Below are 72,089 nucleotides of genomic sequence, written 5' to 3'. Positions count from 1 at the left end.
AGAACCCAAATGGCGAATAAAATAACACCACTCTATACAGCAAAAAACCTAATAGCAAACATAAAAAAAGTCTGCGATAACTGCGAGATTTGTATCAAAAACAAATCAAGAAGAAACTCTAAATACGGTTTAATGTCACACTTGGGTCCAGCAAAATATCCTTTTGAAATTGTATCGATCGACACAATTGGAGGTTTTGGCGGATCTCGGTCAACAAAAAAATATTTGCATCTTTTGGTGGACCATTTTACGAGATACGCCTACATTTTAACATCGAAAAACCAAAATTCCAAGGACTTCATAAAACTAACCGAGATGGTAACACAAAGCTATAATATCAACACGATACTAACGGATCAATACCCGGGCATAAATTCGAAAGAGTTTAAGGATTTCTTAAAGGAAAAAAACACCAAAATGGTCTTCACAGCGGTCGATACACCGTTCTCAAACGGTCTCAACGAAAGATTAAACCAAACTCTAATCAATAAAATACGATGCCAGATGAATGAAACTGAGAGGAAAATTGCATGGACAACCATCGCACAAAAGTGTGTAGAAAAATATAACAGAACGGAACACACAATCACAAAATTCGCGCCAAGATACCTACTGGAAGGTGAAAATGTAAATATCCTACCAGAGGAATTAAAATCAAAATGTACAGATGAGGATCTGAAGAGAGACAGGAAACTAGCCCTGAGAAACACAATTCAGTCTCTCAACTACAATAAGAAAAACTTTGATCTCCATCGGAAAGAACTACAGTTAAAAACGGGAGACCGGGTCTACGTGGACAATGGAAATCGTCTAAACAGAAAGAAACTGAATGAGCTAAGAATTGGACATATAAGATAATAAAGAAGATTTCCAATTCAATCTACGAAGTTGACACCGGACACAAGAAGACAGAGTCGAACCTCTTTCACATCACAAAGCTAACGCCAGCGGTAGACGAACGCGGAACAATTACTTCGAATACATGCGTAATTGTTCCTCCCCAAGGGGGGGAGATGTAAAGAAAATCACGACACGGATATACCCGTGTCGCCGCTTATCTTAGGAGTAAGATCTACATTACCGACGCTAGACAGATAGTGATAGAGGACACATAGGGTAAGCGGGATAATTAGACACAGAGAGGAGAATTGAAAAATAGGTCGTAACTGAAAGAAAATAAAAAACTTGTTTGAGTAATCGTACCGAGATAGAATACACGGAATAGGAGCTTTAAATGTTGTTTCTTTTGTTCGACAGGTAAGAATTGAAGGAACTAACAAACATGTACATAGTGTAAATAAAACTTTTGTTCGACAGGGAAACGCAATTGGGCTTCATTCTAACCTAGAAACGCCATAAGGAACTCACTTATTACATCTATATAATTTTTTGCACCTTTGACCGTCAGTAGCAGTAATCTCAGATGAAATAATTCAACCTGCGTCGGACTAACAGAATACATACGACCAATACAATTGAATTTAGCCTTTCGTTGTTCCCACCTGTGGACAGTAGTTCCGTTAATTTTGTATTTTTTGTACGTATAATGACACGGAATCTCAGAATAGTAATACTGCCTAGCCTGAGGGTCACGTGCGTTTAACGCGAAGTAATCCAATAACATTCCGGTTTTTTCCAAACTTGATCGTATCGTTTCCTCTTCATTGTCATCCGTGAATACTACGTTTTGCTCATTTTGTAAGTGAACGGGTAAACGTGTGATAGCATGACTTTTGTCCTGCAAACTCTTTCCCAAAATTCGCCAATTCGCTTCAACAGGTCTCACGTAACGTGTTTCTATGAAATTTCTTATCTCATCGTGGTCGATCACTGTATTTTCTTCAGGATTTTCGCCAACTGTTATAGCAGCTGCATCGTGACCCTTGTAAATATATTTCTACAAGTATTTTACCGATTTTATACTTGATACTATTTCCACGTTAATGTGACTATTAAATGTAATTGATAGTTGAGGACAATATGGCTTAACGTACTGATTGTTCACCATAAATCTGCCAGGTCGTTCGAAGAATAGCCCCGTGTCTCGTCGGCGATAGTAAGGATAACCGTTTTCATCGATTATCGTTTCTTCCCCAAGCTCTTTCGGAAAGTGTTTCGAACATTTACCGTTTTCCATACACCAGTCTCCACATGGACCATGTATCATGTGTTTCATCACAATATCGTGTGAATTTTTATTCTCGTTTTCATCTGGTGCTTCGCAGGAATGTATTTATCTTGTTACGTCCGATCGGATTAGTTTTGTTTGGGATGGATCTCACGTGAACAGGAGTGTGTGTGTCTCGATTTTTTTTGGGTCCAAGTGGGACTTTTCACCTGGGACTCGAGAACAGTGCAAAGTTGGAAATAGCGGTGGTTAATAATAACACGGGAAATTTGAGGATGATGTTTTACTCGAAGAGGGATTTGGTTTTATATGCTTGTCTCCTGGGATCTGATTTATTGATTTGCTTATAATCGGGAAAATTAGGTTTAAACTCTACTGGAATTTTTCGGGGATAAGAATTATTGGCTGATGAAGAGGTAGAAGGGTTGGGGATTTCGGGGGTATCAGAGGTTGAAGGTAAGTTTTCCGTATTCAAATAACTATCCAAAATAAACTGAGGTATTTCGTTTTGGGGAACTGCAATAGATTGTCTAAGTTGGTTCTGAAGCCGACGTAACTGGACCCTGCGTCCAGCTTTCCTCCTAATCTGAATCTGGAATTTTATATGAAAATCGAATTTACTCGTAAGAATCACTTGGTTCTTGAGATAACTACGGCCGGGTTAAGCGAGTTTTTCAATAGCCGCCTGATTCATAGGGAAAATCTAGAGGAAAACGAGCATCAGCCGGTTAAAGCGAGTTCGTTTTGACACAGACTTTTCCTTTTGAATAAATTTGAAATTGGTAAAATTGAAGAATTAATTATTGGAAACAAGGGTAAATTTTGAATGAATACGTGGTTATATTTCCAGAATAAAATACGAAATACAAAATTTATAATATAAAAATACTAACTAACAGTTGATCAGAAAACTCAAGTTAGAATCGGGATGATATGAATTGGGGAAGTAAGAATTTGGAATGAGACGAGTATGTATGAGAATAATACCTTGCTCAAATTAATTTGAATTCGGAGAAGATGGTGCGAACTGCACTGGTGGACTTCCGATTCAACTTTTTAGAAAACTGCACTGAAGTTAAGTTTTTTGGTGGATGAGTCTAAAAAAAGTCAAGCACTGAATGAATGAGTGGACTGAGAATAAGTGAGTAAGTGAGTGAGTCAGTGAGTAAGTACGTTTTGTGTCTGTAAGTAAGTCTTGTGTTGTGTGATTTCTAAGTTGAGTTCCAGTTTTTATACCAAGATTTTGAGGGCGGTGTTTTGTGAATCTCTACAATTGGTTAGAATTTTTTTTTGGGGGTTCTTCCAATCGTATGTGTTTATCTATTTCGTTCAGAATATTTAGAATATCTCATTGGTTGAGTTTTTCTCCCACTTGGGCCTGGTTATGCTGGGGTAGTTTTCTGGGGTACAAAAACTTGAGTTTTATGACTATCTTCGGGAAATTGTTCGTTTTTTGAAAGTTCACTAATATTTAATAAACAAACTGGATTTTTACCAACTCCGAAATGGAAAATTCTCAGTAAATCATTGATTTGTGTTTTCAAACGAAGGTTCTATCATGTTTTTCACGGATTTTATATTATAAGATTGAAATTTGACTGAATTTTTTCAATTTAACAAGTGTAACGAGTGTCTCATAATGTTTTATTAACGCGGAGACGGTTTAAAATTGTTCATTAGTAAATGTGAAAAATTGGTTTTTAATAATTGAAGCAATATATGAAGCTAATGGAATATTTCGAACTCGGAGTGGTTTACAATATGAAGAAAAGGGTCTTGGCTTGAAAATGTGTGTGTGGACCAGGGATCTGTTTAGACTATTTTAGGGTTTCACGACTGACTCTTCAGATTCCACATCTGCAAGATCTCAGGTTCCAATGGTCATCTCTGGAACCTTTGTTTAGTGAAAATCTAGTGGATATTAAAAATGTTGAATTTAGGAGTCCTGTGGGACGTAACAATCTACAGCCTCCTTTGTTCTTTTTCTATCACCTTCTGTCAACGTTAACAGCATATGAATGTGCGGCAAGCCACGTTTTTGGAATTCAATCAATGTGCTGCTACTTTTCCAAAAAATTTCTGGCGGACAATCATATCCATCAAATGACTTTTTTTAGCATCAAAAACGCGAGCACAGATGTCTGGTCTATCTGCTGCCTGCTGATGTTCAAAAATATTTTTATCCATCTCACGCCATTTGGGATTACATCTCATGGTTATGAACAAATCCGGTTTTCCGTACTTACGTACAATAGCCATCGCATCTTGATTCATTTGCATCATACTGCGAGGCGAACCAATGAAAGATGAAGGTAAAACTACCATTTTACCAACACGACTATTCATGTTTTCCGCTCTTTTGTCCAAATAATCCAGCAAACCTTGATAAGATTCGGCACGCAACTCTTTCTGATGATTTTTGCAGTGATCTATCCGATTTTTTTCAATTTTCACGTAAGAATCAACGATTCACTGCTGAAATAATCGACTGCCGAGTGAAAAAACATTAAATTCAGTGTCTCTGACCGCAATTCTGTATTTGACATATGCTGCACGGCTAATACGTTTGAATGTGGGACCAGTTCTCCCTACACGCGTCAAATCTCTACTCCAACCTCTAGTACCATACGGATAAAATAGCGGGTATATCCATGGTTCAACATTTGGATCCATTGAGCTTACATTTTGTAATATTTCTGTACTTTTATTCCGAATACTCACGTAAGCTTCTGGAATCTCGCCGTCAGCCGTTGTCGAGAAAACTGCAGCAACTTCATTGCATCTTTGAGAGTTGAGAGATCTACGACGATCCATACCCGGCTTTAGCGTGAATAATAATTGTAATTCCGGTAAGCTCTCGTTTCTTTCGATTGCTGATCTTCGTTGGATTTCTATTTCATTACCCATCATCTGATAAGATTTGGCAAACACGTTCTGTTTACGTATCAACCGATCAATAGTATGCAATATTTCACGGTCCAGCTTGTTGTTTCTGTGTAGTCTATGATCTGTTGCTTCATTCGCATCTACAATAAAAAGCTGACCATAACTTGGAACGTCATTCACTGCTGGATACAGCGCAGTATTTACTTGATAATATATTTGTCCATGAATTTTGAAACAATACGGTCCATTACGTGTTTCCCTGAAGTTAACCAAGTTCGCGTTGAACGAAGCAAAGCAAACTGAACTATTATAACTTCTTATTCTTTCAAAAAAATGTCTTGATTTAAGATGACGATTTTCAAAGAACTCTCGTAATTCATTCGGCGGATTTGGTATTTGCTCGAGGACCACGTCTCCATGTGAACAACAATCATTGAAAGTGTTTTTATTTGATATACGTTCAACCGCAAAATGTTTAGCGGAACACTTACCACACAACACGTTCATTGGACCAATGTAATGCTGTTCGAATTCATTGATTCTACTGGTATTGACATTTCGCGAATCGGCGTGTAATCTTTGACGTGCGCGAGATTGTTGTCTATATTCTCAGTAGTCATTACCAATCCTTTCCGCTTGGTTTCCGAGACTGGCGCAATAATTGTTAATTACGTTGCTTTCGGTAGGTATATTACCTGTTACTAATCGTTCTACAAATTTGTTATTAACGTGTGAATTTGCAATATTACTTGGATCTTTAATTTGGCTTTCCGTGAGAGAAGTTTCCATATTTAAACCTAGCTCTACAATTCTATGTTGATTAGTAAAAGATAGTTGATCATCGCATGTTGTTTTAGTTACGTTTTTAATTTGGTTTACGTTAGAATAGTCAATTGAATTTATTTCGAAATAGTCAATTGAATTGATTCGAGTATGTGTGTTCATTACTGTTTGTTTTTGAAAATTATTAAGTCGATTATTATGCGAATTCTCATATTTCGCTTGAACCATTATCATTGACTGATTTCTTGTTTCGGCATCATCAGTGATATTCACGTGAGCATACGTTAAATCATACTGGTGTCCAGCTCTGTCTGTTATTTTTGGAATGTTTCCAATAAGCATTTTCCACAGTGATTCGATGAATCTGAACATTATGAAACAAGCCCTTCCTGGACTCGCTGCTCTACCATCCAGTCCTCTGGAATGAGAATCAAATGACCAAAATTGATCATTAAACTTGCCAACTGCAACGGAAATTCCATTACATGTTAGAATTCCAGAATTTAATTCACTAAACAAGCGATGTAAACCGTTTTTCAAATTAGGCATACCAATGTTGGTATTGTCGTCGTGTATATGCCCAAAAATCACAACGTCAAATGTCAAATGACAATTTTTTGATAAAACTCTAATATCCGTCTTGAGGTCTGATACTGCCAAGTAATTTACATAATCCTCATCCCGATGCACACTTTTACGGCTTGCCATACTCTTAATGTATAATTTGTCCCCACATGTCAATACACTATCAATTATATCATTGGTCCAAAGATTAGCTGGTTTTACAGCAGACATAGCGATTGAAACTGCTGCATTAGCAGTGCACTGCTTACCTCTACTGTATGATGAAAATCGCTCATCACCTTGGTGAAATGACCCATGTGTGATGATGATTATATTATGGTTGTAACTTACAGATTGATGTACGATGCTTTTAGACACCTTATTGGCATCCCTTCCGGTAGTTTTGATTGACAATTCTTTTTTTCGGATATGGTATTCATGCTGCCACTGTGAACGAATTTTTTTAATATCTGCTTCTTCATTCAAGTTTCTCAAAATTTTTCGACGGCCCATTTTTTGTAGAAAATGAATATTTTTACAGGCAGCTTTTCCACCGGACCGAACCGCTGGAAATCTATTGCAGATCAGCAAATATAATCTGGCAGCAATAACAGCTGTTAATAGATTAAAAATCTATTACAAATCTCAATTTTTAATTGATTAAATGGATTGGGTGAACGCCTTTGTATGGGCTTTTATTAGTCATAGAAACAAGTCATTGTTTTTGTCTTTGTCTTTGAAATCATCATCATTGTCTTTGTTAAATCATCATTATTATCTCAGTACTTTTTCAAATTCAAAATTAATCGACAAAAATGGTGTGGTCACACACCAAATTTGGGGCAGGTTTGCTAAGCTCAGATGTGGTGACACACCGAACTTATTTTGTTCTTGTGGCTTCAATGTTCGTACTTTTGAATAAAAAAAATGGAACAAGTTCAATTCGCACACTCAAATAAGGAGTTTTAACTATAGTGTTTGAATTAACAATTTTACTTACCACAAGATATAATAAACTGGACTCTTCGGTGGCAATGGAATGTGTAACTTTTTAGTTCGTATGAACGTATGAATTACAATTGAATTGAAGCTTTCAAACTGTTAGAGTCAGGGAAGGTATTGTGGTAATTCGGGTAACGGCGGACGCTGAGGTATTCGAATAGAGAAACAAGAAGAAATGCAGCCAAATTTATTAAAAACTTTTTCATTTCTGGGTGGCAAATTAAACTCACTATGAATTGTCAAGCTTCTGAGGGATAAGAATTGCAGATCTGTCGTGTAAAGTATGGCGTATTCTGCACACTATAATCTTTTATTATGTAAAATATGTGGAATAATATTCTTCATATTCTTTTTATGATTTCTGTAAGCTGTCAAAGACACAAACAATTAAGCGATAATGAAAACAGAGGTTTATCGCAGTATTCAAGTTTCTCACAGCCAACCAGTTCAATCAAATGTGAATCGATAGTCTTGGTTATCGTAAACATCATATTCATATTTATTCGCTTCGTTATAACCAACTTTCAAGTTTTAACGCAGCCAATCAGCAAACGAATAAAAACTCAGCTGCGTTCATCGGCACAATTCACTCATTTCGCAAAGTCAAATCGGTCCACACGCAAAATGCAACGGCACCAATCAAATTCGCAAAATCGAATCGGCCCGCACGCAAAATGCAACGGCACCGATCGGTACTCGCTCGTTTCGCGGCGCGTATTCAGAAACACGAGGCTCATCTCGTTCCATCTCGAACTGCGAGTTTCGATTGGTCATCAACTTTTTGAAATAGGATACACACCTGAAACTTGTAAAGAAAAAATTTTCCAAATGATTGATTTGTTATATATTTGTTCAAAGCTAGGAATTTATAGGCTTAAAAAAGAAAATATTCTGAAGAATATTCCTTTTGATTTTATCGGGTTTGAAAATGTTCGCGCGGTTATTGATTGCACTAAAATTTCAATTCAAAGACCAAAACCTTTGTGTTGCCAAGTGGTAACTTATTCGCGATATAAAAGTTGTTACACGGTCAAATTTATGACTCCTGTCACACCTTCTAGTTTGATTTCTTCTATTAGCAAACCTTTTGGTGGACGAGTTTCTGACAATGCAATCTTTGAACAGAGTGAGATCATTGAGAAGTTCGATCAAAAAGATGATGTTATGACTGGTCGAGGCTTTACTATCGATGATTATTGTCAAAAAAATTATGTAAAATTAATTTCACCAGCTTTCTGAAAGAACCGAAAACAGTTTCCGGAAGTTAAAGCAATGAATGGACGCCGAATTGCCAAAGCTCGTGTGCACGTTGAGCGATGTGATCAGCGTATATAAAGTTTTGGAATTTCATCATCAAAAATGCCGATTGGACTCCTTCATAAAGTTGTAAAAATTTTCACTATTATTTGTGCAGTTGCCAACTTAAGCCAGCCTATTTTGAAAGATGAAAAATTTATGGAAAATCAGAAAAATGTTACTGAGGATTTACATGATGTTATTAGTGATTTGAATAATTTTTAAAAATGTTTTATTACATTGTTAACTCATTTTTACAAAAGAAGTACAGAGTAGAATTATAAATGAAACTTATAATTAATAATTATACTGATTTTTATTGTACTTTTAGTTTGTCATTCTCCTCTTGTTGTTTTAAACATATATTATGTAACATTTTGTAGAAATATACTTTTTTTAAAGTTCTTAATAAAGGTTCCGTGAATTTTGCATTCAAACTAATAGGTATTATCTTCATTTCTTTATCAAAAGAAGAATATATTATGAAATCTGTAGATGATAAGTTTATATTGCCATACTTGGTTGAACTTAAGCGTAATACATATGCTTAACTTTTAGAGTAACTTCACCATGTTGTTTAGTTAACTATTTAATTGATCTGCAGTCTCCTCAATACCCTTATGTTTACCCCTTATCGGGCATTTCATTCCAATAACTTTAAACGGTTTATTATCTTTAAAAACAATACCATCCGGAGAACAGCCTAACCACGGATTTGATTCTGAAATAATTAAACCACATTCAACTATTTCCATAGACACCAAATTAATGTAAGCTTCCCGTGCAAAAGTTTCTTGCTCTCAACCGTATTTTGTATTTTCATTGCTAAATGAAGGACCATAAAAGTAGTCAATAGATTTTTTTTTCCAGTCTGGATTTTTATTTGAATAATAAGTAAGTAATAAGTAAGCTCTACTAGCTGTTATGCGGTTTTGTCGTTCAGCCAACCATATAGAATAAAGCTCAGTACTTTTTGAACGAATTTTCAAAGCATCCGTCGAAAGCCGATTAACAGTTTCATTACAACAATTTCCAACAACGCGACCAATCTTAAAATTTTTTAAATCAGTAAGTTTTTCTGATGATTTTTGTTCATCGATGATAGCTTGTAGTTTATCAGGGCACAAAACGAAATTATTATTATCATCATTACTGAAGTCTGTGATAGCTTTATGTATTCGGTCATGTGTACCACCTTACTGGTGCACAGAGTTAGGTCAATCACCTCCCTCCTAAGGGAGTTGATGAATGTGGGCTTCGATCCCCTGTTGAGAATTTCCAGCCGCTCCAGGGTAAGGTACTCCAATAGAGCTACTCCCCTCCTGTTTGTATTAGAGCTGCCCCATACCGTGTGGTGCGAGTTTGCGTCGCACCCTACCAGCAGTTCGAGCCCTTCGCTTGTGCAGTACCTTACCAGCGCCTTAAGTTCCTCCGTAGGTGGTGGATACTTCGAGTCATAGGGCAGGTATGCTGATGCCACCACCATGTCGGTGGTCCCTCCCCGGGCAAGCTTCAGTCTTACTAATGCTGCCACCAGGTCTCTGTTGCAGAACTGGTTCAATTTAAGTGCCTGGTGTCTACTTTTGATGTAAATAGCCGCCTTGGGGCCCGGATCGTCTTGCGCCCCTATTCTGCACAAAATTAATCCATTCCTTGATTCCGACCCCCTTACAAGACTCTTGTATACCCATGGTTCTTGTATGAGTGATATGTCTGTGTGCTCCACTGCAAGGTCCCTGCTATGTATAGCTGAGGCCGCTTTGCAGTGTTGCAAGTTAATCTGCGCGAAGTTAATCCAGTAGTTTTGAATTGACAGCGAGTATACATGTGTCATTTCTCATGTATACTCCCCACCCCGGCGCAAAATGGAAGAAGAGCGTTCGTCGTACTTATCGTTTTTTTTCATGTATGCGTCTCATGAACGCTACAGATGCCCAGATGCGTTTGAAGATTCTTCGTATGCAGGCGCAGCATGGTCAAAACTTGTGTCTCATAGCGGTCATAGCGGTAGAGCCATCTCGAGGTAAGCGCGGGAGTGTTGACTCGGCCAAGTGCAAATTTTACAGATTCTTATCCGAGAGGCGACTTTTTGAAGTCCGCCGCTGCCCAAGCTGGGGCCCGCTCCTCCGCATGAGCCAGTCTTCGCAAAAATTGCGTCGTTGCGATTTCTGCGCTGCATCGCAATAGGGGCTCTTTGTTCAAAAATGACCTCGGTCAGCCAGTGCCCCGTTCTTCTATTCGCGATGCACATTGTATCAATGTGACAAATGATGCGCGTATGCGTTCCTGCGACTATGGCTGGATGTTCACCTGAGAATGTGCTCGCGGCCGCAGAGTTAATTCATTATAAAGCCATTGCGCGAAAGAGTAAGATCATCTTCTCTGGACATTAGAAATTTTGTTAGTGTCGCTAGTGGGCCAGAAAAGGCTGGTATCTGATACAGTCGTGCAAAGTACAGTGGTTCCGTGAAATCAATTGCGATAATCATTTCTCATTGGCGTGTTCGCAAAAACATGGCAGAATACGTCCATCCTGACGAGGTGCTGGCTCTGGTGGACCCTCGCGACCATTGGCTCTATGCCGAGGCCCGTCAGGGGGGATAGTTGAAGCATGTAGTCGTCGTCCCCGAAATCCCGATCCCCGGCGTAGAGGTCGAAAAAGATCCCTCAGGAGTGGCCCTAGATGACTTCTACGCTAGGTAGCGGGATTTCGGGTACTACGACTACATGTCGCACTGGAGTAGCGAAGAGGCGGTTTTCGAGGTGTCGGATCACCTGGTGTACGGGGCCCCAGGACGGGTGTCCGAGGGGGAGATTTAAGGGTGGATTGCGGATAGCGTTGAGAGGTGGCTTGCCGAGGTAGTACCATTTTCGGACGAGTTGAAGTGGTTTGTAGACGGTCAGAGGATCGAGGGTTACAACCACGGTGAAGGTGACGACAATCAGGAGGTGAATAGGTGGCCTCAGGGTGGGTGTGACGACGGGTTGGTTGACGGGTTGGTTGACGGGTTGAATGGTCCGTTGGATGACGAGGTGCCACTGGAGGACGAGGGGTACGCGACGGAGGACCCTAAAGATGATTAAAACTAAAACTGCCAAATTACGTCGAGAACGACTGTGACGAAGACGATGACTGACTTTTTTATAAATAATTCACTTTTGACCAGCGACTGGGTGACCGGTGGGGGTACCATTCACCAGCTACCCCCAAATTTTGTACAGGCGAAGTGGGGGGAGAATGTGTTGCACTGTGCGGTGCACTAGGGTGAGTAAGAAATGTGAGATTTTGATGTCCTGTTATTGTGCGTAAATACGTATGTGCTTTTTGGGATCGCGCAGGCGTCTCGGCAACTTGATGTGAGGCCCACCGGCAACCAGATAATTTTGCTGATTTGTGCAAACTAACGGAACGGCGTGGACGACCGACCGACCATCGCAATCCAGTCAGTATTTCTAAATCTGATCACACGCAACCATGGCGTCAGGAAGATCTGGATCGTCGCGAGAAGGGTGCAGCAAGTTGTTCCGAACCTTTGAAAAAGCTTCGAAAAAGTCGGACCGTCATCTTCACCTATCGTCGACGTATAGGTTGAACGCTTCGTGGTCGAAAATACTCACCGTGGGACTTCGCTTTCGCATCAACGGCACTTTTGAACCCGTCGTGCAATTGATCAACAAGCCTTGCGATGTGTCGTAAGGATTGGAGGGTTGGGACGGCCTGATTGCAAATTTGCCGTAGCTGGAGGAATACTTTCAGAAGAGAGATGCTTCTGGTGGCAACCTCTTCGCGATGGTGAACAATACGATCGCGCTAGATAGCGGGTATTCTTCGCGTTCTACAACGGCTCACGGTGCGAAGGTGATCACGGTTTACTTGACCGAAACATCGGGCAACGGTGACGATGCCATTATCAGAAACTCACCTTTGGAGGATGATGCAGAGGATACCGCGACGTAGGGGGCCAAGAGGCGAAAGGTTTACACCTTGGTGATCGTGATGTAAAAAGTAATCTCGACGGCCTGAAACACATAGCACGCTGCGCAAACGAGCAGCTGCTTTAGCTGGATGCGCTGCTGGGGGACGTCAATAAGTCCAACAAATCGGTCGTCCGCTACTTCGCTTCTGTAATCACGGCCAGGAAAATCAAAGCGCCGACTCTGCAGCAGATATACGGGGCCGTGTGCGACGACATAGAGACTGCGCAAGAAGTGGTATGTTTGCAGTTGGATATAGGATTCCGCAAAATGACGCACTTATTTCCGTCGTATGTTGTGGGCAATATGAGACAGAGTGTTTTGATCCAAGGGTAGTTGAAGTGGATTCATAAATCAGTAGAATGATGGGAAACTCATAATTTGTATGACTCAGATACATGATTACAACACCGCTATATTGTCGCCCAGATGAAATTGTTCGTTTTGTATCATCTACAGTTGAGAACACTCTGTACTACCTTAGATCTGGAGACAAAAATCTCTACTCGTTATGTTATGGAAATATTTGCAGAATTTACACTTTCGTGCACCCTCGAATACTTAGATACCAGAGTGACGTTGTCTGGGCAGCACGTAGCCGCGTTGCGGGCCTCAGAGATCTTCGGCTATGGTCAGTCAGATGCAAAAAAGTCTTTCGAACAGGTAGGTCACCGATAGGATGCCGGTAGCTGAGCAGCCGTGATGCAATTCGAACATCGGCGCCATCTTGTATTGAGAATTTCCGAAACGACACCACGCATAGTTTCGAAACCAGTAACCAAATCAGATTTCAAAAAAAGGGCACCATCTTGGCTTTGGACAATCCGCAAGACCGAGGGGAGGAGGGAAACACGCGCGACAATGACCGCCTGGGCTTGAAGGGGCAGGGGGGACCGTCTACTTGCGCCAGTTACGTCATTTGTTATGACCCGCTATACTTTGCCTATACTACTCCGGTAATAGCTACAGCCCTTGGAGTCCCACCTCAAGCGTCTCAGTCTAGCGCGCTCTTTTCAATGAGGTTCATATCTGCCCCGGTATCGATCATATTGTATATTCCGGTTTTACGATGAACTTTGGGCGCGGTTATTCTCACTAAGGGCGACTTCTTACGCGATTCTGGTGCGAGGACTCTTTGCCGTTTTCCATGAACCTTATCCTGACTGGACGCTCGGTTGAGGGATGTCCCGCTGTCACGTCCGGTCGGCGGGTCTCAAACCCCTTCAAAAAATCGGCATTCCTTGATTCATTATCGGGAGACAGTTTCCTCGATTCATTTATATTCTCGCACCAATTGTCGAAGTATGCTCCTGAATATTCCACGGGCGGTTCAGGCGTAGAATTTCTCTTTCACCTGGAGTCCTTGGTGCCCAACTCAGTCGCCCAATTTCTTGACAGATAGTCGTTGCGGTGATCGTACGGAGATCTTGGCACCGGTGAATATGACCACGGTGATCGCGGATAATAGGGATACGGTTTACTCGGATGCCAGTCGCTATTATTATGCCGAAACATTCTGGAACTACTAGCTTCCGGAGAGTTGCCTCTGCGTTTCCGCCGCATTATACCTGTCGGGTATGAAGTTACGCGCTAGCAACTGGGCCTTCTATCGGTGGTCATTGCGTAATGATTATACGCACGCGCTGGTGTGTTACCTACGGGCAGGTCGAGCGGCTAGTTTCTCGCGTAACACCACAAATAAAAAAACAAAGATATTATTAGAAAGAAAAATACTCACCCGCTCTAGAGTGAGCCCCTTTCGTTAGTGCATTCCCTTTTGTCAGACCTTTACAGTTCCACACGACTATCCTCTCGGTAGGGGCTCTTTTATGAATTTGGTTTTAGGACTAAGGCGATTCTAGGTCAAATGAATAGAGAATAGCAGATACTACTGAATAGCTTTTAATGACAAGAGTGATCGCACAGTATATGATGCCCCTAGAATTTGGAATGGAACTAACTATAATCTATGCAACGGAGCAATCTGACCCGCGCTCACCGGCCTATTACAAATCGAGAATACGAACTAAATGATCTCTATTGCAGCTACGTTGACTGAATTATTACGAACAGCGATGACAATTACACTATATCTTAGTCAAAATGGAGAATTGCAATTTCAAAAACCCAAAACACAGTACCGTAACGGTTCGATCTTGAAAGTGTGTTTCCTTTCTCGTGGTCTCTTGTCGTCGTCCAGGAAACGGGACGCACTGCTTGCAGTCTGACGGCTGATTATTTCACTTCGGATGTGTCATCTCGGCACCAAAAAATTTGAAACTGAAGTATATATATATTGTTACTCCGGGCGGATAACCGGAGTAGGAATAAATGGGTCAGGGGAATGGATTTTCAATGAGTCTATTTTATTCAGAAAAAGGTGCGTGCGCCCTCTTTGCGAGTTCTGAACAGACTGTTATTTACAATGATAACAGCCAACTAGGCAACGTCAGATCAACAGACGTCAAAGACATTTAACGAAGAGTCTGGAGGTAGCGTCAAGAGGAGGCGGCCGACTGCTCGCTATCAAACATCATGACGTTGGTCACGACGTCATGATAGCGCGACAGCAGCCCTACTCGACTGGCACTAACCTACCTATCGGACCATGCAATGCGTTTACGCTGAGATCCCGTGCAGAGATTTCCCCCACCGTAACACTGCCCTCCCCTTCGGAAAAGAGTCGTCCCGACTCTAAATCCTCCAAGGAGAGACGCAAACCATGTCCGGACTCCACATGGGTTGGTGTCAAAGAAATCGAGGTTGGCTGGAGGCTGTGGACCCTTTACAAAACGCCATTGCCCCATAGCGAGCCGGCATTCGCCTAAAACCTCAGGGAAAACCACAGAAAACCTTGAGGAGTTCGTTCGACACCCTAACCTAGTATTAAAAACCAAAGCTAGTAGGGCAGACAACAGGAACCTTAGATACTTGCATTACATAAGGTTAAATTGAGACGCTTATTCACGAAGAAATAATGCCCGCGACCTCGGAGCAGGATGCATGGAAAACTTCGTCAGGAGAAGTCCGTGCGTCCAAGACGAGTACGGGAGCAGGAACGGCGAAGAGCGTCCGATCCTTAAGCCTCTCCCCTCATACTTGACAAAGCGAGGTCAAATTGGCCAGGGCTGGGAATCTCCGGAGGAGCCGCGAGCGCCCGGATTTGAAAAGTATCTTGTACGCCCTTATAAAGCGCAAGTCTGTCGGCGTGAACGACTCGGAATTTGCCCCCAGCGGGCTTCCGGATGCGGTACACCACATCGTTGATCCGGTCGATTATCCGGTACGGTCCTTCCCAGTTCCTTTGGAGTTTCGGACTTCTGCCCTGTATCCTCCTTGGTTGAAACAACCAAACCTCCTCCCCGGGCTCAAAGCGTCCGCCCCGAACGTTTCTGTCGTAACGTTCCTTGACCCTGTCCGAGGTTAACTGCATCTTCCCCCTTACGAGTCGTTCCACCTCCTCTATTTTCCTGCGCAAATCGGAGACGTACTCGGGAACGGTCAGAGGGTCAGAATCCTCTTGCGGAGGGCCACGCAACAGTAGAGACGGAAGTTTCAGCTCGCGTCCGAGCGCCAACATAGCTGGAATCTCTCCAGTCGTCTCATGTTTAGCGGACCGATACACCAAAAGGAATAGCGGAAGATGCTCATCCCAATCCCGTTGATTTTCATCGACGTAGGTCGCCAGGTACTGCAAAATCGTGCGATTGAGGTGCTCGACCATGCCGTCTGACTGGGGATGAAGGGGGGTAGTCCTTGTTTTCTTGATTCCCAAGAGTTTCATCGTCTCTTGGAACAAAGCCGACTCGAAGTTGCTGCCCTGATCCGTATGAATCTCCAACGGGACACCATGCCGGTAGATCACTTCATTCACAAGGACCCCCGCGACAGTTTTGGCGGTGAAATCCGGGATCGCAAAGGCCTCGGGCCAACGGGTGAAGCAGTCGACAACCACTAGCGCATAGCGGTTGCCAGACTTCGTTTTCGGAAGTGGACCCAAAATATCCAGAGCCATCCGTTCACCTGGGGCCCCGACATAGTATATTTGCAGGGGGCCCTTGCCTCTCCCCCGCGGTCCCTTCCTTGAAAGGCAGAGCTCACAATGGCTGCACCAGTTTTCAACATCCGCGCGAGAATTCGTCCAAGAGAAGCGCTCACGGACTTTAGAGAGGGTCTTCAAAAACAGGGAGTCCCACTGGGCCCACAGATTCTCTAGTTCCGGACTGAAAGGAGCGATATCCTGCCATTCAGGGCGCCTTTCGAGCTTCTTCCAGTCAATAACCTTCTTAAGGTCTGCATCTCCCTCCTGATGCGACTTCCAGTCCGAAAGATCATCGGAAAGAGCCAAGGGCCTTATTGTCGGCTGCTCTCGCTCCTCGTGGCGCGGGCAATGACGACAGGCGTCCGCTAGGCACGGTCTCCGTGAAAGACCGTCAGCATTACCATGAGCGGTGCCGGGGCGATGCTGGATCTCGAAATTATATTGCCCGAGCCTCTCGATCCATCGAGCAATCTGACCTTCGGGAGATTTGAAGGACAGAAGCCAACGAAGCGAAGCGTGGTCCGTCCGAAGAAGGAATCTTCGCCCAAAAAGATAATGATGGAAGTGCGCAATCGACTTCACGGCAGCAAGGAGTTCTCGCCGTGTAACGCAGTAATTCTGCTCCGGCTTACAGAGAACTCGGCTGAAGTAGTCCACGACCCTTTCTTCTTCATCAATCCTCTGCGACGAAACTCCTCCGATTCCACTCAACGAAGCATCGGAGTCCACGATGAAGAGTTCATCGGGCATCGGGTAGGCGAGGATAGGTGCAGTGACCAGCCGACTCTTGAGATTCCGGAAAGATTCTTCGCAGGCAGAACCCCACTCAAACGGAACGTTTACTCCCGATGAATGATGAAGGGGGCGTGCAAGGGTGGCGAAATTTTCCACGAAACGACGATAGTAGGTACAGAGTCCGATGAAACTCTGAACCTCTGGCTTGCAAGTGAGGCGAGGCCATTCCACCACTGCCTTGGTTTTAGCCGGATCCGTCTTAACGCCATCCGCAGACACGACGTGTCCAAGAAAATTCACCTCCTTCTGGAACAGGTGACATTTCTTCGGACTCATTTTGAGTCCAGCGAGACGCAGACGCTGGAAAACTGCTTTGTGGTTCTCCAGATGCTCCTCGAAGGTCCTCGAGAAGATAATGATTTCGTCCAAGTAGACGAGGCAGATTTTCGGGGTTAGGCCCTCCAATGTTTTCTCCATAACCCTTTCGAAAGTAGCCGGAGCGTTGCATAAGCCAAAGGGCATGACTTTGAACTGCCAGAATCCCCCGACTCCGGCGTTGAACGCTGTTTTCTCCCTGTCCTCGTCGGCCATTCCGACCTGCCAATAACCGCTCTGGAGATTAATCGTCGAAAACCAGATTGCGCCCGAAACTGCATCAAGAAGATCCTCAATGTGGGGGAGCGGTTACGAATCTTTCTTCGTGACATCGTTGAGCCTACGATAGTCAACGCAGAATCGCTTAGTTCCATCTTTCTTGGAAACCAAAACGATCGGGGAGGCCCACGGACTCGAAGAAGGCTCAATTACCCCATTCTTTTGCATATCGCTCACTAATTTGAGGACTTCTGCCCGTGAGGCTAGGGGTGGCCTCCGTGCGGCTTGTTTTATCGGGGCGGTACCTCCAACATCAATTTTGTGTGAGGTCATCGAACAATGTCCGACGACCTCAGGTCCGCTAGCGAACGCTTCCCGAAAATCTCGTAGATGCTCCGTGAATCTTCGCTTCTGCGGCTCCTCAAGATTCTGCAACGTGCGCTGCAGGAGATCCTGCAGGTACGGGGGGACTTCAGGGAGCTTGCCCTGGGTTTTACTCGTTGATGATGTCCCTCGGTGGTCAACGGGAAGTCTCCGGACACAGGGACCGGTCCCCCGTGGGTCAACAGCAGTAGTCTGCCGGACTCGAGGAGCGTTCCCTCGTGGAAGGGAGAAAAATCCGGTCCGCGAAAGAATGACGACATCCTCTTCCCTCCCCCGGAAAAGTGCACAGGTTTCACAGGTTTCCCGGCACAGCAACTCTTCAAACGACTGGTTAGGAGGGGAATTCTCATATCATCTATAACCAAAACATTATCACGCGCAGAAATCTCGCAGTGATGGGACCTCAAAAAGTCAATACCGAGGATCCCGTCATCTTCGATCTCCGCAGCGAGGACCTTGAAGGTTGTCCGGGAGGAATCTTCTCCGAGGATGATCTCGACGTCGCAAGATCCAAGCACTGGCGTAGTGTCTCCTGAGACCGTCCGAAGGGAAGACAAACAACCCGACCTGGACGAAATATTTAAGAGGTCAGGGCGAACCACTGACACTTCAGCGCCTGTGTCGATCACCCAAAGGCAATCGACACCGTTCACGGTACCGGAGGCGTAAAGGCCCGTTTGCCGAAAACCGCGAACGAGAAAAATATTTGAATTAAATGAGGGACTTGGTTGATCCAACTTTAATGGCAGCTTATGCCCTACAAAACTGCCACCCTTTAGTTTTTTCCCCCGTCGGTAGGCTGCCTTCTAGTAGAAGATGAGGCGGGGAGTAGAGGAGCATTTCCGTTGTATCTATTGTCCATTTTGTACTTGTTCGGCGAAGACCGTCCTCGCGGTGCCTGTCGCCAATTCGCGGACCCCGTTGCGGTGGTACCGGACTGACGAGTCGAGTTGTTGTGAGCCCGCGCCCAACAATTCTGGATCTCATGTCCATTCTTCTTACAATACGAGCATCGGCGACCCTGAGGAGGAAACCGGCAAGCATCTCCACGGGATCTAGAACTCGAAGCAAACAGTTCGGCGCAAAGGTCGGTTAAAATATCCTTTTTCAGCTGCGCTAAAGAATCCGCCTTAGGAGCGAGATTCCCGGCAGGAGAAGGAGAGTCGACGTTAGTACGTCTGACACGCTTCGCGGCGAAGTCCACCTTATCGATAGCTTCTACTTTCAGAGCTTTAACGATCGTTTCGCGAAGCGTGGCAGGAGCGGCAAGACGTAGCGAGTGACGTAGTTCCGGATCGATGAGCGCATTGATGAAGCGGTTCGTGGCCGATTTTTCCCTAGTCTCCGGAGCGCATTTCCCCAGAGCAACTCTGGCCAAACGCTCGATATCGTTCCTCAACGAAGCCAGGTCTTCTCCTCGGTGCTGGCATCGCGTTTCGAACTGCGTCAGGTGCAGTTTGGCCAGGTGTTCGTCCCCGAACCGAAGCTTTAAGGCAGAGCGAAGCTTTTGATAGTTAGCCATATCCGTCTCGGAAAGGCTAGTCAAAACGGATACAGCAGTAGCCCGAAATGCGCTAGCAAGTACACCAGCCTTGGTCGGCGTGTCCCAGGCGTTGTGCCTGGCGATCGTCTCGAACTGACGGTCATACTCGGACCAGTTCGAGAGTCCGTCAAACGTGCCAACCCTGATCTGGTGACGAGCAGTAGGCTGAGGCGGAGTGCGCAAAGAGCGAGAGCCAGGTGCAGAGGTTCTAGCCTCTACTAACTCTGCTGCTGCAGAAACTGGCGGAGATCCCCTGGAGACCGCTTCTGCATAGGAACGGCGCGAGGGAGCGCGTCCCGACGAGGTCTGCTTCTGCTGTGGAGAAGCAAAAGAAGCAGGTGCTCTTGCGGCACGAAAAGATGCAGAAGCCGGACGTTGGGGAGCATCCCCGCTAAAAGAGGGAGAATTCGCAACAGGGGTGACCACCTCTCCAGGAGCAGCCACGCAGCGAACCCTAGAAAAAGCACGGAACGCTCGTTCCGGATCCCGGGGGGTCGCTAGGCCTCCCGGACTAGCAGCTACCGAAATAGGAACTCCGCCCGAAGGCGATACTTGAGGTGTCCTCGGTGCTGGAATCGGGCGTGCAGCGAGCAGCGGCGTCGGGGGCGTCCTTGGAGCAGGAGAGGGACGTCCAGCTTCGGCCAATATCCCATGGTTTTTCAGAAGGATCGCCAACCCGGTTACTTGCTGCTGGAGACACGCTAATCTCTCATCTGCAGCTTGTAACTGCCGGATGAGGACCTGTAGGGCTTCCAAAACCCCGGAAGAAGGTTCGCCGGCTGCAGGATGTACAACCGGAGCGATGGCAGGAGAATCCTCTGCAACCGCTTGGCTACGCAGGCGACCACGTAGATCCTTCTTCAATACCATTTTTAAAGCACTTTCACCCGCGCGCGTATTGGAATTAAGACAATCTAAATCCCCAGATCCCACTTCTGACACCAATGTTACTCCGGGCGGATAACCGGAGTGGGAATAAACGGGTCAGGGGATTAGATTAGCAATAAGTCTGTTTTATTCAGAAAAGGTGCGTGCGCTCTCTTCACTAGTTCTGAACAGACTGTTATTTACAATAATAATAGCCACCTAGGCAACGTCAGATTGACAAACGTCACAGACATCTGACGAAGAGTTTGGAGGTAGCGCCAAGAGGAGGCGGCTAACTGCCCGTGGTCAATCATCATGACGTTGGTCACGACGTCTTGACAGCGCGACAGCAGCCCTACACGACTGGCACTAACCTACCTATCGGACCATGCAATGCGTTTACGCTGAGATCCCGTGCAGAGATTTCCCCCAGCGTAACAATATGTACTTGGTTCGGATTAATTGTAACTTTGAAAGAAATCTGAAGATGTGTCCTTGTCACTGGCACAGTAGGTGTTTAACGATCGGAGTCTTCTTGGCTCATCACTTGATAGATTTTCGGTAACCAACTCTCGACTCAATTCAAACCACTTGGACCAAAACGTCAGCGTGCCTCGCGACTTTAAAAACAATTGATGATAATTTCGATTCGGCCCCGATGTTGGGGTTGAGGAAGAGTAAAACAAAAGAGAGAAAATGTACAGCTTGCATCGTCCGTACACTGACCGCAGTCTTCCCGTTACCCTGGTAGCCGCTGTCCATCTATCCTAAACCTTGTCACGCGCCTACGTGATCTACTATTATTATAATACTATTCCCATGTCACACTTTCCGAATATAGGGTTGCAACCATCGATTTCTTTCGTCACTTCTTATTTCTATGCAGAAGTTGATGATTCTGAAGTGGGCTTGGACGTCGGTAAAATTGCAGAAATGCAATCATCAAAATGAAGTACAATAGAAGAACGTGCAATGACCGAAAATGAAAACCATGAAGTATAGCGACCGATGATAGATTACAAAAAGAAAACGGATAAAAACAGTGGGAATAATTCCGTACGGTGGGATGTAACACCGGATATAGTGAAATTGACAAAAATGACGGAATCGATGGGAATCGCAAAATGTACAAGAATGGTGAAATTGATGAGAATCTTGATATTGACCAAAAAAGTCAAATTGAAAATGATGACGAAATTAATGAAAATCGCAAAGTTGACAAAACTTGTAAAATTTGTTACGTCGGTAAACGCTGCCACCAATGTTACGTAGGTAGAAGGTTCACCGGCGTTATTATTTGGGTTCGTTTTCGTTTTATGCAACTAAATGCAACTGCAGGAAAGGATTCGGAGTGATGAAGGTGATTAAGAGTTTGTGAATGATTATGATGGGAAAGTATATTATTTGCCAAGCTCGGGGCGGCTTATAGGCGTAATCAGACGTGTTTAGGTCTCGAAAAGTAATGATCATTATTGACCAGGCTCGGTGAGGCTTACAGGTGTGTTTGATGAATATTTGTAGATTGACCGATCCAGGATTTCTTCGTTTGACTAAGGAACTATGTCCTGGAAAACCGTACTGTTTGGTTCTAAGTTCGGGAGTAATTTCAATATAAAGATTAGGGATAAGGTAAGCTTGGTTTATTGGAAATAGAGGTAGGTGGAGTGAGAGTGCACGTGTAGCTGACAGGGTGCAAATCGGAAAGTCATTGCACTTGCATGTCATGCTGATGCAAGGTCGAGCAATGACCGATGGCAATTGAAATAGTGAGGCAGGAAAAAGGATATCGGGTTGCATCTGGTGAAATTGGTGGTAATAATTGATATATATTGGGAATTGGTAAAAACAGTTGGGCGAGACGATTGGACCAAGGTCCGGACGTAACACCCCCTCGTTGAAAGAAGCATACCGTCGTGAAACGGTGGTATAGTTATGTACGCGAAGTGTAAAAAAATTCAATGAAGGAGTGTCTGATTACGCCTATCCGTAATAATTGTTTACATCGGAGAGAAAATACAATTTTTCCTAATGATAGCTTATCTTGTAGTTCATAATTATCCGTATGGTGAAATGCTATCTTACGCTGAATACAATGTTCTAAATATTAGTGTATTGTTCAATTCAATTTTTGAAAATGCTTCATTCACTTTTACAGGCATGTTTTTACTCGAATAATGGTGATTCTTATTATGAATGTGTTGACAAAGTTTGATATTTCTATGTTATGCTAATTTCCTATAGGCCTGTCGTATTGTATTATTCAGTTATATCCGGGCGCTCGGTCCTCGAGGACCATTGTGCCCGAGCCCTTGCGGGCAACCTACACCATGAGAAAGGTAGTGAGGTTGGCAGCCCTGGCAAAGAGCAGGAGCCTATCAACTCCTATTCCCTTTATACCCACTTCGCCGGTGAAGTTAGGTCCGAAGGCCTCCGTACGGGGGCCCACTAGACCCCTACACCGCACTAAGAGGTGTTGTGGTGTTTCCGCTTCTTTGCCACACTTAGGACAGCTCGCCTCTTTCCTGAGTCCAAGGTGGACGAGGTGTCTGCCTGTGTACCAGTCGCCCGTGACAAGCCCTATTACGCTTCTCAGTTCAGTTCTGCTGAGTTTGATCAGCTCCTCACCGAGCCCGCTCGAGGGTCCCTCAAACAGGCCCCTCGTGTGTAGCATGTCCGGTGCATTGCCCCAAAGCTTTGCGAACTTATCCCTAGCAATCCTCTTTGCTAGTTTTTTGACATGTTCCGTAGGGACCCCGATTTGGCAGCCCCTGTCTCGGCCATGTCGTAAAGCTCCCCTTTTAGCTAGTCGGTCTGCTTCGATGTTACCCTTGATGCCTTTGTGCGCTGGCACCCAGAGCAGTTTCACGCGGTTTGATTGCGCTAGTTGTCTCAGCAGAGCTGTGTATTCCTGTACGAGCTTAGATCTCACCACGTATACGTCGATCGATCTAACAATAAGCGCTGCTCTGCTGTCACTGCAGATGTAGATGTGCTCGCCCCTGTATCCCAGCGTTAGGATTTTCTTGACGCAGGAGAGTAAAGCGAACACCTCTGCCTGAAGTACTGTAGCGGTGTTCCCTAGTGCCAGCGACATGCTTAGCCTGGGTCCTCCGGACCAGATTCCAGTTCCCGCTCCTTCTCTTTTCTTTGACCCTTCAGTGAACCAGACGAGCCCTTTTGGGTGAAGAAGCGCAAGTTTATTCTCCTCCTAGGATATATCTTCTTTGATCTGTACCTCGTAGGGCCTTTTAAATTGGTAGAGATTGGGGCGTCTGTCTCCTCCCCCTGGGGGGGGTCCCACCAACTCCTCCATCAGTCGGAGTATAGACGTGTGCCCCCTGCCCGAGCCTCGCCGTAACCCAGAGAATCTGAGTCGAAGAGCCGCCCTCCATGCCTCCGTTTCCACTTCTATGTGTGGAGGCGTCAAGTTGAGGAGAGCCCCCATGGCGAGTGTAGGGGTAGTTTTCATGGCACCCGTTATTTCCAAGGTTGCTAGTCTGTAGACCCTTTCCAGAGCCTTACGGTTGTTGGCTCTGCCTGTAGCAGGCCATCATATCACGGCAGCGTATGTGATCTTCCTATAGGCCTAACTAACAGGTGTTTATACAGCTTTTTTTTGTTTTCGGCTACGCGCTATTTTCCAATTAATTGCCAGATTATTGATCAGAACGATATTTATTCAGTTCAGTTTTAATTTATTCAGGTGAACGATTGTTGTCTTGCGCGGGGTCAGGTATATTTCCGCATTTATTTCGTTAATCACCCTCCTAATGACGTATAGAACTTCATAATGATCGTCGAGTTTCGTACGTCCCTCGTTCAACAAAAATACGCGTCGACCGACTTCGAAATACTGCATGTTGATTTTTCTATCATGTATTGTTCCAGATTTGAGTTTCGCATTCTCCAGATTCTGTGCGGCGTGTTTGCATGCGTCTGAGATGTTGTTTATCGGGGCAAGAAAGAATGTGTCGTACGTTAGGGTAGTGGCTGAGGGTGGTGTCAGATTTGTCGGGAGTTTTGCTTCTATTCCATAGATAAGACGGTGAGGTGTGTATCTGGTGTTGTTGTAACTGAATATCGCGAATCTAATATATTCGTCCCAATCTTTGCCTGCGCTAGTGAAATGTTTGATATATTCCGTCAAAACTATATAGGTGCGTTCCAGTGATCCGTTAGATTGCGGGCGGTAGGCGGTCCTGTGAATTTGTTTAACTTTAAATAGTCGGCAGATTTTTTTTATTACCGTGCCCATGAAATTTCGTCCCTGATCCGATAATATCGTTTCCGGTATCCCGTATCGCGTAATGTATTCTTTTGCGGAGGCCGTTCCTATCGACTGCGCGGTTGCATCTTTTATCGGATTCGTGTCAAGGAATTTCGTGAGGTTGCATTGAATCGTTAATAAATACTGGTTATTTGCATTAGTGATAGAAAGTGATCCTACGATGTCTAGAGCTACTTTGTCGAAAGCGATGGCTGGTGTGTCTGTGATGATCATGGGTAGTCTTGTTTTTACCCTAACTAATTTTTTCCTTTGGCAGCTGTTGCAGGTTTTGATATACTCCTGGATTTGTGCTTTTATGTGTGGCTAAAAATGATTTTGTCTAATGCGGTTATACGTTTTTGAAACGCCCTGATGCGCGCCAAGAAGAGAATCGTGATATTCTTTGATGATATTCGGTCGTGAGCTTTTTTCCGGTATTGTTGTTGTGTTTAAACATATAGTGATTTGTGTGTTGGTTGTGCCAAAAACGTAATACATCATCCTCATGATTGTTGTTTGTCTAAAATCGTCTAGACCCATTCCTGTTACAGGGATGGCCAGAGATTCGACTCTAAGTTTTTGTAATACGGCCGATAAATTAACCAAAGTATTAAAAACGTCGTACAATCTGTTTAGATCAGATTTGCGTGATTTAGTTACTATGGTGAAGATGTGTTTCGATTTTCGCCTTGATGTGACTATTTCGAGTTTCTTGGGACTTTGGTTTGCGAAGCTTTCCCTGTTTACGTAGCCCTTATCTGTCAGCTGTTTTTCTAGGTCGGTTGCCCATGTACAATCTGCCACTACGAAGTGCGCGTAGTTATCGTTCAGCATTGTTACGTCCGACCGTGGTTGGTTGGAGGGGATCGTTCGCAACAGGAGTTTGTCTCGATTTTTTGGGTCCAAGTGCGACCACTTTTCACCTGGGACTCGAAACCAGTACGAAGTTTGGAAATAGAGATGATTAATAATAATAATGGTGAAGTTAGGGGGAGTTGGATTCGCAAAGGATTTTCTTATTCAAAGAATGCTTTAATTTTGTATGCTGACCTTCTTGGGTCAGTTTTATCGATTGTTCTATAGTTAGGATATTTAGGGTTGAATTCTATCGGTATGGATTAGGGGTAAGAGTTAGAGGGAGATGAGGAATTAGAAGAGTTGGGAATTGCAGGGATATGAGGTGAAGAGAACAAGTTTTCTGAATTAACGTAATGGTCTGAAATAAACCGTGGGATTTCGCTTTTCGGAATGGAAACCGATTGTTGGAGTTGTTTTTGAAGGCGACGAAGCTGGACCCTGCGTCCTGCTCTTCCCCTCATCAGAGATTACTAATATACTTGTCTCATAGATTTACGAAATAACTAACTCGTACGAATTACTTGATCTTTGAGATAACTAAAGCTATGGTGAGCGAGTTTCTCAACGGTCGTATAATTTGAAGAAAAAAAGTCACTGAGAAACACAACTACAGCTATGGTGAGCGAGTTTGCTTCAACAGACCATTTCCTTTTAAGAGTTTTGAAATTGGCAAAATTCGAAGAATTAGTTAATTGAAATAAGGGCGAATTTCGAATGAATAAATGATCATGTTTCCAAAATATAAGATGAAATACAAGATTCATAAATATAGGAATACTAGCTAACTGATGATCAGAAAAGTCAAGTTAGAATCGGGAGTGTTGCGAATTAGGAAAATGAGAATTTGGAATGAGACGAGTATGTATGAAAATAACAAGACCTTGCTTGGACTGAGTTGGATTGACGAACTGACAATGAGTATCTCGTTTGAAAGTGAATTTTTGGAACTCGTCTAGGACTGACTGGACTTGACTGAACTTGGACTGAACTTTTTCTTGAACTTTTATCGAACTGAATCGAACTTCTTGGAGTTTCTCGAACTGTGCTGAACTTCCTGGACTTTTCCAAATATATATACTAAACCTAAACTAAGATTTAGACTACTATGTAACGATGACTATGACTACTTAACTATTACTACGACTACTGACTAGTGCTTAGTGCCGAATAGTGCTATGACTACTACTAGTGCGGGACGCGGATTTTATAGTGAGATTTTGGGGGCGGTGTTTTGTAAATTCCTACGATTGGTTAGAATTTTCTTTCGGGGGTTCTTCCAATCGTGTGTGATTATCTATTTTTCCAAAATGTTCAAAATATCCCATTGGTTGGGTTTTTCTCCCACTTGGGTCTGTTTGTCTTGGGGTAGTTTTATGGGGTACAAACACTTGAGTTTTATTACTATCTTCGAGAAATTATTCGTTTTTTCACAGGTTACTATTATTTAATGAACAAACTGAATTTTCACCAACTCCAAAATGGAAAATTCCTATTGAATTCGAATCATTGATTTGTGTTTTTGAACGAAGGTTCTATCATGATTCTTACGGATTTTGTATTATAAGATTGAAATTTATATATGGAACCACGGAATATTTCGAATTCGGAGTGGTTTACAATATTAAGAAAAAAAACAAAAGGGTCTTGAGCTGCAAATGTCTGTGTGGATTGGGGATCTGTTCAGATTATGCCGGGGTTTCACAACCGACACATCTGCAAGATCCCAGCTTCGAATCGTCATCCTATGAAACTTAGTTTGCTTATAATCTAGGGGATATTGGAAATTGTGAATTTTTAGAAGTACCCGTGGGACGTACCAGCATTATTAGCCCGTCATTAGAAACTGCTACATTTTTAGGTGAAATGATTGACTATATCGTGTGGATGAAGTTTCCGTAATTATGTTCGTTATCACTGTTCGCTTCATGTTGCACTAGTGAATCGGGTAGGTCATGGACTTGTGTGTTACCTATGCTCCTTTCGTTGGCCGAGATCTCAGTTGTCATCTGATCGTTCGAGGGGCGTGTTGGGGGTTCCGGAGAAATCGGAGAAGAAGTTCGAGGAGGTGGATGACGAGGTGGACAAAAAGGTGGTGGGGTTCTAGGCTTCAAAAAGATCGGTCTATGGCTTTCTGTCGATTCGGGTGTGGATTTTGCCGTAGCTGCGTTTGCTAGAGAGGAGATGACCGATGCTGTATCTTGTTCTGATTGTTCATCGTGTACGGGGTTTACGAATTTACAAACCGTGATTTTCAAGTCTAGGTCTTTGAAGATGTACAAAATTATCTGCCTGACTCTGTACCATTGTAATCCGTCGAATCCGAATCCTAGCTTTGTTATTGATAAGGTTTTCACCTTGTCCTTCAGTATGACCTTGTTCAGAGTGGTATCGTACAGCGACTGGTATGTTGGTTTTTCGTAATGCTTCGCCTTTGTTATCAGGTTATAAATTATACGTCGCGGATACGTGGTTGATATTATGTCAGTAATCTCAGGGTGTACCGATTGTAGCATTTTTTTGCAAATCAGTCCCCTCTTCACCATCTGGTCCGCCATCTCAGCAGATGCTTTGCAGTCAGCTGAGATGCAATGTGCCCAGTTATTCCTTTGTTTTAGCAAGTCCGCATTTATTTCCCTTATGAGCGTTTGCCAATATCAGTGTGTCCGCGTCGCTTAAGAATTGACAGGTAAGAAGGTGTGTAACCCGGTGCGCTTGTGGAGCTACCTGCTACCTCACTGTCCGGTGTCACGTTGTCATCAGATGGGTCCGTGTTTCTGGGTCCGGGTGTAAGTGTGTATTCCACACGTATGTTTCTGGAACGATGTGTGCTCGCACTGTCGTCACTGGATTCTCGTTGTTTCAAAGTTTTGTGTGTGTATTTTTGTTGCGCGGGTCTTTCTCGAGATGTTGAAGTGTTTTCATCCGTGTCGCTCGTGTGATTCTGAGGTTTCATCCGCCGCGGAAACGGTTTACGGTTCTGCATTGGTGCTTGTATCTTTCGCTTGGTTATTGTTGTATCTGTCGTGCATGTATCGGAATGCATTGTTAGGTGATCGGTTCTGTTTTGACTCTTTCGCGGTGCTGGATTGCTGGAGGTTTCTGTTAGTCGCCCTCGTTTGTTCATTCGTAGTATCATAAAAATATCCATGTCGTCATCCGAGGACAGTTCACTGGTTGAATTATAGCTATGATCCGTCAACTGGGGTTCTTGTATCAGTCGTTCACGGGGAGCGGGGTTTGCAGATTTGTCGGAGGATTCGCGTGGTCTAGTAGGGAACCGATGCGCTTCTTGAGCACAATTTGGTGATTCTGATACTGATGTTTCTGTTTCTGGTCTCGGTCTCTTGGCGTGAATGGTAAGAATTTAAATCGCATTAGTTGGTGAGTTTCTCGAGAGCGCGTCGGCGTTAGAGTTAGCACCGCCCTTTCTATACACGATGTCGTATGAACATTCAGCCTCCAACGTAAGATTCGAGATGTTCGGTCTTTTACGCTATCAATCCAAATGAGTGGCTAATGGTCCGTTACCAATGTGGAATTGCAATCGTATACGTATAGCCTAAAATGCTTGACTGCAAGAATGATAGCTAATTATTCTTCGTCCGTTGTAGAATAATTCGTTTCGGCCTTTTGAAGTGTTCGCGATGCAAATGCTATGGGAAGGTCCTCACCTATCCTGCCCTGACTCAGTACCGCGCCTATCGCGTAATTCGATGCGTCCGTTGTCATGACGGAAGGTTTTTCGAAGTCCGGGTACTGTAAAATCGGTCCAGCACAGATAGTGTCGCGCAACAGTTCGAATGCTGCCTGATGCTCGGATGTCCAAAGGAATGCTGTATTCTTCTTTGGTGGGTCATTCATTGGCTTAGCGATTTTGGTGGATTCAGGAATAAATCTGCGGTAGTATCCGATTAATCCCAGAAATTGTTTGATCTGTTTTGTTTCGTTGCATCACGCATAGGCCAATGTCCGCCTGAATTTTGTCCAAGGTTCGTTTGGATCTATATGCGCGCTTAAGGTCTCTGAGTGTATCGGCGAGGTTTACCGACTCTGGCTTCATGCGCCTAGCTGCTTTGCCCTCTGATTTGAGTTGCACTAAGAACGCGAATTGAGAGTAATCTTGCGAATTTATTAAATTCTGAATTTTATTGACTCGGGTCACGAATTCCCGGTACGACATATTTTTTCCATTGAATGTCGGAAGTACGGCTAAAGGTTGTCGCCCACTTGCCCGGCACAGCACAGCGCGGCACGTCCCGTCAAAAGACGCATAGCATTAACCCTTTCGGTACGAGCGCCGGATATATCCGGCATCCATATGATGACCTGTGTGGACGAGAGCCGGATATATCCGGCATCCATCCGATAACCTGTGTGGACGAGTGCCGGATATATCCGGCATCCATCCGATGACTTGTGTGGCCGAGTGCCGGATATATCCGGCATCTATGATATGTGACAATCCGTGTGAAAAAACAAACAAGTGACATCTATATACAGTCTATACAATTATATTTTATTTTACCGACGTATGAGATATGAATCTTATTCAAAAGATATTTCGCGCTCACGCATAAAACCTTGAATTGTTACATTTTTTAACAATTGCTCTGTGTTTTTATCTGTGTTAATTGAGTATCAGCGGTGCGACAGTTCTATCCTAATACAGATCATTTTAACAAATAGTCTTTTGTTACAAGAATTCTGGAAAAACAGCTACAGGTATAATTGTCGTTTGATTTCAACTATTTTATTAAAAAATTTAGAGGTTACCCTTTTGTTCGAAACTTGTATAGATTTTACTTATAATTAATAGAATTTTATATAAATAATTTTTAATATTGAAGCAACAACCAACACTTGTTGGAAAAAACATTGTTTTATTAAGCACAGTTCTTATTTAACCCTTAGGAAAATGTTAGAGGGTAGACTGACAGTGTGTTATACGATTCCTTTCGGCCGAATCAAGACAGTTTGTTATAAGCACATTTTCGGCGCGGCACCTCGTTCAGCGGGGGTATCATGACGGACAGAGCGCCCGTACCGAAAGGGTTAAACCAATGGAAATAAATGGACGATCGCTCACTAGACCGGCACAGCACAGCCCGGCGCGAATGCTGACGGAAAGGATCACCGGAACCCAATCCTTTCCGGAAAAACGACGGTTCGTGCTGTGACGGACTGGCCAAATGAGCGCATCGCCGGCCAGCGCCGGCCAGCTCCTGCGAGCATCAAGTTGTCGAAACTTGTCAAAAGCATCGCTATTTTGCAATATTCCGTCAGTTGATGTTCACAGCACATCGAGCCAAGTTGATCAAAATGGATGAAGAAAAATTAATTTGCTTAGTTCAAAAATACGAGGAACTGTATGACTTTAGTAATAGCAACTATCACAATCAACAACGTAAGGATAACGTATGGGAGGAAATTGCAGGAGAAATGAATAAACCAAGTGAGTATTTATATTGATTTATTCACACATACATTGACGGCGGTTGTACGCAGAGGTTGGAATAGTCTTGTTTGAATTCGATAAATTTTTTTTCTCGAAAAATAAACGAATGTGTGACAATATAAATCAATGTGTGTAATGTGTATCAATGTATATATCAATGTAACTTGAACTTAAATATTTTTTTTGCCTTTTCTAACCATTGCTGTTTGCCACGGCACCGAGCCGGCTTCAGAGTTGAAATAATTTTTGAATTTATTTCTAACTTCCAATGCAACTGTAGTGAAAGATCCTCCTATTCTCGATATATCCCTTAATCCTTGTGAGGTTCGATTATCTTCATCAGCTTCGGTCCAATGGCATACATCATTTTGGAGAAAGTTATGTAAACAACATGTAGCAAGAACAACTTTATCAAGGTGCTCAGGGATAATTTGCAAGCGTCTCTGATAAATACGAAATCTCTTTGTTAAAATTCCGAATTAATTTTCTGCAATTCGTCTAGCTCTACTAAGTCTGTAATTGTATATTTTGATTTCCTCGTTATTCAGTATTTCGCTACCAGGTTGAGGACGCATTGAATGTTTGTGTAAAGGAAAAGCCCCATCTCCGACGAAAACGTACGGCAAGATTTCATTAGTGCCAGGTAAAGACTTGTCTTGAGGTAAATCCAAAGTAATTCTGCACAACTTCTTGCCGATTACCGAATTTGCAAATATTCCCCCATCGCTATTTCTTCCATAAGCACCTACATCAATGGCACTGAATCTACCATGAGCATCCACAAATGCAAGTAAAACGATACTAAACGTTTTCTTGTAATTGAAATATAAGAATCCACTATTAGGCGGTTTGTCAGTAACGATGTGCTTCCCATCGATGGCAGCAACGCAGTTTGGAAAATTCCAAATTCTTTGGAAATCCCGTTCGTTTGTTAACCAAGTATCTTTTGAAGGAGTACGCATTACCAATGGTCTCAATGTTTGCCATATGGCCTCACAAGTTCCATACACGATATCGCGAACTGTTGTTTCTCCAAGTCGGTAGCTGAATGCAATTGTTCGAAATGTGTCTCCCGTACTAAAAAACCTAGAAAAACAAGCATAATCTATTTAGATAGTGCGAATTTCAAAATTAAGTATTTTAATTTTTAGCTTCCGAATGCAAAAAAAGATGGAGCACATTGAGAGATAGCTATCGAAAATCTATGAAGTGTCAGAAGACTCAAAGTGGCGAATCAGCAGCAAAAAAAAAGTGTTGGCGTTATGATAAACAGATGTCATTCTTGCGACCTTTCCTAGCAGACAGAAAGCAAATCACTAATGTTGATCAATCTGATTCATCGGAAAACGAAATGCAGCAGCAAGACACCGTAGAAAGCAGTTATGCTAATGTAGATGATTTTACCAGTCCCGTCGACATTGCAACATGTTTACCAACGCCTAGATCAGAACCTAGATCCCGTAGTGCTGTCTCAAACGAATCACGAATGTCAGGACAAAAAAAATCTAATATTCGACAGACGAAAAATACACTGTCAACAGCAGCAGTTCTTCAAAATTATTTAATCGAAAAAAGCAACCAAAAAAAACCGAGACCTGAAACATCGAATACTTCCGACCCAATAACAAAATTTTTTGATTGCATGGCTGAAACGGTAAAAACGTTTTCTCCACAATTGCAAATTGAAGTGAAGTCAAAAATATTTGGGATTGTTAGCGATGCAGAAACAAGGAACATGAATTTCAGCTCGATGAGTCCACCTACAAGTCAAGAAACTGCTTTTGCTAATCAACCCCATCGATTTACGAACTCCTATCAACATAATCGGGCCACTATACGACAAGCACAGTTTCAGCAGCAGACGTATCAGACGCCATATCCGCAGCCTCAAACACAGCATCCTCCAGCTATTTCACCGACGCTCTATTCTCAACCACAAACACAACGTTCTTCAGCCTTATTATATCCGCTGTATTCTGAACACAATGATTCAGTCTTGACTCCTATTCCATCACCTTCGAATGATTTCGTCGAAGATAACGCTAAATATCACAACGCCAACAATGATAACGCAAGTATTTAAAGTACCATTTTGTATTCTATACGTTTGAATAAAAAAATAGTATTTGTAGCTGTGTACGCCTACTAAATTACTATAAAAAAAAGATTTGTTTCTTCTACTTTTTAAGAATGCAGTATAATTTTTGTGTCTCGATACTTGGTATATTAACTTTGAATAAACATTTTAAAAAAGTGCAATAATGATTTATTACTTACCTTAATGCTACAGCAAGTCTTTCTTCTTTCGATATTGCTCTTCTAAATGAAGTGTTTTCAAATGTTAGTGCAGGCTCGAGAAGGTCGAGAATTTCAAAAAATTTACTGGGTGACATTCTAAAATATTGAAAAAATTTGCGCTCGTCTTCTTTTAAATCGTTAAATAGATGATGGAACTCTCCATGCCTTGCCCTCTTTTGATTAATTGGATGGACCCACATCCTTCTTTTTTTTTTCAAATTTTCTTCTTCGGCCAATAATGCGGCCACTATGATGACATCGTCATCAGAACTGCTGGCACACATGTTCTTTCACTAGTAGATGTCAAATAAATGTTTTTTCAAATCATCCTTAACTTGTGGCCTGCCGGTTGTCGCCGGGCAAGTGGGCGATGCCACTAAACGTCGCCGTCAGGTGATGGACAGTACCGGGCTGTGCTGTGCCGGGCAAGTGGGCGACAACCTTAATGCGTGTTGGATTGACATGGAAGAGAAACTATCATTTTCCCAATGGTTCATTTTGATTTGCTAACTTTAGATCTATTTTATAGCTGTAGAACACTTATTGTTAGATGGATGATTCGAACGACTTACAGGAGTGCAGCTACAATAATAAAGATGCGAAAGATTTGCATTTTCTGAGATGTGAAGACGTGCTGCGTGGTGTTGCGATGACCTCGTCCCAGTCGTCGGATCAGCTGGGCTCTATGATGTGTTGTCAGTGTTTCTCCAGTGTCCGGGTGCTGACGGAATTGTAGGTTCTCTCTGCTACTGGTAACTGCTTCACAAAGCTATTACTGCTGCTGTTTTTCGGTTATTGTCTAGTAGTTATCGAGATATTTTCTACCTCTCTGATGCTTAGCAAAATTACTGACTTATCAAAGAATAACGTCGGAGACTATGAAATTAACACAGCACTGTTTGAGAATTTCAGTACTCGGTGAAGATTACTGAGTTCTTCGGTCACCATGAATCACGGTCAACTGTTATGTTTCGACGTCGCGATTTATAGACACCAAATGTCCGCAGAATCGGAAACTAATTGTCAGTTGTTGCTGATTTGGAGATTTTTCTTCGCTTTGTCGCGGATTGCTTCAATACGTCGCTCTGTGGCAGATTAAAGAAATTTTCATCGCGTTTTTCATTCGCGGATTGTATTGATGTGTTGCTTTGTAGCGAATTAGTTTGATTTTCACAGATAATAAAATTACATGTTCATTCAACTCCGATGTTTCCCAAGGAAACGAGAAGTTCACCACTGGTACCAATGTCACGGAATTGGTGTGTTTAGAAAATGTTGGTTGATTCAATCAATTACTCTCGAAGTTCCCCACAGAAACGAGAAGTTCACCGCTGCCTCCGATTTGTTACGTCGGGAAACGCTGCCACCAATTCTAAGTAGGTAGAAGGTTCACCGGCGTTATTATTCAGGTTCGTTTTCGTTTTATGCGAATAAATGCAACTGCAGAAAAGGATTCGAAGTGATGAAGGTAATTGAGAGTTTGTAGATGATTATGATGCGGAGTTTATTATTTATTTATTTTATTTGCCAAGCTCGGGGAGGCTTAAAGGCGTCATCAGACGTGTTCAAGTCTCAAAAAGTAATGATCATTATTTACCAGGCTCGGTGAGGCTTACAGGTATGTTCGATGAATATTTGTAGAGTAGTTGATCCAGGATTTCGGTGTTCGACTAAGGAACTTTGTCCCGGAAAACCGTACTGTTTGGTTCTGAATTCGGGAGTAATTTCAATATGAAGATGAGGAATAAGGTAAGCTCGGTTTATTGGAAAAGGGGGTAGGTGGAGTGAGAGTGCACGTGTAGCTGACAGGGTGCAAATCGGGAAGTCATTGCACTTGCATGTCATGCTGATGCAAGGTCGAGCAATGACCGATGGCAATTAAAATAGTAAGGCAGGAAAAAGGATATCGGGTTACATCCGGTGAAATTGGTGGTAATAATTGATATATATTGGAAATTAGTAAGAATAGTTAGGCGAGACGTTAGGACCAAGGTCCGGACGTAACAAATTGATGAAAATCGTAAAATTGACGAAAATAATGAAAACTATGGAAGCTGTGGATTCAACAAAAATGATAAAAACGATAAGTTAAGCACAATTGACAAGAATAGAAGAAACAGTGATAATAATTCAAACGATAAAATCGATGGAAACACTGAAAATCGTTAAATTTACGAAAATGATGAAACCGATGAAAATCATGGAAACGATGAAAATCGTCGAGTGGACAGAAATACTCAAAATGATAAAGATGGCGAAAGCGATATGGATGATGAGGATAATGGGAATCATGAAGAGAATGGAAATTGGAAAATTGACGGAAATGATTGAAACCATGAAAATCAAAAGATAAACGGAGATGGTGAAAACGATGAAAATGATAAGATTAATGGAGATCGTGGAATCAACTGAAATGACGAGAACAACGGAGATAGACAAAACCATGAAAAGGATCGAAACGATAGCGATCTTGAAATCAACGGAAATGAATAAAACAATGGAAATCGCACAAATCACGAAACCGATGAACACAATGGAAGAAGTGGAAACAATAGAGAAGTTGTGAACAATGAGGATCGGCGAATTGACGAAAATAATAAAAACGATAAAAATAATCAAAATTATGAAATCAATGAAATTGATAAAAACGATGGAAATCGCAGAGTTGACGAAAATGGTGAAATTCATCGAAATTATGAAATTGACGAAGAAAGTTAGATATACAGAAATGACGGAAACGATGGAAATCGCGAAATTTAGGAAAATAATAAAAACGATGCAATCGGTGAATTTGACGAAACCGATAAAAACGATGAGTTGAGCACAATTGACGAAGATGAAAAAAATGTTGAACATGGTACGAACGATGAAAATCACGGAAAAATTGAAATCGTTGAATTTACGAGAATGATCGAAACGATAGAAATTATGAAAACGATGAAAATCGTGAAATAGACAAAAATAGTGAAAATGATAAAGATGGCGAAAACGATATAGATGGTACGAATGATGAAAATCTTAAAAAGACTTCAATTCGGGACATTGACGGAAATGATGACAACCATAGAAATCAGGAGATAGACGAAGAGGTTGAAAACAATAAAAATGATAAGATTGATGAAAAACGTGAAATTGACGAAAATAACGAAAACAACGGAGATGGTGAGAAACTCAAGAATGATGAAAACGATAGCGATTCTGGAATCAACGGAAATGAATACAACGATGGAAATCGCACAAATCCCGAAAATGACGAAAACGATGGAAATTATGAAAACGATGGAAATCTTACAAACGATAAAACTGACGAAAACAATGGGAATGGTAAAATTGATGAAAATCGTGAGATTCACGAAGATCATGAGAACGATGGGAATGTAGAGAAAGATGGGAATCGTGAAATCGATCCAACTAGTAAGAGTGACGAAAACGGTACAAAAAATGAAAATGATGAAAACGATGAATATCAAGAAATTGACGAAAATGCTGGGAACGCTGAACATCGCACATATGAACAAAATGTGACAAACGATGAAAGAAATAAAATCAATCAAATTGATGAAAACGATCAAAATCGTTAAATAGACAATTATGATGAAAACCATGAAAATTGCACAAATGACGAAAATGATAAGAACAATCGACGAAGTGAAGACGATGGAAATGATGAAAACTATGAAACTGGTCGAATCGATGAAAATGGTAAAATTGATGAAAATCGTGAAATTAACTAAGATGATGAAAAGATAGAAATGACGAGAGCAATGAAAATCGTGGAATTAACGTAACTAGTAAAAACGTCGAGAATGGTACAAAAGATGGAGATCATAAACACGATGGTAATCGTGAAATTCACAAGAATCATGCAGAAAATGAATCATATGAAAACAATGAAAATCGTGTGATAGACGAAAATGTTAAAAATGATAAATATAGTGAAAACGATGAAGATGATGGAAACAGAAAATCGTTGAATTGATGGAAATCGGGAAACTGACGGAAATGGTGAGAGCCGTGTTCATTGTTGTCACCTCTATGAAGGTCTTCTCAACTATTCTCGATCTGATTTTTCCTGTGACCTCGGTAATTGAGTATAGATGACTATGTCACAACTGTTTAGTGTGAATTCTCTGATTGGATGTGTGCCGGCTGCAATCTAGCCTTGCGTTTTGTGGGTATGTTTTCAGATTTTTGGAGTAGGTGGGTACGCTGCTTCTTCAGGGTGGAGAAAACGGTCGGACAGCTACCTATAACCGTAGTGGAATGAGCACTGTACCTCCAGAATTCGCGAATAAAGGTGTAGACAGCGATCGAATAACCACTCAGAACTGCAGTGGACTGAGCGCTAAGCAACCAGAGTTCCAGGGCAGGGATGCGGAAAGCGATTGAATAATAATCTGGAACCTCAATGGACCAGAATACTAAGCGACCAGGGTTCTGAGGTGCAGAAGACGATCGAATAACCACTCAGAACCGCTGTGGACTGAACTCTCAGCAGCCAGAGTTTCAGGGCAGTGATGCAGAAAGCGATTGAATAATAATTTGGAACCGTAATAGACCAGAATACTAAGCGACCAGGGTTCTGAGGTGCAGAAGACGATCGAATAACCACTCAGAACCGCTGTGGACTGAGCGCTCAGCAACCAGAGTTTCAGGGCAGTGATGCCAAAAGCTAGTGAATAACCACTCAGAACCGCAGTGGACTAAGCATTAAGCAACCAGAATTTGTAGGCTGGAATGCCGATAGCAATCGAATAATACCTTAGATCCGCAATGGACTAAGCATGAGGCGACCAGAAATCTTAAGGATGGGGTGTGGAAAACGATTGAGTAATAATTTGGAACCGTAGTGGACCAAATATCAACGACCTGAATTTCAGGTAGGGCAGAGATGTTGAAAAGTATTTCCCAGAGGTATTTGCAGCGTAATTGCATATAATTATTTCAATTTTATTAGTGACTTTTGATGATTGTTGGATACTCCAAATAATCAATCGACTAGTACTGGCTCGTTGACCGCTTGAGCACCAAATAGTAATCACTCAAACTGAGGAAAATCATTTTATCAATTGTAATAAACTCAAGATAAACGTGGTTGTGTAGAAAATAATATGTGTGGCGTTGTTGCCGTAAGAATAGTTTCAAATGAAATTCAAGTAACTTAAGTTTCATGTCCTTGCGACTTTTGTCTAATTTTCGAAGTTATTGGATGATAAAAATGAAGAGAAAATATTTTGCGATCGTATCGCTTCGTAGGCTGAGTCCAAAATGTATTCTATAATAATCTTTGATTTTATAGAGATGGATTCCCTTCATAGGCTGACAATGAGCCTAGAATGAAGTCTTCGATTTCGCAGAGCTGGTCTCGCTTCGTAGGCTAGGCCTAGAATAAGTTGAATCATGTTAGACGGCCGCGCTGTTATACCATTATAGCGGTTAATCCCTAATGTTCCATGCGTGTCCATGGTGTCTGATTTTGGTATTCTTGATGCTAGCAAATGATTTTATGAGAGAAATAGTCGTTATTTTTGCCCCCGCGGATGGGCACGACTTTAATTTTAGTGAATTGGGTCAATTTGTTATAAAAAAATTGTTCCATGACCTTCTATGGGGACCAAAAGTGATTAAACGTCAATACATTTTTCTGGATTTCCGGTAATGCCAAGAAAAGTTATCTAGCTGCGTTTTGTACTGACTGGTTTTTCTAATTAATTCAATTAATTGCTAATATTTCAATTTTTTTCCCCATTTCGGGGCTATGTCCCGCTCGCGTTCTACGCCTGCGCTAGTGGGCTTGGTTTGTGGTGCTCGATTATCTAGGTATTGGGTTCGAACCAATACATGAGCGTTCTCTACGTCTCAATGGAGATCATAAACACGATGGTAATCGTTAAATTCACAAATATTATGTAAAATATAAATCATATGAAAACGATGAAAATCGTGTAATAGATGAAAATGGTGAAAATGATAAATATGGTCAAAACAATATAGATGATGAAAACAATAAGAATCGTGAGAGGAATGGAAATCGGGAAACTGACGGAAACAATGAGAAACATAAAATTCGAGAGGTAGACGGAAATGGTGAAAACGATGAAAATGATAAGATTGATGAAAATCGTAGAATTGACAAATTAATGGAAACGATGAAGATAGTGAGAACCATGAAAATGATGAAAACGATGGCGATCTTGCAATCGACGAAAATGAAGAAACCGATGGAAATCGCGGAATTGACGAAAAAGGTGAAATTGACGAGAATCGTGAAGGTGACGTAAAAGATGAAAACGATGGTAATGATGTGAACGACGGAAATGATGGAAACGATGGGAAACGCAAAAACGATGGAAGAAAAGAAAACGATGGAAATGGTGAAATTGATGAAAATCGTGGAATTCACGATGATTATGAGAATGATGGAAATGACGAAAATACTGAAAATCGTTGAATTGACAGAAATGACGAAAACGATAGAAATCGTGAAACGGACGAATCTGGTGATAGCAATTCAAATAGTAGGTAAGATAAATGATACAAAACGATGAAAATCATGGAATCACCGGAAATGACAAAAACGGTGAAAATCGTCGAATAGAAAAAATAGTGAAAAAGATGGAAATCGTAAGATTGACGAAAATGATAAATACAGTGAGTTTCACACGAATCACGAGGATGGAAAAACAAGTTGAAAATAAAACCAATGATGGAAAGGATAAAAATAATGGAATCCGAGACTCTGACGGAAATAATGGAAAACATGAAATTCTAGAGATAGACGAAAATGGTGAAAACGATGAAAATGATAAGATTGATGAAAATCGTGGAATCGACCAAATAAATGGAAATGATGATATTGCACAATTGACGGAAATGCCGAGAACAATTGGGATAGTAAAAACGAGAGAGATGTTGAAAACGATGAAAATTCTAGAATTGACAAGAATGAAAAAATCGATGAAACCCGCACAGATGACGAGAATGACGAAAAGATTGAAAATTGGCGAAACAATGGTAATGATGGAAACGATGGAAATTGTGGGATTGACGAAATCGATAAAATCAATAAAAATCGCACAACTGACGAAAATCAAGGAAACAACAAGAATGGTACAAACGGTGAAAATGATGAAAACGATAAAAATCGTGAAATGAATAAGATTGATGAGATCGATGGAAGTTATAAGAACGATAGACATCGTGGAATTGACAAAAATGATGAAAACGCTAGGCATGATTGAAACGATGGAAATTGAAAAATAAATAAGAATGGTGAAAACGATGAAAACCGCACAAATAATATATAAAGTGGGGCAACACCCATCTAGAACTTTAAGGGAAATTGAATGTAGAAATGAACCATTAGGAGAAGCACAAAAATTATGGGCAAGCCGTGGTGCTATGGATTGTTTTATTCGGGGCCTTCCAGCCGATATCGCTATAATGATCGTAGACAAAGATTTCCCAAATTCAGCAGAATTGGGGAAATACGCATGTAAAGTAAATACATTGTACACTAAGCACAACAATAAGCGGGCCACCCTGTTTTTGCTCCGAAAAACGTCCAATTTCAGAAACTCATAACTGCTCGAAAAATTGAGGTAGAGAGTTGTAAAAAAAAGTATTTCGAAGCGTGAAGCTTCACCTTTCAGATGCCACAAGTCGATTTGAATTGCGTTTTCGCGTTCACTAGTTGTACTCTCCTGATTCAATTCATGACAAAAACGTCAAGTGAACTTTTGACTTTGAGAAGGTGCACCGAGTGTCGTCTTAGTCAATGGATTTCAATTTTTCTGATGTCATTTCCAAGGTTTAAGTGTTCCCTTGAAAACACGTCCTTCAAATTTTCCGTACGATTTTTTTTGTATGAGTTATGCGACTCTAAAGCAGTTATTGTCCATGAATCTTTGATCGAATACCCTGACCGACCCAGTTATCGTATCGAAGTTTTTCGAAAACGAATTTGCAGCTTAAAACTTTGACTCTACGAAACTCTATCGCAATATTTCCTTATCTGAATTTTCGAAGCTCTGTTACCTTCCGTATGCACCCCTGCGCATCTCCGTGTGAGAGCTTGAAGTTTGACCCCTTGTAGGTCGCGTAAAAATAGCGGGATGGGTGGCCCGTGATACCAAGTTCAAGCTTGAACCGTCCCCTATAAAATGCACACTTTCGTTTTTTTTTATCTTTTTTTTCTATCGCGTTATTCAACTCAGAACGCAAACAGAAGATTCAACCATTACCTCCGGCATTAGCATTACCCAAGGTGTACCATGTAGAGGTTGCTCGGTAGGATTTACACCTCGTACCTTACCTCGTGTGTGAGTATGCATGCATTTTGTGCGTACTAGAGATCAGGACCCCATGGTTCATCAATTCTACGGTATTTTTTGACTCCAAACTTCGATAAACTTGACAAAAACTTCGATACGATAACTGGGTCGGTCAGGGTATTCGATCAAAGATTTATGGACAATAACTGCTTTAGAGCCGCATAACTCATGCAAAAAAAATCGTACGGATAATTTGAAGGACGTGTTTTCAAGGGAACACTCCAACTTTCGAAATGACATCAGAAAAATTGAAATCTACCGACTAAGACACTCGGTGCACCTTCTCAAAGTCAAAAGTTCACTTGACGTTTTTGTCATGAATTGAATCAGGAGAGTACAACTAGTGAACGCGAAAACGCAATTCAAATCGACTTGTGGCATCTGAAAGGTGAAGCTTTACGCTTCGAAATACTTTTTTTTACAACTCTCTACCTCAATTTTTCGAGCAGTTATGAGTTTCTGAAATTGGACGTTTTTCGGAGCAAAAACAGGGTGGCCCGCTTATTGTTGTGCTTAGTGTATAAGGATGCGTGTGTATTTCCTTTACAAGCCCTTCATCACTGCGCAGGCCTGTAGAACTACGAGAGTGTGACGAGTATAGAAAGAAACAGAGAGAAACAGACAACGGATAAAAGCCACGTGCGAATATCAATATTAGTAAGCGCATGATTTCGGAATCATAGCTTTAATGTCGTTTCTCGTTTTACAGGTAAGTGTGTGTAAGTAATGTCGAATGTTTGTACATAAACGTAAATGTTTGTAACTAATGAAATCTCGTTTTACACTGAAACCTCATGAAGTGATTACATCCCAAAGAAAGCAGAATTAGAGAAATGAACATATTATACGCAGTTAAATTAGCGGAAAATAGGAGCAAATTTCCCCAATTTAAACAATTTAACAGGAATACAAAAAATTGTTACGTAGCTCAGACCTTCAACGGGAACACTTTACGAAACAACCCGAACCAATTTAAGTCTGCCCATTCAAAGCCAAACACTCGAAAAATTAGTCAACCTAATGAATCAAATAACATTACGAGAAAATTTTGTCACTATTGCAAGAAAGATAATCACGTAATTACTGAATGCAGAGCAAGACCAAACAACGGACGACCACTGACAAATTTCGGTTACAACGGATTGCCAATGACGAATTCCGGTAATAACGGATTGCCAGTGACGAATTTTGGTAACAACGGCTTACCAGTAATAAATTTGGGTAAGAACGGACTACCACTGACGAATTTCGGTAACAACGGACTCTACATTAAACTCTTTCAAGCCAATCCTCACGCCCTTTCAACTTGTAAAGAGAAGCAGAAAACAACCCACAAGGCGGTTATCAAATCGTAAATCAGGCGGGAAACAGAATGTTTTCCCCTCGGCAAGACGTGACGATAGAAGAAAATCAAAGATCGCGCCGAAATTCGGAATAAACGATGAGATCCCTACAGCCGAAGTTAAACTAAACTCGATCCACCCCAATTTTAATTCACCTTCAATAATAATAAATTCAAAAGACCTAATCTCAGATCAAATTGAATTACTCGTAGACACCGGATCACAATTAAATCTAATTAAAATCGGCATGATCAAAGATCGAAGTTTAATCGACCAATCAATTAAATACGAATTGAATAGAATATTGAAGACTGACAAACCAACTACTTTCAGACAGATAACTTTAGGCATCAATAACGCAGCTGGACAATATCACGTAGTCACAGACAATATCCCTATAAAACTCGCAGGTATCTTAGGCTCGCAATTCATGTATGATAATAAGGGAAACATCGATTACCCGTCGAGAAGCGTAATACTTAATTGTCAAAAGATAGCTAATTCAGACGAAGAGAGTATTTTGCTCCCGGCCAGAGCAAAATCTCTCATGTTTGTGAGAGTTGCAAATACACTAAGAATGAGTTACGTGCAACGTTTAAACGCACATGCAGACATATTACCCGGGGAAGCCTTAGTCAGTAATGTCGACGAAAAAGCGTATTTATATGCTATAAACACGTCAGATTAAGATATTAGGATAAAAGTACCCGTAATTTCTTCATATCCTTTCGATACGAGTGAAGACGAGGACGAAAATCTAATTGATATAAAAACGACGAGGCACAACGCAAAATTTTCACCATGAGAAAATCGTGCTAATGACGTTATGAATCTTTTAAGATTAGATCATCTTAATACGGAAGAGCGTGAAGCAGTAAACATTCTTATCAATGAAAACTCCGACGTCTTCTACGTCCCAGGCGAACCCCTAAGAGCAACAGATGCCTTGAAACATGGAATTTCAACATCTGACAACAAACCAGTAAACACCAAACAATATGAACACCCTCTTTTTCGAAAAAAAGAAATAGATAAACAAATATCAAATTTGTTAGAACTCAATATCATAGAACCTTCATGTTCACCTCATAATTCACCCCTCAGGATAGTTCCTAAAAAGGAAGATTCGCTGTGCAATAAAAGATGGCGACTAGTTATCGATTACCGCAAATTGAACGACAAAAGAATCAGAAATGCATACTGTTTGGCAAACAAGCCTCTCAAGATAGCGACACCTGTTGCTGTCGATCAGCGTGCCGCGTCCCAGGAAAAGGCACCCTTGTTCCGTCTCTGGCTCCAGCCATTACTAATTTTTGAACTCACCGGTTCGCCGTTAGAACACGTCTTTTTTGGTGTTAAGTAATCTCAACTCGAGTGATTAATATAATCGTTTAGACCGCTTATGATATTCATGATTGTCAACGACATCTCATGTGATTAATATAATCATCAGTTACTGCTCAATTGATCAACTCTATAATAAACTATTCAGTCAACTCATTCACACCGTTTGCACATTGATGTAATCGTGAACTATAAATAAAATCTAAGTTATTGCAAGGAGTTCGACGTCCTTCTCATCTTATTCATTTCCTCAACATTTGGTCCTTCGAGCCGGATCGAACATTGCAATTTCTTATTCGTTAATATCAGTGTGCTGTGCGGTATAGCTCTGACTCTCTCTCTCGTGTGCTGTGCGGTATAGCTCTGACTCTATCTCTCTCGTGTGCTGTGCGGTATAGCTCTGACTCTCTCTCTCTCGTGTGCTGTGCGGTATAGCTCTAACTCTCTCTCTCGTGTGCTGTGCGGTACAGCTCTGACTCTCTCGCTCTCTCGTGTGCTGTACGGCATATCTCTAACTCTCTCGCGCTCGCGTGCTGTGCGGTATAGCGCTGTCTCTCTCACACTCGTGGTGTACGGTGAATAGTGTCGTCTCGCTCGCGCTCGTGCCATACTGACTCAAGCAGACTTCTCACCTTTCTGCGAATAATTGTGAGTCGCACGCGTATTGTAGCCTCTCGTGTTTGTGTGCAGTTCAGTGACGCTCAACTCAGGGAGTAGCCAATTTACAAGTGACAGCTCACACAGCACGTCGCAATGCCTCTTATGGACGATAATGCACCAGGCAAGGGTTCGATTGACGGCTCACGACCGCCGACTCAGAATCCTTCAGCTGGCAACCTTGATGTCCCTGAGCCGCCTCAAGGCCCCAGCACTCGAAGCAGCTCTCCCACGATCCTCAGCGGCGAATCATTTCTCCGCGTGCACGCTCAAAACGAGATCATCGAGTCAATGGAAGAACTGCTCACTCAAGCCTCAGAGCCTGCCGACGACGTGATGCTGACGGAGGTCACTGTGATGCTCGATCAACCCGAAGAGCTGCATCAGGCATTTCAAACAGAGCACTCATGGCTCGTCTCCCATTGGCCGCCTGCTCACCTAGACCACGCATACTTTGCTCGCAAGGTCAGCAGCACGGAAACCAGGCTGATGCTAAAGACCAAGCGGCTGCTTGGTCGTCTCCAAGAGCAACTCACCGCGCCTGCTCGAACTGCCGACTCATCCGGGACTGGCTCCCGCCCACGCCCGCGTCTGCCCGAATTGACGGTACCTACGTTCAGCTGGGATTTTCGGAAATGGCCGGAATTTAAGGTCATGTTCCTCTCGGTTATAGGGAATCGCTCGGACCTTACTGACCTGGAGGAGTTTCAGTACTTGAAGGGTGCTATACAGGGTGACGCTTCGGAGCTTATTGCCAACTTCTCACCTCACCCTGCATCGAACAATGCAGCGTGGCTACTCCTCGACGCCCGATTTAAGAACAAAAGGCTCATCATTAAAACTCATCTCGATCGGCTACTCAATCTCAAACCGATGCCAAGGCGTCAGGCCAGCTTGCTTACCAAGATGGTAAGCATCATCAATGAGACCACCCAATCGCTCAGAACACTCACGTCAGGAAGTAACAACGACTGTCTGATGGTGGCTCTCATTAGTGGACTGCTCGACCGAGACACCTCTCTTACATCCACTGACGAGTTTCCGACGCTCAGCCAACTCACAGCGTTTCTAATGGCTCGTGCGCGTACCTTCGAAACCATAGATGAAACGCCGATGCCTGTTCAATCCAGCGCTGCGAAGGGAGCCAAACCCAAGCGTGCTAGCTCACACCAGGCGTCTCAGCAGCCTCAAGACCGCTCATCACCAGCACCCATGGAGACAACTCAGCAGACAACTCAGCGTCGATCACCATATCCGTGTGACTGTTGCGGTCAGGATCATTTCATCGTGATGTGCCCGAAGCTGCGAGACTACTCACTGACGCAACGTGTGAAATTGGTCAAGGAGCGTAGGTTGTGCTGCAATTGCCTAGGTAGGCACAATGCACGCAAGTGCAACAGCTCTCGGCAATGCAAAACATGCAACGACACTCATCACACCATGTTACATGGCGCAGACCTCTCAAGCGTGTTCAACACGCCAACCGAGCGCACCCAGTCATCTCAAGATGCGCAAAGGGATCCAACTTCAGACATCAAATCATTGACGGCATGAAGTGCGGGAGCGATCGTCAGTAACCACGATCGCACCCCTGCGCGCTCACTCACGAATTTCAGCCATCTCACCCTGCTGGCAACAGCCATCACCACAGCCTTCTCAACGACCTCATCACATCAGGTTCGAGTCCGCATCGATCCTGGCTCAGAAGTTTCGTTTATCTCGGAAAAGCTCACCAGACAGCTCAGCCTTTAGCGAAGGCACTCAACATTGGACATCTATGGTGTTGGCGGAAAACGGGCTTCACAAACCAAGGGTGTCGTTACGCTCACCCTTCACTCAAGATACAGACCATTCTCAGTCAACATCTCGGCTCACGTCCTAAAGACAGTCACGACCATCCTGCCAACCAGCGCGATATCTCAAGAGCTCGAATGGCCTCATCTCAAGAGGTTAAACCTGGCTGACCCAGAGTTCCTCACTCCGAGGGCCATAGACGTGATCATAGGAGCAGATTTCTACGGGCAGCTCATCAAACCTAACATCATCAGGCACTCACCTGAAACTCCTATCGCTCAATTGTCTATCTTTGGCTGGCTAGTCATCAGCCCGGTTCATGCACCGGTCACAATTGTCAGAACAGCACACCATGGCGTCTCACAGGCATCAAACTCATCATTGCAAGAGTTGCTGACAAGGTTCTGGGTTCAAGAAGAACCCCCGAGCTCATCTGACTTACGACTCACCCCAGAAGAACAGGAGTGTGAACGCCACTTCAGCACGACCCATTCAAGGGACTCAACAGGCCGTTACATCGTCAGAATACCGCTCAAGATGTCTCCAGCAGCCTTAGGAGACTCACAACACACGGCACATCAGTGCTTGTTACGAATTCTCAAACGTCTTGGCAGAGATGCTCAATACTGCGAACTGTACACTCAGTTCATGCAGGAGTATGAAAGGGCTAAGCATATGATCAAGCTCGACGACAGCTCAGCAAGCAGAAGACCTCACTATTATCTGCCACATCATGGGGTGCTCAAGCCAGACAGCTCGACCACAAAACTCCGAGTGGTTTTCAACGGCTCAAGCGCCAGCTCCACCGGCTACTCTGTCAATGATCTCATGCACGCTGGTCCGAATCTGATGCTCAATATCTTCGATTTGCTCATCTGGATCCGCCGACGCAAGTTCTTGTTGGCCACAGACATCACAAAAATGTATCGGCAAATCAAGATACACCTGGATGATTGGGATCTTCAGCGGATACTGTAAGTAGACGAGTAGGAAAAGGAATCTCATTACCAGCTCACGACGGTCACGTACGGAACCAAAGCAGCTCCGTTCTTATCTGTAAGGACACTGCTTCAGCTTGCTGAGGACGAAGGCTCAAGGTACCTCCTCGCGGTGGAACCGATTACTCACGGTCGATACGTTGACGACATCTTCGGAGGGTCAGATACGGTGGACGAGCTCACTCAAACAGCTCGACAACTCATACAACTCTGCCACGCGGGCGGATTTCCGCTAGCCAAATGGCACTCTACGTCAAGGCAGCTGCTGGAAGAAGTTTCATCAGAACTCGGTCACACATCAGACATCGCATTCGACGACTGTAACGCCAGAATCCTGGGCATAAGATGGTCACCACAGCAAGACACGTTCAATTTCTCAACCATCTCATCAACTCACTCTGCTAGATTCTCAAAACGCCTCATCTTATCAGAAGTAGCACAACTCTTTCATCCATTAGGCTTCACCGCACCAGTTGTAATCAGAGCCAAAATGTTTTTTCAGGCACTATGGTTACACAAGCTCAACTGGGACGACCTGCTCCCAGAACAACTCATAACTCAATGGCTCAGCATCAGACAAGATCTGGCACCAGAAAATTGCCTCGCTGCTCTCACAGGACAAGACTCAGTGGCTTTTTAACCCACCTGCAGCCCCTCACATGGGTGGTGAATGGGAAGCAGCTGTGAAGTCTCTCAAGTTCCATATCAAGAGAACTGTTGGAGACACATTGCTCACCTACGAGGAAACTGCTACGCTCCTTACTCAAATAGAGGCGATCCTGAACTCAAGACCCCTCGAACCACTTAGCGATCACCCTGAAGACACTCAAGTGCTCACGCCAGGGCACTTTCTCATAGGAACTGCACTCAACGCAGTCCCCGAGCCCTCTCTTCTGGACGTCTCCACAAATCGATTGTCTCTCTGGCAGTTTATTCAGCAGAGAATGCAACAGTTCTGGCACACATGGTCAACTCAGTATTCGCAGCGCTTGCAAGCAATTTCCAAGTGGCACCACCCTCATAATAACATACAGGTAGGCTCTCTAGTCCTAATCACTGATGAGCGTTTGCCTCCAGGAAAGTGGCCAATGGCCAGGGTGCTCAAACTGTTGCCAGGAGACGATGGACTCACCCGAGTGGTATCGCTGAAGACAGCTACCACCACACTCACTCGACCGATCTCCAAGCTTGCGCTTCTACCGGTGGCACCTCACTAGCTGTTTTCACTCATCATCAACCCTGTTGCTGATGGCGGGCGGAAATGTTTGGGAAACAAGCCTCTCAAGATAGCGACACCTGTTGCGGTCGATCAGCGTGAACTCGACACAAGCTGCCGCGTCGCAGGAAAAGGCACCCTTGTTCCGTCTCTGGCTCCAGCCATTACTAATTTTTGAACTCACCGGTTCGCCGTTAGAACACGTCTTTTTTGGTGTTAAGTAATCTCAACTCAAGTGATTAATATAATCGTTTAGACCGCTCATGATATTCATAATCGTCAACGACATCTCATGTGATTAATATAATCATCAGTTACTGCTCAATTGATCAACTCTATAATAAACTATCCAGTCAACTCATTCTCACTGTTTGCACATTGATGTAATCGTGAACTACAAATAAAATCTAAGTTATTGCAAGGAGTTCGACGTCCTTCTCATCTTATTCATTTCCTCAACACATACCATCACCCCCAATCACAGATATTTTAGACCAATTAGGCGGAGCTAAATATTTTTCAATGTTCGACTCAGCTTCGGGATTTCATCAGATTAGAATGCACCCCGAGGATAAACATAAAACAGCGTTTACAACACCACATAGGCACTACGAATTTAATAGAATGCCTTTTGGATTGGAAAACGCACCCGCAACCTTCCAAAGATTAATGGACGTAGTTTTACGAGGTCTACCGGGCAACGAATCATTCGTATACCCAGATGACATCGTCATATACTCCTGTTCATTGGAAAAACACGCAATAAAATTCAAAAAATTAGCCGAACGTTTAAGAACAGCGAATGTAACCGTGCAGACCGATAAATGCGAATTCCTTAGAACCGAAGTAAAATACCTAGGACACCTCATTTCTGCAGAAGGAGTTAAACCGGACCCTAAGAAACCCGGAGCTGTAAGTAAATTTCCTATTCCAAAGACACAAAAAAATGTAAAAGAATTTTTGGGATTAGCCGGCTACTTTCGTAGATTCATTGAAGAGTTCGCTCGAATTGCAAAACCTTTATCGGACCTAACGAGTAAAAACGTAAAATTTAACTGGCTTCGGAACAACAGGTAGCTTTTGAAACCCTACGCGATAAACTCTGTGTAACACCGATTTTGCAATACACGGACTTCGACCAACCTTTTATAGTAACCATAGATGCCTCAGCGTACGCGGTTAGAGCCGTCTTATCGCAAGGGACGATCGGACAAGATGCAGCCATAGCATACGCTTCGAGAGTGTTAAATAAACACGAGAAAAATCACTCCACCACTGAAGAGAAAATGTTAGCTACAGTCTTCGTGTTGAAAACTTTTAGACCATATCTCTATGGTAGGCGATTTACATAAATTACCGATCACATACCGTTGGTATGAGTAAATTTCATGAATGACCCAACATCACGTGTAATGAGATGGAGAGAACGTCTAAAAAAATTGGACTACGAAATCCAGTATAAAGCAGGGAATGCCAATACTAACGCTGACGCGTTATCCCGAAACCCGATAATATTACCAATCGAATTCAAGTGGCGACAAACGGAATCAGACAACCCAAAAGCAGGTATAGCTATACTCAGATCATCCTTAGACTCGAACCCTAAACAGGACAAAAAGAAAACCAGAACTCAGGAGACAAATAGAGAATCCATAGATAGTGAAGAGTCGTTTGAACCAAAGAGTTCAGACGAAGAAAATTCCGTAGAAATCGTCAGGACGAAGAATAATTCCAGAAAACTTCAGAGATATACCAATTCAGCCTTAGGAAACCAAAGAAACACTTCTTACTCTGAAATCGAAAATCTAGACGAAATCGCAATCATAAAAGCGGTAGATCCCCAAAATACACCCATACTCCCAAGCAGCAACTATAACGACAAACACACCTAAGCGCGCAACTCACCCTTTAGATCTTCGCATTAGAATCAAAAGTTCATACGAAAAAACAGGAACGCCAGATTTAAACAGGAAAAAAAATGTAGTTCAGCAATAAAGAGAAAATCAGATGAAATTAGATATACACCTTTCAAGGTACTCTTGAAGTTATCTTCATCATTCTCATCATCAGACGAAATCATAGATCTTTCCAAGAAAAATCAAGAACAAACCGAACCTCTCGATTTACAGCTAACTCAGACTACACCTCGAAATAAATCACAGATATCATCTCATTATCAGAACATATTCAATTCTAATCAAACATCACAGATCAATAACAACGCAAATATGGAAAAAAGGGAAACATGCCTCTCCCAAAACCATAGATCAGAAATCATAAATCAACCTCCTGGACCCGAATACACAGACCAAGCCCTCAGACCGAAAATCGTAGACCAGCCCCTTAAATCCGAATACATAGACCGAACCCGTGGACTGATAATCATAGATCAGCCCCTTAGACCCGAGTACATAGACCCAACCCCGAGATCAGAAATCTTAGACCACACCCCTAGAAATGCGAAGCAAACTCTCGAACCTCACTTAATCTCAGGTATCAATGTAATGGGAAAGATCCAACCCAATAGTAAAGAGAATACATTTCAACAAGAATTAACTAGAGATATGTTGACTAAGCGAAATCCACAAAACGCGGGATTGACGCCTTCACCAGCCCAACGAAGAAAACATAAAATTTGTAGAAACGACTCAATCATAGTACCCAAATTCCATCTACAGACAATCCTATGGAAATAACTAACGTCGACGATTATAGTACCATATTGAATATGAGTACCGCCGACATCACGCAAGAACCTGATAGAATGCAATGGTCCTCAGACGAAAGCGCAGACATAACTAACAACCACCCGAGTTCTCGTACACCAATGTCCCACTAACATGACGACTAACCCTCCTATATCTTTGAACGACCTAAAACCAAGTAACAAGACACACGAAACCCCAGATGTTAGAAACGATATAGGAAAAACTACCATCGCGTCAGGAGTACCCAATACACTAATACTAAGCGATTCTTCAAGCGAAACAGAACAGTCAGAAGAAATCAAAGGCGCACACGTGCAAACAGAAAAAAATTCAGACCCAAGATAGAAACCATCAGCCTTTCAACAATTTAAAATTCTTGAAAACAGACCCCTAAGGGCACCAGCTGAGATACCGATAGACCCAGGCGTAAGAAAATCATCTAGAATACGAACACTTAAAAGCAAGTGTCCTTGTTGCGTGAACATATAACAACATCACTTTAACACCCTTACTACTACTAAAAGAACTAAAAAAAAAAAGAAAAAACCCAACACCAACAGAAAAACAGCCTAAACCCTTACAGATGGGAGAGGAAAAAACCGAAAAGTCTGAAAATAATGCAACCCTTTTTGACGACCCGAGCAGAATATTAATTCCAGAAGTAGAAAGCGAACCACCACAATTGACCGTTTTATGTAAACAAAGTTCCCTAGAAAACATTACAGAACTCGAAAGCGAAATACATCAACCAGACCCAACGATAGGCAATAAAAGTATTCTAATAGAAACAAGGCACAACTTAGAGATGAAAAAAGACAACTATATCTGTTTTATATCAGCAGATGGAACAGTATCTTACGAGATAGGTAAACGCTTCGTGGAATTAGGATTATTGAATAACATGAACCCATAAGATAAATTTAACATAGGTCAAGTAATAATCTCAGGAACTCTAAAGAAAACCGTATTTGCATTAGTAATACAAGAAAATGATTCAGATACAGCGAAGGAGTACGCTATAGAAAAAGCTTTCGAAAATCTGAGAGAAAAAATGATCAAACAGAGTATTGGAAGGCAGAAGTAATTTAAATTCAGTCGCGTGGATTAAAATCAGAAATATCATTTGCTCAGCGTTTAAAGGCACTTCAATCCAAATAAGAGTTTGTAAAGACAAGATAGTAATACCCCCATTAGAACAGAGGACGCAAATCATCAAAGAAAACCACGACTCGTGCATCGCAGGACGCAAAGGTGTGACCAAAACCTATAACAGAATTAGGCAGAGATATTTTCGGGACAATATAAAGAAACAAATCGGAAATTTTGTGAGAAAATGCATTAGCTGTCGGAAGAAAAAATTAATCAGAATTAAAACTTAACAACCAATGGTAATCACAGACACTTCCGCGAACGTTTTCGATAAAGTAGCTTTAGACATTGTAGGCCCTATAAATAACCCCACAGAAGTAGGTTATCGCTATGTATATTAACTATGCAAGACAACCTATCAAAATATTGCCTGGTAGTACTTTTGGTAACGGCAACAGCACCAGAGATAGCAGACGCATGACTCAAAAATTTGATATGTCAATTCGGATGTCTTAAGACTATTTGAACAGATCAGGGACAAGATTTCATAGGTCAAGTTATGAAACGACTCGTGAAAAATTTCAGAATAAACCAAATCAAAACGACAGCATTCCACCCATAATCAAACGGTTCATTAGAAAGAAGTCACCATGTACTCGCAGATTACTTCAAACATTACACTAATAAAAAAGATTAGGATGAATGGTTACCCCTAGCATAGATATATTGAACTAGATCGGATAAGATGCTGGCGTGTTGTAGGGTCGCGAGATGAATGTAGTCAGCGCGCTCGGCGAAAATCTCATTTTTCAGGATTTCGCTTCAGGACGCTGTTTTCCTCATAGAATTACCTAATACCCTATGATTTGCTCAACAGGTCGATATGATAATTTGATGAAACTGTTCGACTTGACCGACAGATATGTGACCAAGCGACAATAGCCATGTTATACACGGTATCCATAAATTTTTGAAGTGATATCATATTAGATGCAGTTATACATGACTGTTCTACCCCTGATAAATTATTGCAGTAATATATCAACAAGCAGAACACAAAATCCAAAAGTGCACGAATGCACGACATAGTAGATTGTAACATACATATATTGAATATATATATCTGTATATCCATGATTCAATATATCTATGATTGTACCCTCCATATATACAGGATATATTTTTCAAAGTGTGACAAGGTGTTTTCTCAAAAACTGAGGATTATTTTGGAAAATTTTTGAAACAAAAATTGCAGAATCATAAAAGGAAAATTTAATAATACCATAGATCTTGAAATTTAGCTGGATTGTATGGGGGTTTTGAGGGTCACTTGGTTTTTCGAGCGGGAATCCATATTTTGTATTGCAGATTCGCAATCTACAAGAAAAGCTAAGCAGCATTCGTACAAAACATTTTTTTCATGATCATCATTTTTCAATTATATTATACAAAATTAATTCGACACGCAAAATCTGAAACTTCTGAAGAAAAATTGCAAAAGACAAAGAGAGGATCTCAGAAAGTTTAGAATCCTATAAATATCTGAACGAGGAATTTAAGCGCTTAGAATGACCGAGGAGGTCATTTCAAAGGCCATAAGAAGTCAAAATCAATTCTTTCAAAAAGTACGGGAAATTTGGTGAAAAAAAAGGTGTATCGAGATTTTTTTTCATTGTTCCGAAATATGACATCCTTGGCTATCTTCAAACTGGTGAAATTGGAATCAATAATTCTCAAAAATCTAAAATTTTTACACAAATCTCAGAGGAATATTCTCACAAGGTTTAGAGAAATTTTTTTTTGCCACGTACGTACCCATATGTATTCTGTATTGCCTATATATACAGCTTTTGATGCATTATACATCGAGGATGATTGTAAGATCTAATATCTGAACATGGCGTATTAATCTTAGAACACTGAGACAAAACCTGTTCTTAAAAATTTAAAATCAGCTCGGTTTCCATATAAAATTTAGCTGATTAGGCGGAATGTGAACGAATTTCTGATCATAAAGCCAAAGGAAAACTGGAATAAATGATTAAAATAAAGAAGAAGGAAAGAATTCAAGCAATTGACTGCGTAACAGGTCGATCTATCTCGCTCAACTCTTTTCGAAGTGTCCCTACTATAGTCTAACTATAAAAATCTGGAAGAATAGCTGAGAGTCATTTGAGTCATTATTTTGAATCAGAAAAGTAATCAGTAAATGAATATTGGCAATTCCATCTCATGTATAGATTTCAATGTTAAGAATTAGGCTGAGAGCATATATGCTGGATGAAAGAAATTCGGTTTTATGGGGTTCTTAGAAAGCTTCGAATTAACTATGACGCAGAAAATCCGTAAAGCTAATTCCAACGTGGTATAGTACACTCTGACCCTTTCCTATTGTCACAAATTCGAAACCTCTGCACACGAATATCCACAAATGTTATCAAATATTTTCGGTTATGGTGATCTGGCAATGTTGCACCGAGTATATATATTTATATACCGTAAGAATCTCAGGAAAGTGAACAACATGGGGAACGCATGAGCGCGAGAGAGAGCTTATGGAAGTTCCGTGAGTGCGAGACAGATAGACTGCCTGCCCCTTCGTTGCCTTTGAGTCCCCACTCCGCCAAATTGTAAACAGACCATCGCTAGAGCTGTGATCTAATTGTAAGTCAGCGCGTTCGGGTTGAGAGTGTTTTTCTCTCACAATTGATAAAACAAAAACCATTAGTATAAATATGCCTGACTTTGTTCCTTTAAATATTAAAAAATTTTCAAAAAAGTTCCCAATTCAAAATGGAGGTTTTCTCATAAAAATATGATTTATTTTTTGTTACTGTGAATGTATTTAAATCTTTAATGATTCTAATTACAATTATTAATACTTATTATTCTTGATATCACAGACTTCTTTTTATTGATTTTCTTTAAACAGGCTATCCGATCAGCTGTTCAAAATGTCCTCCTGTAGTTGCAGAGCAGAAGCCAAGACGATCATGAAATGCATGAATCGCATTCATTTTCGTCTCTTGCGGGATGCTTGCACTAATTTCATTAATTCGATGTTGCATCGAATCTAAATTGTATACGGTTTGACCGTCATACAAATTATTTTTCAAGTATGGCCAGTAAAAATAATCGAGCGGCGTCATGTCTGGCGATCGGGGAGGCCACGAAACAGTCGGGCTACGTAATCCGATCCATTTATCGGGGAATTCTTGATTCAAATAATCCCGAATTCTATTTGGGTTATGGGGTGGAGCTCCGTCTTGTTGCAACCACGCTTAGATCTGGAAATTCCATGGCAAATTGATAGAAACAACTTCGTTTAATTTAAATGGAACGAGTATGTAATTGTAAATATCAAGATTCGAATTTGTCAAACTTTTTAATTAATAATAACACGTTGTCAACTATTTGGGCAGATTTCCAATATGTAAACCAATTTTCATCAAAACATTTTGAATTATATGAGAATTCCGATATCGATTGATGAAGTTTTAGATCAACCAATAAATTTCGATACTATTAAATTTTTTTAACATATAAAAGTACTGCTATTTGTGCACATATTTCAAAGTGAAAGTGTGCATTCGGAATTTACTTATTTTTCAAATGATAGATAAAAGTAGACGATTTCTAAAAATTTATTATTACTTAATGAGCCGAATACGTTTACCATCTTATTTATAATTCACCGAGAGAGATAACGCGTTCGTAACATGATAATTGAAAGCACTTACCCCCGTATCTTCTCCAATATAACGAATAGCCGGTACAACAAACTCTTGCAGGAGTTGCAAATATCTATCTCCATTGATATTTTCCGCAATAAAAATAGGCCCGATCATGTGGGTGCCAAGCATACCAGCCCGAACGTATACGGATTGCTAATATAGCCGATTGATATCGAGCACTTCGGTTGGCTTTTCTGTTGACCGATATCTGAATTGTTGACGGTTTGGCCCGTGAGAAATTTGAAATTAACATTCATCACAGAAACAAATTATTTCGATCAGTTGATCGTCACCATTGATGAGCTTCATCATATTTTCGCTAAAATTCATACGCTTGTGCCTATCATCATTTGCCTCTACTAAAGCCTGATGCCTTTGCGCTTTGTATAGAAAATATCCCCAATCTTTCCATATCCTCGAGACAGTTGACTTGCTGCATCCTACTTGCAGCGCAACCGTCCGTTCGTTCTCGTAATGATTAGCTTCGGCTGCAGCGAAGTCACTTGCTTACTACGATTTATACGTTTTGAATAGCACGTTGAGGTAAAATAACTTATTATTTTTTTTTCTCTCGACACCAAAAGAGTGTTTTTTCTTGTGTTCATATTCTACATTAATAGTTCGATTGGCACACAAACTCGGCGTTCCGCTTCATTACGTTTTTATTGACCCGCTTTCTTGTCTATCTGTTTGTCTGTTCAATAAAAATTTTGCAATCGATTTTCAACCAACTTCCCAATAAGCTAGATATTTGGAACTTCAAACACACCTCATAACTGGATGACGATACAATATGAACTTCTTCTTTTGGAAGAAAAAAAAAAAGTGTTGATAATCAATGAAATTTATCATAATGTTTTGTCGGTAAACGCTGCCACCAATTAGTTACTTGGGTAAAAGGTTCACCGGAGTTATTATTTAGGTTCGTTCTCGTTTTATGCAACTAAATGCAACTGCAGGAAAGGATTCGAAGTGATGAAGGTGATTGACAGTTTGTAGATAATTATGATGCAAAGTATATTTATTTGCCAAGCTCGGGGAGGCTTACAGGCGTAATCAGACGTGTTTAAGTCTTGAAGAGTAATAATTATTATTGACCAGGCTCGGGGAGGCTTATAGGTGTGTTCGATGAATATTTGTAGAGTGACCGATCCAGGATTTCGGTGTGTGACTAAGGAACTGTGTCCTGGAAAACCGTACTGTTTGGCTCTAAGTTCAGAAGTGATTTTGATATAAAGATCAGGAATGAGGTAAGTTCGGTTTATCGAAAGAGGGGCTAGGTGGAGTGGAAGTGCACGTGTAGCTGACAGGGTGCGAATCAGGAAGTCATTGCACTTGCATATCATACTGATGCAAGCTTGAGCAATGACCGATGGCAATTGAAATAGTCAGGCAGGAAAAAGGATATCGGGTTGCATCCGGTAGGATTGGTGGTAATAATTGGTATGGATCGGGAATTTTTAGGAATGGTTGGGCGAGACGTTTGGACCATGGTCCGGACGTCACAATAATAAAATTCAACAAAATATAGTTATTGACACGATTTAAAGCAAAGAATAGCTTGTTCTTCGAATAAATTTTGTTTCAATATTCTACGTTTGGTTTTTTGCGAATATCTCGACAACTATTACAGATATCTCGAATTCAAAAAAAGATTCATGAAGAGCAGAAAACAGACTGAAAAAAAGTTCAACCTTCCTGAACTGCAACACGAATATTTATGATTTTAATTGAGCCATGAAAAAATGACCGATGCCGCCTGATTCGGCTCCTACGCACGATGCTTGTTTCGGAGACATGAGCAGAAAAAAAATTGATTCAACAATTTATATGTGAATATTAAGGGATAAAAAAATGTAGGTACTTGCTGGACACTTAAATAGACAATAATCAGTTGAGAAAAAATTAGAACCATAATTACTCAATAACTGTTGATACGACAAGTAATAATACGATAGTAGAAATTTTAGTAACAAAGGTAAGGAACTCGAAGAGAACGAAGAAATTCAAGATCCATAAATTTTTCAAATTGAGAAAAAAACTAGATTTTTTTTTGTCAACATACAGTTGTTATTGTATCATTTTCAGTAATAAAAAAAATCCCGCTTGAAAATTTCTTTGTTTATAACAAATTGTTTATGCGAAAAACAATTCAAAAATGATTGAAAAACAATTTTTTTCTTCAAAATGTCGAATAACAATTAAAATTATGATTTAAACAAGAAAATGTTCCTTTAAAAAAAAATGTCACTCCTTTTTTTATATTTTTAATTTTTTTTCCATAGCTTCAAGAAGTGGAAGGAATTTGAAACTTTCGGGTTGTTAATTATCCGATTTTTTTTTTGTTATTTGCCTATTGGAAAAAAGTTTCTGATTTACAGAAGCATAGTTCATTGAGAAATGATAATTCAATTTTTTTTTCAACTAATTATTGTTAATTAGAGTGTCCAGTTAGTACCTAAATTTCCCAACTTGGACCCAAAAAATCGAGACACACACACTCCTGTTCACGTAAGATCCATCCCAAACAAAACTAAACCGATCGGACGTAACAAATTCAATCCAATGAGTTCTAAAAAATTCCAATTCAGAGAGAACAAAAAAAAGAGAGAGAATGAAACGAAGAAAATGACAACACGTTAATGATAAAATTGAGTTCCAGTGAAAATAAATTGAACAATCTAATTTCTTTGAAAAACTTGTTTCAAGTTTTCTTCTCACTTAGAAATCATTATTTTCCAATTGATTCCTAATTAATTTTTCTTTTTTCGGCATCTTTGGATTCTGATTTTGGATTTTGTTTCTACATTTTTTCTGTATTCGAAAATCTTTCCAACGTGACATTCTTAGCATTTTCGAAATATTTCGTGCTCCTGATACAATATTACCCACTTTTCTGAAGCAAAACTTTTTTTTTGTTTTATATTTTCTTCTCCATTAAAAGTCTTCATTTTACTGTAAACTTCTCATCTTGAACTGTATCTCTGGTTTAGATTTTTTTTTCAATCAGACTGTCACATAGAAATATCGTTTTCTCAAGTATCAAACCTTTGAAAGATACTTCGCACTGGACGATCAATTCAAAATTTGCATAACATATTAACAAGTTCACAAAAAGCTAAACAACGAACACACTCCTACTCGCAAGCCCCAACAAGAATAACAGTTATATTCAGTTTTTTTTCTTGACCAGTAGTTTGTGTTAGCGAACATAAAATACTACTTCTTTTCAAAGCCGTCACATTGCGAACTATACTGAAATTTTTTTCAACCGAACAAGAATAATTCTCCTTACAGATAATATTGTATTCCAGATTCTTGTACTCAAACGTAAACAAAGTATTATAATATCCATTTGCACTGAAATCATCCTAGTGATGAGAGAAGCTCATCTGCTGCACCGTAATACCGATAGTCCGGACGAGCGTGTTATATTTGTCGCGCGTCACCGTCTGTAAGGATGAATTTAAAGATTGGATCTACAGATCGCTCGTGCGGTTGACCGACAATTTCCCAGAGGTCGATGAAGGATCTGTTTTACCATGAAACGCAGAGGGCGCTCTGGACTGGCACTCTTATCTCGCGACCTAATACCCTATGACTCTGACTTTTCGCAACTTGTCCGATCTAGTTCAATATATCTATGCCCCTAGCAATACTTTCTTATAACACCAGCGTACACGAAGGAACGAAATATACACCTCATAGATTGGTTTCCGGACAAGAAGCCAGACTACCCTCAGAATTTCCCGAACTAGAAAACATCGTAACGTACGACGACTGGATGAAAAATCATTTATTAACATTAATTGAAACAAGAAACGATGCTGGAAAACATCGAGAAAAGGCTAAGGAAAAATCCAAAGAAAGATACGACAAAAAGATAAATCCAGTACAGTTCAAAATCGGACAAAAAATCTACCCAATCAAAAATCAGAAATCCGGAAAACTGGATGACAATGTTACGTCCCAGCGTACCAAGAATTTAGCTGCTGTGAAAAACCATTGTTATTTCAATTACTGCTCTCTTCAAGTGTCATATTTCAATTTCGCTTACGCCTTCTTGGAGTCGTCGAGTCGCGCAGAATCGAAGGCGATTCTGCATAAAAATAATATGCGACGGAAGGAATAGCTGACAGAAATCCGAAACCCTGTAGCTGCGATGTAGAGTTAGTATATCACGTAGACAAACGACACGATATTGGGGATGAGGAAACGGCTACCGGAGTAGAGGGGGACAGGATGATGCACCGCTTGCACCTTTCCCTTTGTTTTCCGAATATAGGGGCACCGAACCGAAATTCATTATCTTTTGCTGATTTTAAGTCGCGAGGTGCGCCTGTGTTTTGGTCCGGTCGGAGTAACGTCCAGAGTTGGAGTCCGAAAATCTGCTAAGTGACGGCCCAAAGTGATGTCCGATCATTGAAAGTTTGAAAATATCAACATAGTGCCGCTTAGAGGACACAGAATCAATCGTTATCAAATTTTCCGTTTTCTTTCCTTTTTTTTTTTATTTTTTTTCTGTTTTTTTCTTTTCTTTGTCACGTCCGGACCACGGTCCAAACGTCTCGCCCAACCATTCTCAAAAATTTCCGATCCATACCAATTATTACCACCGATTCTACCGGATGCAACCCGATATCCTTTTTCCTGCCTGACTATTTCAATTGCCATCGGTCATTGCTCAAGCTTGCATCAGCATGATATGCAAGTGCAATGACTTTCCGATTCGCACCCTGTCAGCTACACGTGCACTTCCACTCCACCTAGCCCCTCTTTCGATAAACCGAACTTACCTCATTTCTAATCTTTATATCAAAATCACTTCTAAACTTAGAGCCAAACAGTACGGTTTTCCAGGACACAGTTCCTTAGTCACACACCGAAATCCTGGATCGGTCACTCTACAAATATTCATCGAACACACCTATAAGCCTCCCCGAGCCTGGTCAATAATAATTATTACTCTTCAAGACTTAAACACGTCTGATTACGCCTGTAAGCCTCCCCGAGCTTGGCAAATAAATATACTTTGCATCATAATTATCTACAAACTGTCAATCACCTTCATCACTTCGAATCCTTTCCTGCAGTTGCAGTTAGTTGCATAAAACGAGAACGAACCTTAATAATAACGCCGGTGAACCTTTTACCCAAGTCACTAATTGGTGGCAGCGTTTACCGACGTAACAAACTGGTGGCAGCGGTGGGATACGAACCCACACCGACGTAAAATCTTAATTCTGAACATTAAGAGTTGGTGAAAGCAAGTGGGGCGTTCTTCCGTCACCCGAATCCAGTGAGGTCTGCAGTGAAGCCATTCATCAGCTCACCTTTCTACGAACGGTATTGGTACAACAAAATTGGTTACTTTTCCTCTCCCCTGACGTATGTGTTGTCGTCGCCGTTTTTCCAAATTTCTTACTCAAGCCCGGGGTCGCCTATAGATTAGTCGCAATAGAGAGATAATTGGTTCTTTAGTCGAAATACGTAGTTCCTTATTTCTCCGTCGCATATTATCTTTATGCCTATTAGATTTAGATTTAGTAATCGGAATTAGCTGCAATAATCAGTGTAATCATTCAAAGACATCGGGGTATTCAAACGATACGATTCTTAGTTTATTCATCTTAACCCCGAACATTCACAATTAAAAGTAGCAGACGCCTCCATAAGAAGATATCGTGCGGTCCTGTACAGGACCGGCAAGAGGGGACCCCATTACCTTCCGCTTATTGTACGTAAGTGGAAATTTACTTGTTTTTTCTTTAGTTTATTAGTGTTGTCGCGTGGGAAATCTACCTAACAGGTCGAACCGCTCGGGTCTTGCCCTCACGTGACAACAATTATAAGGGTCCATACACCATCACAGAAGTCTCTCCTGGAAAGAACGATATAGAAATAGAGTGAGCAAAGAATAAAAGAAAGATTATACATTGCGACAGAGCGAAGATAGCTCACTAGAATCATAAAAACTGACACGGGTCTAAACTTTTCAGGAAACCATGAACGTCACAATACTCTGGTTCATCTTGGTAAAAATTCTCAGCATCTGTAGAGGAAGCGATGGCCTAATCGCATACGATTGCGGAGCTCCATCCATGAACATAACTACCTTATCGATACTGAATATAACAAATTGTAAAATACCAATATCAAAACCTTCAGTTGAGGAAACCCAAATACAATTATTACAAAGCGCAGAATTCAGCCAATTCAAGTTATACTTATGTGAAGTAGAGATTCATAGATCTATTTACCACTGCGATATGCATTCCCATATGTCAGCAGTATCATACGGGGATATGCAATACAAAGCGGAAGTAACAGCCGAAGAATGCTTGAATATGCATCGCTAACGCTCATACCAAGGAGCAAGGATGTTATACACGGGTTTAATACTTAACCAAACTACTGACAGACCTTTAACGCTCGCAGGCACGGTAGACGCAGACGGAAATTGCGAAGGAGACAATTTCTCAGACCATTACGGAACGTAAGACAACGTAATAGTTTTCGGACAAATTTTCTTCACACTACACGACTATCTAGCCACAGTATAAGTAGACGAAGACGAAATAATGTTACGCTCTGGAGTCAGATGAACCTTTTCAAATGCCAAATGCATGGACGTAGAAGGAGGTCATACGTGAGAAAATAGAAACCCGCCAATGTCCGTCAAGCACAACCCCTAGGACAAACTTGTATAGGTTACCAAACCCTCTAGAAAAGTATAACCGGACCATAGAAACAACTACTTTTAGAACATACTGTATTTAGAATGAATTTTAGTATTCAAGAACTTTTGTACTAACCAATATTATAACAAATACTCATTATATTATAAGTTAACAGTAATTTTGTTCCATAAGATCACATATTGAGAAACATTCATCTTTAGAATTTCACATATAACGCTACGTAATTCATAAGCCAACGTTCTTTACATACCTTTATATACTCACACAAACATCTCAGTTAGGATTTTCCTAATGTAACACATGTTCAAAGAATTGGTAGGAATTCCATGTCACTACGCCGAAAAACCCGGGATTTTGAGCAAGCACGCTTGAGTCCTAAGGGAGGAGGTGTTACGTCCCAATAGCATGCACCAGCGCTCTCTCTTAGATTAATCAGACAATGACATGTAGTTACTATCAAACTCTTATGAACCTTCTGTACTGATGATTTTTCGACCTTTTTTAACCATATCACAAATATTCTAGGATAATGTATTATAAACAAAACTCATCGGGTAGCTTAGAGAATCATAAAACCTATAACGTAAACATTTCCCAGACTCCAGCGCACCCCTTCCAAAGAAACGAGCAATATGGACAGCGGATAGCAAAGCCATGCAGCTGCACGTGCAACCACTCGAGATAGCCGTTATCCTATAATACCAAAAAAACGCATAGAAATGCACACCCGAAATCCTGAAGAACCATCTAACGAAATTGAAACCTATAAAACGGAAATCACCCGACAACCCTATCTCGAATGAACCCCACCAAAGTTTGGACAAGAGGGCCCATCCCTCAGCCCTCGCGTTATACCAATTACAGCATCTCTACACCGTGACATCTTTCCCAAAATTACAGATCCACCAATAAAATATTTTCGCGTTCACGCGGGTATCCGAAATTCAACCCCTCCAAGAAACTTCCCAGAATCACTCATATGAAGACTCGATCTCAGTAGAAATCGCGCTTTCAATTTGCATCAACTCCAGAACCTAGGGTAGTCTAGATATTTTCCAAGATCTCTGATCAAGTTCTAGAATTTTTGAATCTCACCAAAGTTGAGCAATCATCCTTATTTTGACAATTGAGTTTGATTTTGAGTTTATATTTCATCCAAGTCAAACCAAACCTGGAATAGTCAAACTGATTGAATATATTTCACATTATCAATTATTCCATAATGACGTCAATGACGTCACTTACGCCAGTAGACGGTCCCCTTCGCCTCATCAGGCCGCGGTGGCTGATTTCGCGCGTGTTTTTCTTTTTCCCCGGTCTGGCAAATTGTCTGGAGCCAAGATGGTGAGCATTTTTCGAAATCAACATGGCGGCCACTTCCAATACCAAAGATTGCGCATGTTTTTCGAAATCAAGATAGCGGCCCGTTCCAACACCCAAAACGCGGCGCATTCTTCGTAATCGATATAGCGGCCCTTTCCGACATCCAAGACGGCGCGCGTTGTCCGGAATTTGATATAATTACTGGTTTCGAATCTCTGCGTGGCGTCTCTTCAAAAATTCTCAATACAAGATGGCGCCGATGCTCGAATTGCATCACGGCTGCTCAGCTACCGGCATCCTATCGGTAACCTACCTGTTCGAAAGACTTTTTTGCATCTGACTGACCATAGCCGAAAATCTCTGAGGCCCGCAACGCGGCTATCGCGTAAGAAGTCGCCCTTAGTGAGGATAACCGCGCCCAAAGTTCGTCGTAAAACCGGAATATACAATATGATCGATACCGGGGCAGATATGAACCTCATTGAAAAGAGCGCGCTAGACTGAGACGCTTGAGGTGGGACTCCAAGGGCTGTAGCTATTACCGGAGTAGTATAGGCAAAGTATAGCGGGTCATAACAAATGACGTAACTGGCGCAAGTAGACGGTCCCCCCTGCCCCTTCAAGCCCAGGCGGTCATTGTCGCGCGTGTTTCCCTCCTCCCCTCGGTCTTGAGGATTGTCCAAAGCCAAGATGGTGCCCTTTTTTTGAAATCTGATTTGGTTACTGGTTTCGAAACTATGCGTGGTGTCGTTTCGGAAATTCTCAATACAAGATGGCGCCGATGTTCGAATTGCATCACGGCTGCTCAGCTACCGGCATCCTATCGGTGACCTACCTGTTCGAAAGACTTTTTTGCATCTGACTGACCATAGCCGAAGATCTCTGAGGCCCGCAACGCGGCTACGTGCTGCCCAGACAACGTCACTCTGGTATCTAAGTATTCGAGGGTGCACGAAAGTGTAAATTCTGCAAATATTTCCATAACATAACGAGTAGAGATTTTTGTCTCCAGATCTAAGGTAGTACAGAGTGTTCTCAACTGTAGATGATACAAAACGAACAATTTCATCTGGGCGACAATATAGCGGTGTTGTAATCATGTATCTGAGTCATACAAATTATGAGTTTCCCATCATTCTACTGATTTATGAATCCACTTCAACTACCCTTGGATCAAAACACTCTGTCTCATATTGCCCACAACATACGACGGAAATAAGTGCGTCATTTTGCGGAATCCTATATCCAACTGCAAACATACCACTTCTTGCGCAGTCTCTATGTCGTCGCACACGGCCCCGTATATCTGCTGCAGAGTCGGCGCTTTGATTTTCCTGGCCGTGATTACAGAAGCGAAGTAGCGGACGACCGATTTGTTGGACTTATTGACGTCCCCCAGCAGCGCATCCAGCTAAAGCAGCTGCTCGTTTGCGCAGCGTGCTATGTGTTTCAGGCCGTCGAGATTACTTTTTACATCACGATCACCAAGGTGTAAACCTTTCGCCTCTTGGCCCCCTACGTCGCGGTATCCTCTGCATCATCCTCCAAAGGTGAGTTTCTGATAATGGCATCGTCACCGTTGCCCGATGTTTCGGTCAAGTAAACCGTGATCACCTTCGCACCGTGAGCCGTTGTAGAACGCGAAGAATACCCGCTATCTAGCGCGATCGTATTGTTCACCATCGCGAAGAGGTTGCCACCAGAAGCATCTCTCTTCTGAAAGTATTCCTCCAGCTACGGCAAATTTGCAATCAGGCCGTCCCAACCCTCCAATCCTTACGACACATCGCAAGGCTTGTTGATCAATTGCACGACGGGTTCAAAAGTGCCGTTGATGCGAAAGCGAAGTCCCACGGTGAGTATTTTCGACCACGAAGCGTTCAACCTATACGTCGACGATAGGTGAAGATGACGGTCCGACTTTTTCGAAGCTTTTTCAAAGGTTCGGAACAACTTGCTGCACCCTTCTCGCGACGATCCAGATCTTCCTGACGCCATGGTTGCGTGTGATCAGATTTAGAAATACTGACTGGATTGCGATGGTCGGTCGGTCGTCCACGCCGTTCCGTTAGTTTGCACAAATCAGCAAAATTATCTGGTTGCCGGTGGGCCTCACATCAAGTTGCCGAGACGCCTGCGCGATCCCAAAAAGCACATACGTATTTACGCACAATAACAGGACATCAAAATCTCACATTTCTTACTCACCCTAGTGCACCGCACAGTGCAACACATTCTCCCCCCACTTCGCCTGTACAAAATTTGGGGGTAGCTGGTGAATGGTACCCCCACCGGTCACCCAGTCGCTGGTCAAAAGTGAATTATTTATAAAAAAGTCAGTCATCGTCTTCGTCACAGTCGTTCTCGACGTAATTTGGCAGTTTTAGTTTTAATCATCTTTAGGGTCCTCCGTCGCGTACCCCTCGTCCTCCAGTGGCACCTCGTCATCCAACGGACCATTCAACCCGTCAACCAACCCGTCAACCAACCCGTCGTCACACCCACCCTGAGGCCACCTATTCACCTCCTGATTGTCGTCACCTTCACCGTGGTTGTAACCCTCGATCCTCTGACCGTCTACAAACCACTTCAACTCGTCCGAAAATGGTACTACCTCGGCAAGCCACCTCTCAACGCTATCCGCAATCCACCCTTAAATCTCCCCCTCGGACACCCGTCCTGGGGCCCCGTACACCAGGTGATCCGACACCTCGAAAACCGCCTCTTCGCTACTCCAGTGCGACATGTAGTCGTAGTACCCGAAATCCCGCTACCTAGCGTAGAAGTCATCTAGGGCCACTCCTGAGGGATCTTTTTCGACCTCTACGCCGGGGATCGGGATTTCGGGGACGACGACTACATGCTTCAACTATCCCCCCTGACGGGCCTCGGCATAGAGCCAATGGTCGCGAGGGTCCACCAGAGCCAGCACCTCGTCAGGATGGACGTATTCTGCCATGTTTTTGCGAACACGCCAATGAGAAATGATTATCGCAATTGATTTCACGGAACCACTGTACTTTGCACGACTGTATCAGATACCAGCCTTTTCTGGCCCACTAGCGACACTAACAAAATTTCTAATGTCCAGAGAAGATGATCTTACTCTTTTGCGCAATGGCTTTATAATGAATTAACTCTGCGGCCGCGAGCACATTCTCAGGTGAACATCCAGCCATAGTCGCAGGAACGCATACGCGCATCATTTGTCACATTGATACAATGTGCATCGCGAATAGAAGAACGGGGCACTGGCTGACCGAGGTCATTTTTGAACAAAGAGTCCCTATTGCGATGCAGCGCAGAAATCGCAACGACGCAATTTTTGCGAAGACTGGCTCATGCGGAGGAGCGGGCCCCAGCTTGGGCAGCGGCGGACTTCAAAAAGTCGCCTCTCGGATAAGAATCTGTAAAATTTGCACTTGGCCGAGTCAACACTCCCGCGCTTACCTCGAGATGGCTCTACCGCTATGACCGCTATGAGACACAAGTTTTGACCATGCTGCGCCTGCATACGAAGAATCTTCAAACGCATCTGGGCATCTGTAGCGTTCATGAGACGCATACATGAAAAAAAACGATAAGTACGACGAACGCTCTTCTTCCATTTTGCGCCGGGGTGGGGAGTATACATGAGAAATGACACATGTATACTCGCTGTCAATTCAAAACTACTGGATTAACTTCGCGCAGATTAACTTGCAACACTGCAAAGCGGCCTCAGCTATACATAGCAGGGACCTTGCAGTGGAGCACACAGACATATCACTCATACAAGAACCATGGGTATACAAGAGGCTTGTAAGGGGGTCGGAATCAAGGAATGGATTAATTTTGTGCAGAATAGGGGGGCCAGACGATCCGGGCCCCAAGGCGGCTATTTACATCAAAAGTAGACACCAGGCACTTAAATTGAACCAGTTCTGCAACAGAGACCTGGTGGCAGCATTAGTAAGACTAAAGCTTGCCCGGGGAGGGACCACCGACATGGTGGTGGCATCAGCATACCTGCCCTATGACTCGAAGTATCCACCACCTACGGAGGAACTTAAGGCGCTGGTAAGGTACTGCACAAGCGAAGGGCTCGAACTGCTGGTAGGGTGCGACGCAAACTCGCACCACACGGTATGGGGCAGCTCTAATACAAACAGGAGGGGAGTAGCTCTATTGGAGTACCTTACCCTGGAGCGGCTGGAAATTCTCAACAGGGGATCGAAGCCCACATTCATCAACTCCCTTAGGAGGGAGGTGATTGACCTAACTCTGTGCACCAGTAAGGTGGTACACATGACCGAATACATAAAGCTATCACAGACTTCAGTAATGATGATAATAATAATTTCGTTTTGTGCCCTGATAAACTACAAGCTATCATCGATGAACAAAAATCATCAGAAAAACTTACTGATTTAAAAAATTTTAAGATTGGTCGCGTTGTTGGAAATTGTTGTAATGAAACTGTTAATCGGCTTTCGACGGATGCTTTGAAAATTCGTTCAAAAAGTACTGAGCTTTATTCTATATGGTTGGCTGAACGACAAAACCGCATAACAGCTAGTAGAGCTTACTTATTACTTACTTATTATTCAAATAAAAATCCAGACTGGAAAAAAAAATCTATTGACTACTTTTATGGTCCTTCATTTAGCAATGAAAATACAAAATACGGTTGAGAGCAAGAAACTTTTGCACGGGAAGCTTACATTAATTTGGTGTCTATGGAAATAGTTGAATGTGGTTTAATTATTTCAGAATCAAATCCGTGGTTAGGCTGTTCTCCAGATGGTATTGTTTTTAAAGATAATAAACCGTTTAAAGTTATTGGAATGAAATGCCCGATAAGGGGTAAACATAAGGGTATTGAGGAGACTGCAGATCAATTAAATAGTTAACTAAACAACATGGTGAAGTTACTCTAAAAGTTAAGCATATGTATTACGCTCAAGTTCAACCAAGTATGGCAATATAAACTTATCATCTACAGATTTCATAATATATTCTTCTTTTGATAAAGAAATGAAGATAATACCTATTAGTTTGAATGCAAAATTCACGGAACCTTTATTAAGAACTTTAAAAAAAGTATATTTCTACAAAATGTTACATAATATATGTTTAAAACAACAAGAGGAGAATGACAAACTAAAAGTACAATAAAAATCAGTATAATTATTAATTATAAGTTTCATTTATAATTCTACTCTGTACTTCTTTTGTAAAAATGAGTTAACAATGTAATAAAACATTTTTAAAAATTATTCAAATCACTAATAACATCATGTAAATCCTCAGTAACATTTTTCTGATTTTCCATAAATTTTTCATCTTTCAAAATAGGCTGGCTTAAGTTGGCAACTGCACAAATAATAGTGAAAATTTTTACAACTTTATGAAGGAGTCCAATCGGCATTTTTGATGATGAAATTCCAAAACTTTATATACGCTGATCACATCGCTCAACGTGCACACGAGCTTTGGCAATTCGGCGTCCATTCATTGCTTTAACTTCCGGAAACTGTTTTCGGTTCTTTCAGAAAGCTGGTGAAATTAATTTTACATAATTTTTTTGACAATAATCATCGATAGTAAAGCCTCGACCAGTCATAACATCATCTTTTTTATCGAACTTCTCAATGATCTCACTCTGTTCAAAGATTGCATTGTCAGAAACTCGTCCACCAAAAGGTTTGCTAATAGAAGAAATCAAACCAGAAGGTGTGACAGGAGTCATAAATTTGACCGTGTAACAACTTTTATATCGCGAATAAGTTACCACTTGGCAACACAAAGGTTTTGGTCTTTGAATTGAAATTTTAGTGCAATCAATAACCGCGCGAACATTTTCAAACCCGATAAAATCAAAAGGAATATTCTTCAGAATATTTTCTTTTTTAAGCCTATAAATTCCTAGCTTTGAACAAATATATAACAAATCAATCATTTGGAAAATTTTTTCTTTACAAGTTTCAGGTGTGTATCCTATTTCAAAAAGTTGATGACCAATCGAAACTCGCAGTTCGAGATGGAACGAGATGAGCCTCGTGTTTCTGAATACGCGCCGCGAAACGAGCGAGTACCGATCGGTGCCGTTGCATTTTGCGTGCGGGCCGATTCGATTTTGCGAATTTGATTGGTGCCGTTGCATTTTGCGTGTGGACCGATTTGACTTTGCGAAATGAGTGAATTGTGCCGATGAACGCAGCTGAGTTTTTATTCGTTTGCTGATTGGCTGCGTTAAAACTTGAAAGTTGGTTATAACGAAGCGAATAAATATGAATATGATGTTTACGATAACCAAGACTATCGATTCACATTTGATTGAACTGGTTGGCTGTGAGAAACTTGAATACTGCGATAAACCTCTGTTTTCATTATCGCTTAATTGTTTGTGTCTTTGACAGCTTACAGAAATCATAAAAAGAATATGAAGAATATTATTCCACATATTTTACATAATAAAAGATTATAGTGTGCAGAATACGCCATACTTTACACGACAGATCTGCAATTCTTATCCCTCAGAAGCTTGACAATTCATAGTGAGTTTAATTTGCCACCCAGAAATGAAAAAGTTTTTAATAAATTTGGCTGCATTTCTTCTTGTTTCTCTATTCGAATACCTCAGCGTCCGCCGTTACCCGAATTACCACAATACCTTCCCTGACTCTAACAGTTTGAAAGCTTCAATTCAATTGTAATTCATACGTTCATACGAACTAAAAAGTTACACATTCCATTGCCACCGAAGAGTCCAGTTTATTATATCTTGTGGTAAGTAAAATTGTTAATTCAAACACTATAGTTAAAACTCCTTATTTAAGTGTGCGAATTGAACTTGTTCCATTTTTTTTATTCAAAAGTACGAACATTGAAGCCACAAGAACAAAATAAGTTCGGTGTGTCACCACATCTGAGCTTAGCAAACCTGCCCCAAATTTGGTGTGTGACCACACCATTTTTGTCGATTAATTTTGAATTTGAAAAAGTACTGAGATAATAATGATGATTTAACAAAGACAATGATGATGATTTCAAAGACAAAGACAAAAACAATGACTTGTTTCTATGACTAATAAAAGCCCATACAAAGGCGTTCACCCAATCCATTTAATCAATTAAAAATTGAGATTTGTAATAGATTTTTAATCTATTAACAGCTGTTATTGCTGCCA

General features: G+C 41.8%; 4 protein-coding genes across 4 annotated transcripts; 2 read left to right on the top strand and 2 right to left on the bottom strand.

The window, feature by feature from the left end:
* Positions 1–17,665: 17,665 nt before the first annotated feature.
* Positions 17,666–18,822, bottom strand: LOC125502191. Its single transcript, XM_048659986.1, has 2 exons — positions 18,808–18,822; positions 17,666–18,716 (listed from the first exon to the last, which is right to left on the bottom strand). Exons 1-2 carry the CDS (start codon positions 18,820–18,822, stop codon positions 18,096–18,098), a joined length of 636 nt encoding a protein of 211 aa, XP_048515943.1. The 3' UTR covers positions 17,666–18,095.
* Positions 18,823–23,119: 4,297 nt separating this feature from the next.
* Positions 23,120–23,893, bottom strand: LOC125502190. Its single transcript, XM_048659985.1, has one exon. It carries the CDS (start codon positions 23,891–23,893, stop codon positions 23,120–23,122), a length of 774 nt encoding a protein of 257 aa, XP_048515942.1.
* Positions 23,894–36,036: 12,143 nt separating this feature from the next.
* On the top strand, positions 36,037–38,066 carry LOC125502189 (uncharacterized protein DDB_G0290803-like). The gene is made up of 6 exons (XM_048659984.1): positions 36,037–36,239; positions 36,871–37,109; positions 37,263–37,379; positions 37,424–37,578; positions 37,641–37,760; positions 37,878–38,066. The coding sequence occupies exons 1-6, from the start codon at positions 36,037–36,039 to the stop codon at positions 38,064–38,066; spliced, it is 1,023 nt and encodes a 340-aa protein (XP_048515941.1).
* A 7,384-nt stretch (positions 38,067–45,450) lies between these two features.
* On the top strand, positions 45,451–48,786 carry LOC112694944. Its single transcript, XM_048659983.1, has 4 exons — positions 45,451–46,902; positions 46,994–47,167; positions 47,239–48,122; positions 48,210–48,786. Exons 1-4 carry the CDS (start codon positions 45,451–45,453, stop codon positions 48,784–48,786), a joined length of 3,087 nt encoding a protein of 1,028 aa, XP_048515940.1.
* The last annotated feature ends 23,303 nt before the right edge of the window (positions 48,787–72,089 follow it).

The sequence above is a fragment of the Athalia rosae genome, unplaced genomic scaffold (genome assembly GCF_917208135.1).
Source record: "Athalia rosae unplaced genomic scaffold, iyAthRosa1.1, whole genome shotgun sequence".
In the NCBI taxonomy this organism is placed as follows: domain Eukaryota; kingdom Metazoa; phylum Arthropoda; class Insecta; order Hymenoptera; family Athaliidae; genus Athalia; species Athalia rosae.
The sequence above is the reverse complement of the archived record's forward strand: the minus strand, read 5'-3'. Positions and strand labels throughout refer to the sequence as shown.

Coding starts and splice junctions, on each gene's coding strand:
- LOC112694944 (XM_048659983.1), top strand. CDS start 45,451: ATGCCTCTTATGGACGATAATGCACCAGGCAAGGGTTCGATTGACGGC. Junction 46,903..46,993: donor CAGACATCAAATCATTGACG/GCATGAAGTGCG, acceptor TGCTGGCAACAG/CCATCACCACAGCCTTCTCA. Junction 48,123..48,209: donor TGGGATCTTCAGCGGATACT/GTAAGTAGACGA, acceptor CTTATCTGTAAG/GACACTGCTTCAGCTTGCTG.
- LOC125502189 (XM_048659984.1), top strand. CDS start 36,037: ATGGTGAAAACGATGAAAATGATAAGATTAATGGAGATCGTGGAATCA. Junction 37,380..37,423: donor TGGTCGAATCGATGAAAATG/GTAAAATTGATG, acceptor GATGATGAAAAG/ATAGAAATGACGAGAGCAAT. Junction 37,579..37,640: donor ATGAAAACAATGAAAATCGT/GTGATAGACGAA, acceptor TGATGGAAACAG/AAAATCGTTGAATTGATGGA.
- LOC125502190 (XM_048659985.1), bottom strand. CDS start 23,893: ATGTCGCTGGCACTAGGGAACACCGCTACAGTACTTCAGGCAGAGGTG.